We start from the raw sequence: 72,089 nt of genomic DNA, 5'->3' as shown, positions 1-72,089 counted from the left end.
AAGGGTTTATGGGCTTGCAAAGGGGAGTCGCTGCTGGTGTTGGTGAACATTCTGTAGTGTGACGAGTGAGGCACAAGGAAGGAAGAAATGACCTGCAGATGAAGTGGCTTTAACGAGTGCAGACTCTTCTCTCATTTGGGGTCTGATGAGATCTGAGGTCACTATTCACAGATGGCCATAGAGCCCCCTGCACGCCAGAACTGCCTCCCCCGGTGACAAATAACCAGTCATCACTATTGCTTTCAACAGCTCGAGTCTCTTAGGAAATGAAAGTCAGGTTTAAGATGAGAATACTTTGAAGAAAGAGTATGGAAACAGCAGTGAGTGGAGGAGAAAAACAAAAGCTATGGAGAGATGTGAGTTTCGGAGGGAATTATTGACTTGGTCTACGTGCGTGCATGAGCATTTTTCCTTTAAAGACGGAACCCTGAGTTATCTGCTTCCCTACTCTACATGTGAAATCAGAAATTAATAAACATGCTGGGAGTGTCATTGCACTTAAGAGGCAATATACAAAGAAGATATAATTTCCTCTCAGCAAAGGTAGTAGAAATGTATTTGGTTGGGGTGCCTGGGTGGCTCAGTCGGTTAGGCATCTGCCTTCGGCTCGGGTCATGATCCCAGGATCCTGGGATCGAGTCCCACATCGGGATCCCTGCTCAGCGAGGGCCAGCTTCTCCCTCTGCCTCTGTGCTCCCTCTCCCTCTGCTTGTGTGTGCGTGCGTGCTCTCTCTCTGTCAAATAAATAAATAAAATCTTAAAAAAAAAAAAAGAAATGCATTTGGTTTACAAACTAATTGAAGGAGAAAAAAACTTTACTCAGCTTCAAGACAGGCATGCACTTAAATACTCCACATCTGCAGGGAGGCTAACCCACTGCACACGTAGATAGCAAGGGTTATCGTTGAAGATCGATGATAACCAACAAGGAAACAATTTTGAAAGAAAAAAAAAAAAAAAGCCTTGTTGTATAGGAGGGTGTGAAAACAGCCTTGTGTCTTGCTTCTTGGAATTCATGCTTCCCGCTTATACATTACTAATTCTTCCTGGAACCACAAGGAAGGACCTTTTTTTCCTTCAATGTCACTGAGGGAATCAAGTAAATGCTCGAGGCGTCTACACTGCCGGCCTTGCCTGCATGCCTAGCTCATGGTCTCGTGGTTCACTCCACACACAGGCCCACATAGAGGGAGTCTTAGGGCCTCAGCAGAACTTCTTTAATCAAGACTGCAAGATTTCTTTGCAGCTATAAAATCCTAGGAATCTTCTGCTGATTAATTTATAATTACTTCTCATTCGATTCTTAATTTTAGGAAGAGGAACAGGCAACACTCCAATAGCCCTTCGCTATGCGCCGAGCACGAGTCTATGTGCTTTCCATATAAACTCACTCAATCTTTATAACACGAGAAGAGAGACTGGCTGAGTCACTGGCCAAGGTCACACAGCTAATCAGTAACAGAGCTGGAACTGAAGCCAGGTAACCTGTTCTTCACCAGCACCACCACCTCATTCTAATCTATATGCTTACCATACAGAAAATGCAAGAGTAAAATAAGAAACCACCATGCTCCCACCAGTCAGCACTGACTACTAACATTTAATCCAATTTCAGCCAATTCGTGCTATGACATTTCTTCATCGGAGAATCAAAACAGTGCACAGACAACTCTTGTGAAGGACCCCATGGCCACCGGCCCATCCTTCCTCCTCGTGCTCTGCAATTATTGTCACGACAGTAACTCATTCTTCCCATCTGAGTTGTTGGTGCCACGGGCACTTACAGGTAATATGGTCCCCTTTGCTGTCACGTGATTGCTGCCTGTCTCTTGCTTAAGGAACACACCTTTACTGGCACCTGACTGCTTCCTGTCTCCTGTTTAAGGAACTCGACTCTGCCCCCCTCCCACTCCGAAAACCCTGCACTCCTTCACTGCCCTCGAAATGCCATTATCGAACTGAAGACTGAGATAAAACTGAAGTACAGTGTCTAATAGGGCTCCACCTGGAGAACAGGTTTTAAGGCTCAGGCGGATTGTGTGGAAGAATATTCAGGCAGGACAGGGGAGAGGCAAGGAGTACTTCTACAAGATGCTTAAAGAGCTGGGCTTCTGTCTCTGCCCCCGAGGCTGCCGACCACAGCCTCCCCCATCTCGGGCCACAGCGACTCCATTCAGGAGCTCAGGCGAAGTTCTCGCCATGATCTTCAGCTCTTTCTCCCGAATTCCATGTCCCACAGCTCAGGTCAGAGATCTGTGTTTTGTTCACTGATGACTTCCAGGTATCTAGAAGAGTGCCTAGGTCGGGGTAAGCTCTCAGTAAATATTTGTGAGGGAGCTGAAGGGGCTAAAGGCAGACAGGAAACAGCAGGGGAAAGCCCAACTCTTAAAGGCAGAAGGCTGGGTTGGATTGTCTGGGCAAAACTCGACCTGCTGTGTAGTGTGGACACATATTACGCATACTTACATCAGGCCTCGCCCACGCTCTCAAACAGCCCTGGTGTTTCTCTGGCTCAACACAGTCTTGGGCAGAGACAAGTGAATATACCCATTTTACAGGCTGCAGACGTTAAGCCCATACTTCATAAAAGCAACCAATATCCATGCTGATAACCCAGGATTTTCGAACAACGAAGATAATATGTGCCAAATATTAACTGTATGCCAGGTACTGTTGTAAGTGCTGGAGATGCATCAATGAGCAAAACAAAGACCTCTGCCCTCCCGGAGCTTACAGTCTAGCCGGGAAGCAGGCTATCAGCATAGTCAATAAGTACGTTGGACTATTTTATAAGGGGCGAAGTGCAAGGAAGTTTTCTTCTGGAACAAGAATTATGATCATTAAGAAGATTAAAGGATTTAATAAACAGATAACTATTCACTAAATACTGGAAGGAGTAGAATCAGGTCAGCCCTCAGCTTTGTTTTGGAAAACTTAAGAAAATTAGGTCGGTGTGCCATCCCCCTGAGCGGGAGAACCATCACATTTTATCTTACATATATTGTGCCCTTGGTTTCAGAGCATAGTCATGCTGAATAACACCTTCCTACCTGGTCTGTGTCATCTTTCTCCCTCATATGCTGCCAATGTGTTGCACCATCCGCTCTGCCCACCTCTTTTCTAGGCTCATGATCAGGAAACTGAGGATCAGAGCACTTGAGTGACTTGCTCAGGGCCTGCAGGTGGGCTAATGGCAGGAGAATCGGGAGCCCATGTTCCGATACCTCTATACGTTCTCGAATTATCCCCTGTTGGAAGTGTAGAATCCATGGGCCGGACTGGGGTGGGTGAGGGGAGAGAGGAGATCCAGAGAGATAGGTGTAGTTCTTATGGCTATGGTATTCATTTACTAGGAAACAATTATTTGCAATAAAATAAAACTAACTTATTGAGCATTGTATGGTCTAACCCTTGTCCAACATTTCACAAATATTCTTATTAGATCCTCACAAAACCCTAAGAAGTCTAGGAAACCGAGGCTCTGAGATGTTGCATCAAGATCCCAACCTAGAAGTGGGGGAATCGGGAGGAGAACCCGGCTGTCTCATTTCAGAGCTCTTGAGAAAAAAGAAACCCAAACATACATATGCAAAAAGAGAAGTGATAATACATATTTCATATTATCCCACATCAGAGGCTCATAATAGGCTGGTGGACCCACTTTAAAAAATGGTAGAGGGCACCTGGGTGGTTCAGTCGGCTAAGCGTCCGACTCCTGATTTCGGCTCAGGTCATGATCTGGGGCACCTCACCAACTACCCACCAAATAATTTAATGCCAACCAATCATCCTTACTCAAGGGGTCTCCAAATCAGACCTTTTGAATCTTATCACTCCTCTTATATTTGCTGCTGGCATTGTTATATAAAGTATAGCTCCTCGTCACCTGGGCTATTTCATTACCCTGAAATGCAATCTCTACCAGACAATATAAACGTTTACTTTTCCCCTTAACTACTTTCACAGTAAGGAATTAATCCTGCTTAAGAGACCGCAAATATGAGAGGTGTTTTCTAGAGTTTTCTTTTTTAAAAATCATTATGGACTCGTGAATTTTCATGTATTTGATGTCCTTCCACAATAAACATTGTTCTTTTTGATGTTAAAATCACCTTGACTTGGACTCCTTCTGATGCCCTTTTCAGATCACTCCTTCAGATACAAACTCAGTCAGGCTTAAAAGCTTCCTTGTTTCCAGCACAAGTTTCAGGTGTACCTGTCCAGTTCCTTTCAGGGCGATAGCCTTTAGAAGCCAAGATCCAGGCCCTAAGAGCTCCTACATAACTCCTCTCTGCTGCCCCCAGGGAGGGTCCTGTCCTGGAGAGGAGATTCTATGGTGCACAAGACAGTCAGGGTCCTTGACGAGAGTTGGGCTAGCTAGAGGACTCAGACGTTTGAGACAGCTCACTGGGGAGCTGAGGACCGAGCAATGTGAAAGAACCAGTCCAAGTTCAAGTGAAAATTCTCTAAGGCCAGTCTGGGGGGCCAGGAAGATTTGTGAACAAGGATGACAAAGAGAACAAGATGAGTCAAGGCCCAGACGTTTCTGCCCTGTTCCTCCGCCAACAGAGAATAATGGTGAACAATATCTCAGTGCATGCAATCCTCAGAAGAGAAAGCTGGGAATAGGATTTCTTTTTTTTTTTTCTTTTAGTCCTTAAAATTTGCATGGAATCAATGATTAGAAGTTACCTGGAATTTTTTTTATAAGTTTTGACAAGTTTTGAATCCTGCTAATCGATATTAACAAAGCAAATGATAAGTAACAGACTAAAGTTAACAGAAGAACTCAGAAACTGAGGTTTTCTTGCCTGATTTTACCTGGTCTTGACAATTTGTGATTGTGATTGTTACAATGCCTATGTAGAATATAGTCCTTTTCTGCTCATAAATTGTTTTGAGCACGGTAGATCGAATAGAATAAAATACCAATATTTCCCAGTGTTCCCATATAATACTACAACTTCCAGATGTTCTAGCATCCGGTTCAAGAGACCCAACACCATCTCAAGCTTCTGCCAATATGTGAATAATAGGGTAGTGATGGGTAAGGCTGAAAATGTATGTGAGCTCAAGATGTCATTTAAACATTTCCTTTCACACTCAGAGCAAATGTTAGAACAACTTACAGCATTTGGGGGTACATCCTTAAGTTCTTTAAATTCAATGTCACTGATTTGAAATTTCATGTCACTGTTGGCATTTCTGTAATCATGAGCCATACCACTTGACCGAGTCATGACAAATCTTACCATTTTATGGATGTGTTGTATAAGAGGAAACCCCTATACCAAAAATCTTAACCTCCATCAATAACAGAATTTTTTATGTTGTTATTAATAAATTCATCCCAACTCTGAACTCAAATGATAAAATGTGTATGGAATCTGCATTTAACCACATAGGAGGAAATGTGTGGGATAATATATAGATTCAAAGACTTAAAATATATATATGAGGGCTTCTGGGGGTGGTGAGCAGCAGGTCAGTAGCTGAACGTGTCAGCAAGCACTTAGCCCTGTCAGCTAGGTCTACTTCCTCCAAGTGAGACATGAGGCCTTTGACTCAGAATATCCTCAGTGTTACGTGGCTGTTGAACCCATTTCACAAGAGAAGATTGCAACGAGAGAGCCCTCATCAGCCAGGGTGGGAAACCATTGCTCAACATCAGTTGAACTGCAAGCCTTCCATTCCTAGACCTTGAAAGTTCCTACCAGGCATACAAGTACAAGGCGCACACCAACCTGCTTAGCATGCATCCAAGTGCAAGGCCACATCAGCCTGCCTACCCTGCATCCAAGTGCAAGGTCCACACCATCCCATATATCACAATTCCGCTGAATGTCTCACAACAGAGCTCTGAGGCCAGCATGGCCCACCTACACTACAAATGGATCCCTGAGGAAGACAGCCATGTGGCTGACATTAGCTCAGGGAAAGGGGAGGCAAGTGAGGTTCTGGTCCGCTGCAAGGCTAAGATCTCCTGTTCACCCATCATCTGCATGGCTTAGCTTATGAAGACCAAGTAGCTTTCCTGAAAGAGGCCTTATATTATTACATCAAGCAGAGTCTCACCCAACTTTGGCCTCATGGGCCAGGTCCTGCAGGATGAATCTGGGATCCTGCCTTCCACCCCCACCCCCAAGCTCCCTCCAAGCAAGGGGAGGCAGCTGGCTCCTCATTTACAGACCATTTGCAGTCACTGAGCCCTGATGTGCAGAGATGCCAGGGCGCACACCCTACTTCAGTACCCTACCCGCCGATGGGAGTCCATGGGCACGGACACATCCTGCCAAAGCTAGGGTGGGGGAGGGGCACCTGGGTGGCTCTATCCATTAAGCGTATGCTTTTGGCTCAGGTCGTCTCAGGTCATGATCCCAAGGGTCCTGGGATCGAGCCCATCTTCCAACTCCCTGCTCAGCAGGGAATCTGCTTCTCTCTCTCCTCCCCTCTCTTGCTCTCTCTCTCTCTCTCACTACCTTTGTCTCTCTGTCTCTCAAATAAATAAATAAAATCTTTTTTTAAAAACAATAAAGCTGGGATTCAGCCCAGCCCCAAGAGCAACTGTGATTTTCTTTCTAGCTCATGTACATTTCATACCTGTGCCATGCTAAAGACCTCACTCTGTTCCCCTACCCCAGCGGGAGAGCGAGCAGTCACCAGGCTTGCAGATAAACTTCAGACTAACCTCTGGGGAAGGCTCTTGGGGCCGAAGGAAGGCCAGGCCATCATGAGAGCACAGTAAGTACTGACTCCTGCACTTCCAGACCCCCCGCCTTCTCACAGCTGCCCAATCACTGCACCTCAGTGTTCCCCTTTTCACTGGGAGCAGAGATAATAAGTACATGCAGCAACAGGGAAGACAGCAGCTGCTAGACCATGAGAAAAGACAGGCACAAATCCAATTCATTTTGAAGGAAGCAGTATTTCCATCTTAGTTTTTAACACTGGCAGCCTCAGTGTCTTTCTCTGTTGCTTCAGGACATACGTTGATCGCCACCCAAGAAAGTAACCCTACAGGGTTTGTAGGGACACCATATATCTGCTGATTTGATCCCTCAAATTGTTTGAGGCTCCCTCTTGAGTCCAACAGAGGCAGTTGGTTCAAGTAGCAAGACACTGACATCCTGAGTTTCCCTTTCCCTATAGGTTCTTCCCTGACCTTGACCTTCAGCGTGATTCTTACTCCCACTTGAACATTTCTCCTTGCACAACTCCTCAAAGGCATTCTCTGTCATTTGAAAAATGATCTTCAGACCATAGACCAAAAATCACCCCTTTGAGGTGGTGTCAGTGGGCGCCAAGAGAAAAAGGGTAACTTACTGCGTACTGTGGAGTACTGTGTTTTCCAGGTCAGTGGTGCTGAAAACAGCAATGACCGGTTTCCTCAGCTTGTGGTCCTTCTGTGCTTGTCCCATCTCTTGTGACGTGCGTGTTTGCTTCCCTGCCCCTGGGGGATGTCTTCAAGCTATTGACTCCTGGCATTCGCACATTTCACAAGGTGGTACTGCTTTTTTATCTGTAGGTTATTTCTCCGGGAGAAAAGGCAGCGATTTCCTAAAATCCATATGAATGGGAAGAAAAGCACTGTTTTTGATTCTTGGTTACTATAGGGCAAAATAAAAATAGTTCAAGAGGAAATATATATATATATTTATATATAAATTAACCATTTCATTGTCCACATACATAACAGGCGAAATTTATACATTTGCACATGTGAATCATTCAGAAAACACCTCTTTTTATAACCTTTTACTCCGATATCATCTCAAACCTACAGAAAAGTTGCAAGAATAATATAAACTCCCATAACTTAATCAGATTCACCATGACCACCTGGCCTCATTTGCTTTTATTAATTTTCTCTCATACTGATATATGTTTACACATCATTGCTTTTTTCCCTAAGCCTTTCAGGAATAAATTACAGACATCATACCCCTCTATTCCTAAATATCCAATGACTACCTAAAGCCATTCTATTCTGTAACACAGTATAGTTATGAAGATGAAGAAATTTAACACTGATACGTTGCTGTGTCCAAAATTCAAATTTGGTCATCTTGCCCCTATATTGGCCTTTATAACAAACATTGTCTTTGGTCTAGAATCCACCCCAGGATGATGTGTTGCATTTATTCATCGTGTATCTTTGGTATCCTGTAATCTGAAATGGTCTCTCTGCCTTCATTGCCTCCCACGACCTTAACAATTTTAAAGAATACAGGCCAGGTATTTCGTAAAATATCCTTTGATTGGTTCTAACATCTTTATTATTAAATTCAAGTTATGCATTTTGGCAGGAGTACCAGAGAAGCCATATGTCCTCCTCTGTGCATTATATCAGGAGGCACGTGATGTCGCTTTGTCCCCTTCTTGGTGACCATTTGGTTAAGAACGCACCTTTCGGGTTTCACAATTATAAAGTTTCAACATTATAAATGTTCTTCTCATCAAAATTTTCCAGTTAAGTTTAATGCCCATTCATGATTCTTGCCATGATAGTTAAGAAATGATGCAGAAAATATATTTGGGTGTTCCCTTTTCCAGAAACTACAATGTTGTTGTTTTTTCCCCCCAGTAACAGCCTTATTTAACTGACCATCCAAAACCACACACTGTTGCTCCATGAACCGTGTCCTGTTTTCTCATCCATGAAAAGGGACAATGAGTGTTTCCCACAACAGAACGACCAGCATTGTAGTGCTTAGGAAATGATGCCTAAGTGTTCAGACCTTGGGCTGGGTCCATGAAACCTGAAATCACGTAAGATCCCACCTGATCCCATCAGAAGAACACAGCTGCCACTATTGCTAGCCACTCTTGTGGGTAAGAACTGGGGAGAATTTATACCTAGGCCCAGCCCAGTATGAAGCTTTTCTGCAGACCACTCCCACAGCGTCTTCTTCTCTGAGCTGACAAAATAAAGGGGAAGTTTTTATGTCTGGGAATCTCATTTTCTCAGCCTCAAGAATGGGCTTCCTGGAAAACCTTTGTTCCTCCATGAGATTATGTGCCCATTACCATAACCCAGGCCAAAACCCATGCTTTTTCTTCACTCCCTTTGTTAACCTTATTTAACTAAGTGTAACAGTAACTTGCTCAGCCTACGAGACGCTTCCGGAGCCCTAGAAGTCCACTCTGGGTTGCCTTATGCACAGCCGCCGGCAGGTTTCCCTTGGAATCTCGAGTGCGTACACTCTTACTACCCAGTACCCGCCGCTTTCCATGCAATACTTTGTTTAACCCCCACAGCAGGCCTGTTGTAAGTCAGTGCCCCTTGTAAACCTCATTTTGCAGGGAACAACAGATGTGTAGAGCAGTGACTGGTTAAGTAACTTGCCTGAGGTTCCAGCTAGTTAGCGTTCGTCAGAGGCAAAGCCTGGATTGGAAGCCAAACCGAGTCCAGAGCCCGTACTCTTCACGCCTACGTTATACTGGTCCAAAATAAACTCAGAGATTGTTCTTGGCAGGGCCAGGGGTAGGGTGAGCTGAGCAAGGTGCCTGGGGAGCCAAGTTTAAGAAGGCCCTCAACGTCAGGTGCTGATCCTGCATTTGCACGGCACTGAGGTACATGTGGCCCCTTAAAATTTGCACCCAAGACTCTCTGTCTACCTCACCCTCCAACCAGCCCTGGTTCGCAGGGAGGCTGGTCAGTGTGAACTGATCTCCCTCAGAACTCACTGTGCGACTCACACATATCTCTAGGCTCCCTGGAGTGTAGAGAGTTCAGTTTTCTTTCTTTGATCAATGGACAAGCTATTCAGCCTCGAGCCTACTCTGTTCCAGAGCACTGAAGACAGAGCACAGACGAAGATGGGTACAGCCTTTCTAGAGCTTGTAGCCCAAACATCATTTCCCGTGGAATCAACATGACAAGCCAATACTTGGGCCTTCTTACGTACAAATCCCTTCAATTAAGCATTGGCACATTTCTTGAAGATTTCAAAGGACACAGGTGGAGGAAACTCTGCTGTCGTGACAACCCCATCTTTTTTTCCATTTTATTCACCTTTTAGCATTTAGCTTGGTGGTGGATTACTTTCCCCACTGATAGAATGAGCACTTCTGAGCATTAACTCAGTTGTGCTTCCCCTGGCCTGTATTTCTTTACAGAACTCAGAGCTCTTAATAGGACTAGGTTTCAGAGGCGTGGGCTCAAATTAGACCTCACCACTTATTAATCATGTTCGTGGAAAAAGTCAGTTTGTCTCCCTGAGCCTCAGGTGTTTCATCTGTGAAATGAGGATGTTAATACTTCATTTGCAGAGTTGTTGTGAAGATAAAATGGACACAACATTAAGTACTTAAAAGGCACATGGCAGTGCTCCACCAACTAGTTCTCTCCCCTTCTTTCTTGATCCGCCCTTGGGCCAAGATCTCGCTTCCCAGGATTCTAACTAAAGTGGTGCAAACAGGGACGCCTGGCCGGCTCAGTCAGTAGAACGTGGGACTCTTGATCTCCGGGTCATGAATTCAAGCCCCCACGCTGGGTATAGAGATAAAATGGGGCACCTAGGTGACTCCGTCTGTTAAGTGTGTCCAACACTTGGTTTCTGCTCAGGTCATGATCTCAGGGTCCTGGGATCAATCCCACATCGGCTCCACACTCAGCGCAGAGTGTGCTTGTCCCTCTCCTTCTGCGCCTCCCCCTTCTCGCGCGCGCTCTCAAATAAATAAATAAATAAATATTAAAAATAAGTAAATAAAGTGATGCAGACTGCCAACAGTCTTAAGTAACAGTTAGGTATTACTCAGCTGCAGGTCCTCTGACAGATCCTTGCCTACGGGAAGTGCCCTAGTTGGCCTCTCCTAGTACAGTGGGAGTATTGAAAAGCAAAAGGTTTTTTTGTTGGAAAACATCCCAAAGTATTTCTTATTTCAAGTACATGTTATTGTGGTTTAGTTTTTTTTTTTTTTTTCCTCTTGAATGATCTGAATAGAGTTGGTTAATTAGATTAAGCTTTGTAAGCATCCCAGGATTACATTTTTGGTTTATTAAGCTACAAAATATATAAACAAATGTTAATCTGTAATATTTGAACTGTTCCTTGGGAGAAAACAGCAGGGAGCAGATAAAACTCATGCTATAACATATAATACATTGCTCTTAACACAGGACAAGTGTTATACACAATTTTTAAAAATCCATTTTACTCCTTTGGAAACACTGTCACCAAAACAAAGAGTGACCTTCCTATAGAATTACATGCATAAGGCAAGATCTATCATCACATATTTAATTTTTTTTTACTTTCATATTTTTAATAAATTTGGAGGGACTTGGGGTTTTTTCATTTGTTTTTCTTTAATGAGCTTGGACACAGAGTCCACGGGTTTTCAGTCTTACATAAGCCAATTCTCGGGGAATGGAATATAGACGCTATTTGATTAAAAATTCCAGTGATTAGTTGCTAGACAATGGCTTCAAAGTTTAAAATTGAGTTTGAGGAGCACTGCAATGAAAATAGCTCAGACTCAGAAGAGTTAAGGGATGGTTCCTTTGGTCTTGGCACGAGCCACTCCTTACAAATAATGATTCTGCAAGACTAGAGAAGGATTTAACACGTAGCCTTGTAAAGTTGAAAGGGTCTTTCACCTCATTTTCTGATCACAATTTCTATTTCCAAATTGGGCAAAATGGGCCATAGCTTCTACAAAGGTACCCATCATTTTAAGTGATAGTCCCATAAATCAAGTTAATTCTTATGCTGCAAAGAAAGCCTGAATTTTCATTAGTTCTTAAAGCTCTTTTTTTTTTTTAAAGATTTTATTTATTTATGTGACAGAGGGAGACAGCCAGCGAGAGAGGGAACACAAGCAGGGGGAGTGGGAGAGGAAGAAGCAGGCTCCTAGCAGAGGAGCCTGATGTGGGGCTCGATCCCGTAACGCCGGGATCACGCCCTGAGCCGAAGGCAGACGCTTAACCGCTGTGCCACCCAGGTGCCCCATTAAAGCTCTTAACTACAGGTTTCAGATAGATAGCATTTTAAGTTAAAACTTCTCTGTAACTGACCATCACTTTCGCATTTTATCCTCATTGTTGCATGTATAATTTATTGTATTTAGGTCTCCATTTTTCCTTTTCACTGGTGTAGGTGGAGAATGGAAAGGGCAAGTCACTGTGTCTTTAATCAACATGATAGAGTGCTCTTGCTTGCACAGTGCCGTATTCTCAAATATGCTCGCACTCTTCAAACTTCAGTTTGAAAACAGCTTAGGGGCCGAGAAAACACTGGGTTGTACCTTGTAAAAGGTTCATATAAGAGTATTTGCAGGAATGTCAGGTATGCGAGTCAAGCTTCCTGCACTTATAACCACAAATGGCAGAATAAAGGGTTTTTGTTCTTTGGGTTTTTGTTTTTGTTTTTTGTTTTCCCTCCAGAGAGTAAGACTCTTCCATAACCTTTAACTAGATTGAGTCTTGAGTTCATGATGGCTTTGATATCTGGTTGCAGCGACCGGCTTCTTCCAACAATTTTACAAAGAAAGCTCCGCATATTATCTGCTTTCTATTTATCTGCACCTCTCTTGATCACTTCCAATTTTTGTCTTTGGTAACATGGCGGCAACTTATCACGACATATCACAATTACGAGGAAGAACTGAAAAAAAATATTCCCAAGTCTCCCATTTATCAGTGACAATCAATAAAGAGCAAAAGCGTAAAGAAAGCTCTGTTGGTGTTGATAAATGGTGAGGACTTGGAACAGGGGTCCAGGAGCACACAGTGAGAAGTCAGAGATCACCTTTCCCACTACCAGTATTTTGGGGAGAGACCGGCCTGACCGCTAGTCCAGCGAGGGCACTGTGCCTTCCCGTGTAAGTGCAACATATCACCTGCTCAGCCGTAGGTGCACCTGGCCTCAGGGAGAAAGAATGTCCCTAAAGCACATGCGAACTACTGTTTAGAGATCATTGTGCTTTTTTTTTTTTAACGTTTTAAGATAAGTATTATCTTATCACAACAAATTTACTATATGTCCAGGACTATTTCATGTGTTTTTTAAGGGTACTAACACATGTTGTCATCTCAATCATATAGTGTAAAATGGGAACTATTATCCCCATTTTATAGATGAAGTACTGAGGCACAGAGAACACAGTACCTTGCCCAGACTGACATGGCTAGTAAGTCAGGGATCTGCACGCATGTTCTATAAAGAGCCAGGTAGTGAATATTTTTGACTTTCAGCCACCGGTCTCTGTCACGATTACCCAGCCCTGCCCTTGTGCGCCAACAGCAGCCATAAATGATACATAAATGGATGGGCATGTTTGTGTTCCAACAAAATTTTACTCATGGACACTGAAATTTTAACTTCCTATAGTTTGTATGTGTCATGAAATACCTGTTCTTTTGATTTTTTTCCAACCATTTAAAAAATCTAGAAACTGGGGCTCCTGGGTGGCACAGCGGTTAAGCATCTGCCTTCGGCTCAGGGCGTGATCCCGGCGTTATGGGATCGAGCCCCACATCAGGCTCCTCTGCTAGGAGCCTGCCTCTTCCTCTCCCACTCCCCCTGCTTGTGTTCCCTCTCTTGCTGGCTGTCTCTATCTCTGTCGAATAAATAAATAAAATCTTTAAAAAAAAAATCTAAAAACTAGTCTTAACTCTTAAGCTGCATGTATAAAAATAAGCAGTGTGGGGCACCTGGGTGGCACAGCTGGCAAAGCAACTGACTCTTAGTCACTCTTGGTTTCTGCTCAGGTCGTGATCTCAGGGTCATGAGATCGAGCCCCGCATAGGGTACTGTGCTCAGCGGGGAGGCTGTCTGAAATTCTCCCTCTTCCTCTCCCTCTCCCTCTGCCCTTCCCACCTCCTCCCCACCCCCCACTCCCATGTCCATGCTTTCTCTCTCTCTCTCACTCCCTCTTTCAATCTCTCTAAAATAAATAAATAAACCTTCAAAAAAAATAAACAGCGGGCTGGGTTTAGCTCTTGAGCTATAGCTTGCTGCAGTAAGTGGTAGGACCAGAACTTGAACCCAGGCCATGTGTTTCCAGTGAGCTCTGAATCATTCTATAGTCTATATCATGATAATGGTAAATCATGCTCTTTAGAGAAAACTCAGCAAAGTCTGAAAGAGAAAATAAGAACTACCCATAAAACCACAACCCAGAAATAACTATTAGTAATATTTGATATTTTCTCCCATTCTTTTATCTACTATATGATGTAGTATTCCCTTTATTAATGCTAACTTTTCACTTATCATAGCATATTTCACATTTCCACAGAAGCCCACAATTGTAGCTCATTTGAAATGTACTAAGGGAAACTGCTATTTTGAAAGAATCCTGTAGCTAATAATTTCCTAAAGAATCCTTTTATTAAGTGAGCAGTTGGTCACATTCCATTTATCTGCTGCCTATTTGCATTTCTCAGATCGATTTTTAAAAGCAATCCAGTCTGCAGTCAGGGATGTAGTAAAAAGGCTTCCGAATCATCTAGACATGAATTTGACTTCTCACCGTCCCTTTCCTAGCCAAATGACCCTGAGCTAACTATTAACTTGACCACACCTCCGTTTTTGCTTGTACTAAAGATAAACCAAGACCATGATATACAAAGTACTGAGCGCGGACCTAGCACAGAATAGTGGTCAGTTGGTAACAACCAGCCCTTCCATTCCTTGCCCCATCCCCCACGATTCCTAGTCCCCACCACCACCCACAGGAAATAGATTATTTCCGTCATGACCATTGAGAGAGCATCCTTTTCTGTTCTGTGCACTGCAAGAGTTTTCCCGAGTAAAAATGGGCCAGCCATCCTAGGGCTAATCAGGAAGGTTAATGAAGGCGTGGACCCAAAGCCGCCACCCCCATCCACCTATGGCTCCTGCTCCGCCCCAACAGACTCAACGTTTGCAGTCTCCGAGCCCAGGTTCCCACAAACAGCAGGTGGCATTCTGACATCAGCAGAGGCTGCGATTCTCTTCAGAGCTACCGAGGAATCTCTAGAGCCGACGTCTGAAAAGAATTCAGAGCCCAGCCAATTCCATGAGCAGCAACGACGGTGTGGAGCTGAAGAGTATGACAGCCCCCCCAGGTGAGGGCTACAGCAATACCGGCTTCCAGGTGAGTGGACCTTTTATCTTGTGTTTAAGACCGAGTCAATGGAAATAATGGTCTCTCTAACCACCTTGGCAAGTTTCTGAACGAAAGCAGCAGGGGGTATTGAAACGCAATAAGATTTTCTCGGGAAAGTCTTTAAACCTATTGTTTTTCCCTCCTTGGCTTCTTCGTGGGCTGACAAACCTGAAAAGTCTCTTTTAATCGAACTTGTTTTGATCCCTGACTTGCCCTGTCACTTAGAAACAAGACTATCTTCTCCGGCTTTTGTTTTGGGCTCACAGGCCCTGCCAGTATTTTCCAAAGAGCTGGTAAAACAGAGAGAATGGGGAGAATCCAAATCCTGGATGTAGCGAGCACCTGAGGGGTTCTTTCTCTTACACCAGGTCCCAAAGCTCCTGTCCAATGGTGGCCTGGGTGCCCGCCCCAGTGCAGCCAGGTTATGCAAACAAGTCTCATGTCATCAACCAAAACTCACTGAGTGATTAATGCCTCTGACCTCGGGGCTGGGTGCTGCGGAGACCTGGAAGGAGTCCTGTCCCAGGGAAACACTGGGCTGCTCTGACTGGTTCTGGGATAGGGATTTTTCAGGGATGTCCCTAGCTGTGTTTCCTTCCTAAAGCTGACACAGGAGCCCACACAAACAGGTGTCAGAAACCTTTTGGAATTCAGGGTCACCATAAAGGCAAAACAAACTTTTAGACCCTAGCAAAGAAAGGAACAAGGAAGGTAAAAGGGCTTTGGCATAAGTCCTAATTCTTCCACCCACAAATTACTGTAACTTCCTCGAGCTTCAGTTCAGCTGTTACACAGTAGTCGCAGTGATCATCTCATAGGTTACAAGTGTAAGGGAAGAAAAGTCTTACCCTCTCCCCCCTTAGATTCAGCACCTGAGGTCTGTGAATTAAACTGAGAAATGGCAGATTAACCAGAGAAAGCATACAAATTTTACCGACATTTTTTATGTTATGTTCATGCAATTTCACAGAAAAGAAGTGAAAAATTCAAAGAAGCTGTAAGACTCAGGGGCTTATATATCATTTTAACAAAGAACAAAAAATTGAGGAGAAGTGATCAGACAAAAAAACACAGAGAGAGAGCTTAGGCTTTAAGGGCCAATAGGCTGTGGGAAAGTGACTAGGAACTATATGGGGGAAACTAATGGAAGGTTAGGTTTGATATGAGGTTTATGCCATCTTATCCCAGTACCATTGCTGCGTCCAGCAACAAGCGTTGTTGTCCTCTTTCTATGATGGGAGACGGGACACCTGCACAAGGGAAAGTCATGCCCTGCTTCTAGACAGAGAGAGGAAGACCGAAGAGCTCTTTCTGTGTCTGCTTTTTCTCAATTGCTTTCAGCTCAAAATAACTCTCACGCCAAGGTGGTATATTTTGGGGTGACATATCCGGATTCCCTTCATAAGGGTTAAATGAGAAAAAAGCATAAGGCCGAGGGCCTTTTATGGTTCAAGAGAATGGAATGGGATAGAGTCAAAGTGAGTATGACAGCAAGACAAAGGTGACTGCAATGGAGGGAGGTCCATGTCACCAGCAACTGGCAGCCCCGTCAGGGAGAAGGACACACATCCACTAAAGATAGCCTTGTCTTCTATCCCTCCTTCTCTTCTTTCAAAACAAAGCATCTCCAAGGCTTAAACCCAGCAGAATACCACACACCAACACCAATCAGCAGTGACCAGGTTATTTCTTCCAACACTTGCTGTTTGACAAGAATTTCCAGAGACACGTATTTACTCAGCAAAACCATTAACGCCTCCCAGATAAGACCGCTATTGGAAAGGGATACCAATTCAAGAAGGTATAATACACTATTCTTGCCCTCCAGGAGCAAAGCAGGCAGAAATCAATAAGCAATTGTAATATGTTATAAAACAAAAACAAAATACAATGCTAGAAGTTGGCCCCAAGTGCACTGTAAATACATATGCGAGTGGAGTTGGGCTGACCTGGGAGTCTCTCAGTTAGGGCTTAAAGGGTGGGCAGGGATTTCCCAGTTGAACAGGGAGGGGTGTCAGCAGAGCACTGCAAGCAAAACTGTCTGCGCAGGCCCAGGAGCCTGAAGAATATGCGTGCTCAGGAGAGAGAAGATGAGGAGCTGGGGCTGGACAGGGGCAGGCTGGCCCCAGATCACACGGCCTCCCTGTGTGCTAAGCCATTGGGAAAGAATCAACCAGAAGTTACACTATCAAGTTATTAAAGTACTCTGCTAGCCCTGCTGAGGGTGCACAAAATGGAAAGAGATTAGTGTGTGGTTGGGACAGCGTTTAGGAGGTTAGGGAGATAATCACAGAGGAAACCACCCGTGGGCAGAAGTACCCATACTGGTAGGAGGCCCCCTCAGCCACGGAGCTAGCATTGAGTCAGAGTGAGGTAAGAGCGGCTCTGACAACCAATATTTCCATTTTTTCCTCTGTAAGGTAGGATAATAATATCATATCTTGGGGTGGAGAGAATTAAATGAGCTAATATATGTTAGGGGGAAAAAGTATGTAATATTTGTTTTTAAAAACTGTGCAGTCTTAGTTCGTTCAGGCTGTGATAACAAAATACCACAGACTGGGTGGCATACACACAGAAATCTATTTCTCATAGTTCTGGAGCCTGGAAGTCCAAGATGGTGGCCCCAGCAGATTCGGTGTCTGGTGAAGGCCCACTTCCTCATGGACAGTAATCTTCTTGCTATGTCCTCACACGGCAGAAGGTGCCAGGGAGCTCTCTGGAGTCTCTTTTATAAGGACACTGGTCACCTCAAAGGCTCCACCAATACTGGCAGATTGGGCATTAGATTTTCCACCAGGACTTTTTTGGGGGGTGGCGGGGAAACATTCAGACCATAACAAGTGCCTAGCACACAGTGTGAATGTAATCACAGTAGCTCTTGGTGCTCAGCAGGTTAATGACTGACAAGTCAACATTTCTAGCTTGAGAGCTCAACTTAGAAGTGATTCCCTTTATGGAGCTGGGAAATCCGGAAGTAGGGTTGGAGCAAGGAAGACCATGAGTTCATTTTAAGGCCTGTTGGATGAAATTAGGGTGATTCCCTACCCCTTAGACGAAGATGGAGAGGAGGCAGGAAGCTCTAGGCATGGGCACGCACCTGGAGTCTGGAAGGGGACATCATGCTTTTGGGGGGCGTTAGCACAGTGACGAGCCAGTGGCATGAATGAGACCAGCAGGAGGGAAACCTAGGAAGCCCCAGTGTTTATGGAGCTGGGAAGTTGGAGCAATCAGAGAATGAAGCAGAGAGACCATGGGGAGAAAAAGAGGGGAGCACCACCAGGAGAGAGAAGCGTCTGGGGGAGCCAAGGAAAAAGAGAACCACAACGTTGGCAGCAAAGACAAATTCATTTTGATTTGCCAACCAAAACGTCACTAACGACTGGGGTGGGGATGGGGGGCAGTTTGTGTGATGAGTGGGAGCTGAGAAAAGGGGAAAATAAGGTGGAGAGCAGAGCCGCGAAGAGAGAACCAGGCTCCAGAGAGGCAAGATTGGGGCTGTAGACAGGGGGCTTTTTTATTTAAAAAAAAAAAAAAAAAAGGAAAATTTTCACTGTGAAATATAACATGCAGAAAAACACACAAAATCAAATAGACAACTTATTATAAGGTGCCATCCACATCAAGAAACAAGACATCACCATCCCTCAGCTCAGATGGCCCAATCCCGCACATCTGCAACAACTGCCCCTCGCCCCTAGGGGTGACAATGATCCCAACCTTATAGTAATTACTTCCCTGCTTTGTTTAATATCTAACTTATAATTATGAATCCCCAAGCACTGCTTTTGCCTGTTTTTAAACTTAATGTAAATAGAATATTACAAGAAAATTATTTGCTTATTTTAAAACATTTATATGGAAATTGGGCGAGAGGAATCATTTTGTATCTGACTTCTTTTGCTCAGTTTTGTATTTCTGAGACGCAGCCATGCTGTTGCATGTAACTGGAGTTCATCCAATTTCATTGATATACAGTATTCTCCATAAACATTGCACAACTTCTCTATTCTACTGTTGGTGGACATTTATGTCTTTAAGATTGGAGCTTTTAGAAGCTTCTACAAACAAACTCAGCTATAAATACTCTCAGACGTGTCTCCTGATGCATATGTAACAATTTTATTTGGCACTGTATTTAGGAGTGGAATTGCTAGGTCACTGGGAATGCATATATATTTTCAACACTAGTGATATTGCCAAACTGGTTTCCCAAGTGGTTTTACCACTTTACACTTCCATCCACAGAGTGTGAGTTCCTTTTACTCCAGAGCCTCACCAATGTTTATCCGGCTTTTTAATTTCAGTGATTCTGGTAGATGTATAGTAAGTAGTGTGACATTGAGGTTTCATTTTCATTTTCCTTTCTTATTGGCCACTAGATGCCAACTTTATGAAATAACTTGTCAAGTCTCTCGCCCGTTTTCTCTACTGGATTTTGTCTTTTTCCTACTGATTTGGAAAGAGTCCTTTAAATGTTCTGAATACAAGCCCTCTTTCATTTATACGCTTTCCAAATGCCTTCTACCACTTTTAAGCTGTCTTTCACTCTTTAGTAGTTATGCACAAAAGGTAATTATATTGTGGTTCCATTTTTCAAGTGTTTCTGTTGTATATATTCTGTTTATATAGTCATCTTTTTCTGTCCTGCAAGATCATAAAGATACCCTCCCATATTTTCCAAAAGCTCATTTCTGCCTTCTACATTGAGGATTCTAGTCCCCCTGAAATGAGATCTTATGTATAGTGTAAGGTGGGCATCGAGTTCTTGTTTTTCTACATGAGTATCCAATTATTTCAGCATCACTTTAAAAAAATATATTTTCCCCACTTGACAAATACCACGTTTATCAAGTGTCCATATTTAGGGTAAGTCTTCTTAGAATAGGGCAACTGAAAGCTTTTTCCAAACTCCAAGTTGGCGGAAGGACCCAGAGAAGAGGGAGTGGAAAGTTGACAGCAAGAGAGGTCAGATAAAGCTCAGGAGTTCTAAGTGTGAAAATTCAGGCAATTTTTGAAGGAATACTTTTATTAAAGGCTATTCCTTAGAAACCCAGCTGAAGTTGCCTCCTGCGTATGAGTCAGCATCGATTTTTCCACTGGTAGCCCTCAGAACCACAGAGCCCATGCTCGCTCTGAAGTCAGCTGGGTGGGACCCACTTATGCGAGACCCTAGACAGGACTAGATGGGAGATGTGCCTCCACTCTGCACACAGAGAAAAGCTGACCTACTCCTTGAATTGCCTGGTGAGCCAGTCCAGTTTGAAGAGTTTGTTCAGTGGAGGTCAAAATTTGGGAGGTCATCTAAGTGCAAGAATATTCGGCACAGGCCATTTGAATCGAGAAGTTCTGAGGTTGGAAGTAATTACGCAAAGCAAAGAGGAAGAGCATTGTTTCTCTCTAACCCCCTGAGGGACAGCCACATGAATCACACCAGGTGGTTGAGTAGGTTTCCACTAACTCAACTTGGGGACAAGCTTGGCCAGAACTATGGAGATGCTTTTCTTCCCCACAAGTGAATTAAAACACAGAAAACACATGACAATAATTGCCTTTGTGAAGGAAGTTAAAAAAAAAATCCTCTCTCTTCTTCAAATCAGATCATACCTAGACTTATTTCTAACAATCTAGATGGCTAGAACCCAAGGCACTTCCATGACACCTCAGAGGGGAAGGATATAGGGATTTAGTTTTTTACTTTACTCCACAGTCCCTTTATTTACATATTTTTTTCACAGTTTCTTAGTTTAAAATGGAGATGGTAGCACCTACTGACCCATTTCATCCAGACATTGTTGATGTTGATGCGAAGCCAGCCCTGGATGACCAACTGTCAATGGTCAAAACGAAAAAAATCAAAAGTGGGAATATTTAGAATTTTACATAGAACAGATTATTGTGAGCAGGAGACCCAAGTCTCCACCATGCTGCAGAAGTTTGGGATTCTGTCTTCAGATTGCAGATTAAGGCAGACATAGTACTGTACGATTTTCACTCAAAGCTGGGATCTGGATTTGGAGGCATCTAATTCTACTCCACACGTGGGCTAAGGTGTTTGACCCAGAAGCCGCTTATAGCCTTAGCATGCCTAATTGTTCTTCCTTTTTCCTGGAAGGGAAATTTTAAAAAAGAGGGAGAGAAAAAAAAGAAAAGAAAGGGGGAAAAAAAGAAAAAGATGGTATGTATGTCTTATGTCTTCTGGAAGTAAATAAAGACAGAGGTTTCTTAGAAAAATGCTATGAGTCACATGGTTAGAGAGCCTCCTGTGGGTGTTCAGAACAAAGTAGATGATGACCAAGAATGGTTCCACTGGGAAGCAGGGAAATGTATCTGAAGACTTCTCAATGTTCCTTTCAGTCTCCTGGTTCTGTAAATTCAAAGCTTTGTTTGCTTTCCCTCCAAGAGTCAAAACTCTTTGATATAAAGCATGACACTTGTTGATTCAACAAAAATTTATTGACACTGCCAGGCATCATGCAAAAAGCTGGAAACAGCTACCATTTGGTTAAAATTAGTTAGCAGTGGCAAACCAGCACAACGGTAGTTTGTAAAAAGCGCTATTCGTAACACGAGAAGGTGGTCTCACCTAGATTGGGAGGTGGGGAATATTTCCCAAATGTTCCCAATGAATACTTACAGGCTTGCTTGTTTTCATTCATTCATTCAACTGTGTGTGTGTGTGTGTGTGTGTGTGTGTGTGTGTGTGTGTGTGTATTATATATAATTTTTTAAAGTGTATTTATTTATTTGAGAGAGAGAGTGCTGGGGGCAGGGAGGGGCAGAGGGAGAGACGGAGAGACAGAGAGAATCTCAAACAGACCCCCCCTGAGTGTGGAGCCCTCCACAGGGCTCAATCTCACAGCCCTGAGACCATTACCTGAACCGAAATCAAGAGTCAGGGCCAACAGGTACCACTCAACAAATACATATATGGGCACCTACTCAACGGGTACTAGGCAGAAGGAACTACCGAGTAAGGCACAAATAATTCCCTAAGCTACCATGTCAAAAACTATTTTTTCCCATATCACACTATGTGGAGAAGCCGAGACCCTGAACGGGAAGGTATGAGATGCATGCGCAGAGAGACAGAAAAAGGTAAAGAGAGAGCCAGACAGGACGAGAGGCCAGTTCTGATTCACCTCAAGGCTCTTCACTGATTTCAAAACCTTGGTCCCCAAAATCTAAGACCAATGATAAGTTTAGGTTTAAAATTGAGTTTCTATACTCTGTAGACTCAGGAACATTCTAGAATAAACTATCCAGCCATTATAAGGAGTGGTAATCAAAGTAATGGTATCAACTCCTCCATGAAACATGGTCAGAAAATAGCCCATGAATGTGAGGCAAGGCTTTTTGCGCCATGAGAAAGGGTCAGCCACAGTTTAAAAGGGCCAAAACAGGCATATCTGCTCCCCTCTGGACTACCTAGTTGCCTTACTCCCTCCACCTGCTCAACTTTGGGAGCATAGCATAGTTCCAGACAGCACAATCTACAAAGTTGTGCTTTATACCACCCCCTCCCCCCACCATGGGTCCTACTTCCCTCCCTTTGAATTATATTACTTTTTACAACTTTTCTAGCTTTTAAAGAAGTTTTATTTTTCTAACTCAAATTATTGCATCCTAGTTTCTCCTCCACTTGAGTCCATTGGTTTAGAAACATTTGCAAGCAGGAAGTTGGTTAGAGGGCACTGGTCTAACTTGCACCATCAGGAAGGTCTGAAATAGAAATTACTTAATTGAGGGCCAAACCCATGCAGATAGAGTAGGTGGGAGCAAAGGTCTTGGTCCATGGTATGTTGGATCCAGCAAGGAAGGGAGAGAGAGACGAAGACGCACACAAGAACAAGAGACATTTCCAGGAGCCAGCAAAAGTAGGCTTCCTGTTGACCCACATGGCTACTTCCTCATTCCTCCTCAGAGCATGAGGCCTTGAAGTCAGAGAAGAGGGAAGAAAGAAGTAGGAAGGAAAGAATTTAAAAGGCACAGGTGGAATAAGAGGCTGTCTGTAATGGTCCAAGAACTGACTGTACTGCATGTGACTTTGACCTTGGCTGGAGATAGTAAGCGGCCCCTTCTTAAGGAGGAAGTAGAAAGTGAAGAAAGGGGTGAGCTTTTGGGAAAACCCACACTGGGGTGGGGTGGGGTGGGGGGTTTGACACAGATCCTAAGGTTAAAAGTCACATACTGAATCATTACGAGGAGAGCAAAACATAGGTTCTTTGGGTGAAGAGTTGAGGCTTCAGAGCCAGACTGCTAGGCCTACCGTTTAGGCAAGTTACCTAACTTTCACTTCTATTTCCCCATCCAAAAATAGGTTCTAATACCCTACATCACTGGACTAGCACCTAGCAAATGCTCAATTATCAGCAACCATTAACCAAGCATTCAGCTGGGGATGCTATTTTGTTGCAGGGGCCAAATGAAACTTTGAAATCCAGGTGTGAAGTCTGCCTCTTCGTATAGCAAACACTGGAGTCTACTGATGGGAAACTATGGAAGATGTCAACAGGCAACTTTCAATCATTTTAATGTCAACCAAATGTGAACCTCAAGCCCCTTGTGTCCCTGCACTGAGAGATCTTGGCTCCCAGTACCTCTGTCTCTTCAAAAGGACTTTATAAATTTATTTTTCAAATATTTGGTTCATTACGATCCATTTCTCATTTAGTCAAATGCATCTCTAAAAAAAAATTTATAGGCTCCAAATTTATTCCATGTGTTTCTAATTAATTTATATTCATTCAGTCAGTGCTCTTTGGAAAGATGTGCTCGATAACCAAAGTGATTTTAGGAATCATCAAAAAGCAACATTTTTTCAAATGTAAGAACATTCAAATGTGTATGGCACACTGATGTATTCTCTTTAATGCCTCACTATCAACTGTCTGGCATGAAATAGTCTGGTTCAAGGTAAAACTAATACTTAGAAAGTGACCATGATTTCCCAAAATAGCACAAGAGTAAGGCAGGCCCAAGAAACCAAGGCTTCATCCTGGAGGTGATTCAGGCTTTGGCACCAAATGCATTTTCATGAAAAAAGAGATCTATTGTCACCCTTGATTCCTTTAGACAGACTGGAGATTTACCTACTAAAAACAAATCAGAGAAGGAAATGAGAATAAGAAGAATTTTAGTTTCAACTGACAGAGTCAAAAGGATTATATCCTTGTTTCTTTCTTTTTTCTCAACTGTAAGAAGACATTTAGCTGTTAAGAACATTTCTGTTCCCCCATGACTAAAGGGGTTGCATCTTTGGAATTTCAGACACAGCTAAGTTCATTCTAATTAATCTATAAAAGCATTACAATGTGTAGGAGTTGAACTTTTTAAGTCTTTATCATGACTATAGTAAAATAATTAACTGTGTGACTTATGGTTGACAGCTTCTCTTCTAAATTCCCTGAGAACAGGGACCATATATGCAGTGCTCAGCAATAGCATTCTCTAGCCCATAGTAGATGCACAAAAAAGTTATTTGTTAGAGGACTGAATGAGAATGTCTAAGACAGAACCCCGAGGAACTGTATGTAACATTAAGGATTGAGTAGCAAGGCTGATAAAGGTAGAGGAAAGGCAGAAATTTGGGTGGGAGGAGGAAACTAGCAATATGTGATATCACAGAAGCCAGGGACAAGAGTATTTTAAGGAGGAAGTGGCCCATTATGTATGATGAAAACTGGATTTAAGGATATGAAAACCATCCATGACTTTGGCAAGGGTGATTTCCATGGAGCAGTAGGAGTGGAAACCATATTGGAATGGGTCAAATGCCAAATGAGGCAAGAAAATGGAACCTTAGTCCATTTGGGCTACTACAACAAAACACTACATGCTGGGCAGCTTATAAACACAGACATTTATTTCTCACAGTTTTGAAGGCTAGAAGTCCAAGATCAAGACACTGGCATGGCTGCGTTCTAGTGAGGGCCTGCTTTCTTGTTCACAGCGAATGCCTACTCCCTACGGTCCTCATGTGGTGGAAGGGGCTACGATCTCTGTGGGCCTCTCTTGTAAGGGCACTACTCCCATTGCTGAGGGTTCCACCCTCATGACTTAAGCACCTCCCAAAGGACCCACCCCCTAATACCCTCATCTTTGGGGGTTAGAATTTCAACATGATGAATTACAGGGACACACAAACATTGACCATAGCAACCCGTAAGTTCAAACAGAAGACTGATTTTTAACAGGAGCAGAAAGGATATTTATCTATGAATTCTCGGTTTCACAGCAATAAAAAATTGATAAAGATGCAAATATCAGAGAAGCGAGGGAAGGAAGTGTTAAGTATAGTACTGTTGGGGGGAGTGCAGAGCATTGTGTCTGGCCCAGTAAGTAAGCAGTCCAGGCATTGTCATGTTATTGTTCTAAGGATAGCTTGTCCACGCTGAAATCACACATTATCAAACACAAACTAAGAGATGCACTAGGTGGAAGACAGACGGGGAAACCTTCTACCCAGACCTGAGAGGGAGAGAGCACGTTCCATTCCACAGACCAAGAGGAGGCAGACCTGCTTGTTTGAAATGGATGTGAAAGATGCAAAAGAACATTCACTTCATTGAGTTAATACATACAAGTAGAGAAAAAACTTGATATCTGTTGCAAATACCTCCAAATATAATTTACTTCCATGGCACTGAAATTAAGGTAGTTGCAAGAACTTGCTCCTGGACCTTGTTGGGGGTTTTTTCTTGTTCTTTAAGGTGTTCATAAAGATGCACATACACTATCACAAATTAATTTTAATATGTTAATTAACTAGATTTCAATACGACTGGCTCCCTTTCGGTATTATATATTTAATTTTATGTATCTTAAAACATTCTGAAAGGAGTCCATAGGGTGCACTTACTGTCCTGATTTGGGACACTTTCCCAAAGTCACACATAACTTCAATCACTGTAGCAGAATTTAATCATAGCCCCAGGGAGGTTAGAAATGTACCTTTAGGGGCGCCTGGGTGGCACAGCGGTTAAGCGTCTGTCTTCAGCTCAGGGCGTGATCCTGGCGTTGTGGGATCGAGCCCCACATCAGGCTCCTCCGCTGTGAGCCTGCTTCTTCCTCTCCCACTCCCCCTGCTTGTGTTCCCTCTCTCACTGGCTGTCTCTATCTCTGTCAAATAAATAAATAAAATCTTTAAAAAAAAATTAAAAAAAAAAAAAAGAAATGTACCTTTATTCTGGGAAATCTTGGGCCCTGCTAAAATTCAGAGCCCTATATTTAAAGGAAATAGAGAAGGGGCACCTGGGTGTCTCAGTCGGCTGGGCACCCTATTCTTGATTTCTGTTCAGGTCATGATCTCAGGGTCATGGTATGGAGCCCTGTGTCAGGCTTCCTGCTGGGCACGGGGTCTGCTTGGGATTCTCTCTCTCCCTCTCCTTCTGCGCCTCCCCACTGCTCTCTCTCTCTTTTTAAAAAGAAGGGGGGAAAAAGGCAATACAGAAGAATAGATATTAGGAACAACTTGCAGCCTTGGCCACAAATATTTCCTATTGAGGTTATAGAATTCAATAGATGTTAATCATATCATATTACTTATTGTTATTTTGGTCTTCATTATCCTTACTTTTGCCCATTTGATCTGTCATAGACTGAAAGAGTTCTATCAACCTCTTTCTAGATGTGTTTCTAGGTATTTCTCCCTCAGTTTCCTCTACGTTAATATATGCCATTTGTACACAGAAAGTCATGCTTCTCAGAGTGTGAGATTGTACCCTGACCATTGTTTCTTGGGAACACACTAATTGTTTTTTTTTTTTTGATCCAGTATTCAAACTTGGTCAGTTAAGATCATGACTACTGCATGTTTTATCTTTCTGAGTCACTGGGTCATTTCCAGTACAGATTCTCCTCAATTTACAATGGGGGTATGCCCCCAACAAACCAATCGTGAGTTGAAAGTATTGTATCTCAAGAATGCCTTTCATCCATCTCATCTACCAAACATCATAGCTTAGCCTAGCCTACCTTAAATGTGCTCAGAACACTTACACTAGCCCACAGTTGGGCAAAATCCTCTAACACAAAGCCTATTGTATAACAAAGTTTCGAATATCTCATATAAGGTGCTGAATACTGTGAAGTGAAAAACAGTGGTTGAATGGGTACAGAACAGGTTGTAAGCATATCAGTTGTTGACCCTAGCGATGTCATGGCCAACTGGGCAAGTCCCAGCATCACATGCAAGGGTCATACTTCATATCGCCAGCCCAAGAAGAGGCCAAAATTCAAAATCCAAAGTACAGCTCATACTAAATGCACAATACTTTCACAACATCATAAAATTGAAAGACATCAGGGGATGTGAGTGTATGGTTGTGTTTGTTTAATATTCCCTCTAATTCAATCAAACCCATTGATCTGCCAGATGGGTTTATTTGTTCTTAGCTCCTCTCAGCGTATTTTATGTTGTTCTTTGTAAAAAATCTTGTCACTGTATGTTTGTGTATTTTTTTTATTTTTGCTTGGTTTCTTCTGAAGACATATTTTTTGTTTTAATGGTTCCTTTTATAATGAGCTTAAGATTATAAGTAATCACAAAATTAATATATTTTCTAACTTCTATTATTTTCTTTCCTTCTCTTTCACCACTTGATTTTAGCTGAATATATATTTTAGCATTTACCTTTCTCTCTTAAACACTGTTGCTTATAATCTCTTTCAGCTTCCAGAAATTAAAAGATAAACAAATTGGCATAATCACCTACCTTCTACCTTTTCTTTCCCTTCTCCTTCAAGTAAGTTTTCTGAGTTTCTAAGTTTCCTACATTGGCAGGAGTTAAAATATTTATAATTTGTTCTGGAATCTTAATCCCTGGATTAAGGTTTTAATTTATTAAATAGATTCAAAACATACTATCATTCCTTTTGCCATAATTTCTCATTAATTTTTTTTGTTTGGCTGAAGTTCTTCTTCCAGTCGTTTCTCCAAGAAAATCGTGGAAACCGTAACCTATGAGTGCTTGCACGCTTCAATTTATTTTTTATAAATCTGATCATTATAAACCTTCCTCTGATTTTTCTCACTGGATATAGAACTGTGCCTTTCCTCACATTCCTATACTTAGGGATTCCATTTGCCCCTGGCTCACAAAGATCACAAGAGGAGAATGTTATCAGTGCTCTGTAGTCCTGCCTCCTCACACCCAATTCAAAGCTCCCTTCAGAGCATTCAGAGGTGACAGAGAATTGTGCCAGGCTGACCAGGTGGTTCCCCCTCACTGTACTGCTGCTCCTTAAGCCAGTCCATAATCCCACACAGGCCCACAAGAAAAACGGGACCATCTCAGGGAGGAACTATCTAACTAGAGCCCATGAACTACATTAAGGATTCTGTAAACCTGAGACTTGAGGCAGAAGGCCACCTAAGCCAAGAGGGTCACATGCATAGGCAAAGAGCAAAGGCTTCTGGGATACCACCTTGAAAAACGCAATCCTTCCAAAGCAAAGCCCATGCAATTTAGAGGAAACATTATAGACAGAATGGCCTTAAAAGAGTTGACATCTATAGATTTTTAAACGTACTAAATAAATAAATAAATAAATAAATAAATAAATAAATAAAGGGGGAGCTATGTTCCCCAAAAATGCAAAGAGATCAGATTCACCAAACAGATGTTGACTCTTCCATGCCAAATTTCAACCATAGAGAACAAAGTGACTATAAATGCCTGAAAGCCAGCAAGTTAGTAGCAAACTCAACCATAAAATTAATATAAAAGTCAACTGACAAAAGTCAATTACTATACGTGGCACTAGGTAGGTAATGAACGTTACACTCCGATACAGTGGTGAATACACCCTCAAGAAGCTAAGCTTGGGTGTGAACCCAGAAATGACGATGGGACCCAGCCTTTTATCACAATGTAGCACCAATTAACATAGACAATTTGTCAATATTCCTGAAAGCAGTCATCCTAAGATTTATGGTGAGCCACTTCCCTTGATTTATTTATGTTGCTTTTTGGAATTTTAAGTCACTCTTTGAAATAGCTGCTCCAATCTTGTTCCATGCCATGTCCATAGAAATGGACACAGAAAGCTTAAATCAATCACTTGAAGCTTAAAAAAAAAAAATGGAGGTGTATTTCTGACACCTTCATTTAGTATTAGAACATATAGTAACCTTCTTGCAGAGGTAGAGAAAGCAGTCCTGTACCATTTTGTCTCTCCTCGGTTGTAGAGTCACTATTTTAGCTGCACTAGAATAAGCCCAAGCCCCCAGGAATATATTTCCTTTGCAAAACAGTTTCCAAGCACTTCCGTGCCCGCCATTGTGTTATGCACATGGCATTCAGCAAAGAACAGGGGACAGAGAATCTGGCTTCTCAGCTTAGAGTCGAGGGGTAGAATATAGACTTATACAGATTTACACAGTTCCAAGTTTCCCAAAAGACATCATATCCCCATTTTTGCCACAGGCCTTAGGACTTGGACATCCATAGCAATTTTCCAGGCATCACTCCCCAGAATTTATCCCACTGACTGCTTCTAGGAAGATTGCTTTAAAGATGTACAGAAATGTGGAGATACATACATACATACATACTACATAGACAGACAGATAAAACATAATAAAACAAGCAACTCTGATCACCAATCTAAATCTGTTTTGGTGATATAAAGCCTTCCAGCCAATGTAGATTAGCAAACACTTCACAAAACTTGCTGTGAAGTGTCAAGCTCTAGAACCGGGTAAAGATCTCCACAGCAACTCCTCAGAGTCCTTATTGACATCGTATTTGCCTGATGGGCCGTTCCCATCTGTCATAAAGCAACATCACCTATCAGGATGAAAGTCTCTCCAGGGCTGAAGGTGTCTGTTCTCGCCCCTGGCTCAAGCCCGTCAATGTCCCCTTGGCAAGGCCAGTCATACAGTCAGAACACACCAGGCCAGAGCAGTTTCTGTAAAGAAGAATGGCTCCCCGGTACAGTGAAACAGTCTGCAGCATAGACACCCCAATCACAAAAACTGAGAAATAGAAGCCACATGATGCAATCAGGGCCACCGTGGGAGGGGAGGGAGACCAAGTAAGCAGAGCAGACACGCTTGCAAGAGAAAGCACCAGACTAATCATGGAGACAAGACTTGTCCACAAATGCAAGTGCCCACTCCTGCTATTAAAGGAGAGTATCTACTTAAAACCAGTCTGTAGGGTGGGAGTTCCACTATCCTGTTTGAGAAATGACCACCAAAGTCTAAAGTTGAAAAGTGGCCACAAGCATTTCAGGAATCTTCCAGCACCTCTGTCATTTCTATCTGGTGTTGTGTTGTTGTTGTCGTTGTTTTTTTGAGTGTACACAATGTAACACAATGATACACAATGTCACACTAGTTCCAGGCGTACAACATAGGGATTCTGCATGTTTCTATATCATGCTGTGCTCACAAGTGTAGCTACCATCTGTTGCCGTACAACCCTATTGCAGTACCATTGACCCTATGCTGTACCTCTTATGCCTGTGACTTACTCATTCCATAACTAGAAGCCTGTGTCTCCCTGTCCCCTTCACCCATTTCATCCATCCCCCACCCTCTCCCCTCTGGCAACCAGCAGTTTGTTCTCTGTATTTATGGGTCTGAGGCTGCTTTTTGTTAATTTATTTATTTGGGGGTTTTTTGATTCCATGTATAAATGAAATCATACAGTATTTGTCTGTCTTTGCCTGACTTACTTCACTAGCATAATACCCTCTGGGTCCATCCATGTTGTCCCAAGTGGCACGAACTCATCTTTTTTTATGGCTGTGTGATATTCCATTCGCTATAGATATAGACCCCATCTTCTTTATCTATTCAACTACCAATGGACGTTTGGACGGCTCCCATGTCTTGGCTATTGTAAATAATGCTGCAATAAACATAGGGCTGCATATATCTTTTTGAGTTTTTGTTTTTTTCAGATAAATATCCAGAAGTGGAATTGATGGATCTTATGATAGTTGTTTTTAATTTTTTAAGGAACTTCTATACTGTCTTCCAGAGTGGTTGTACCAATTTGCATTCCCACCAACAGTGCACAAGGGTCCCTTTTTCTCCACATCCTTGCAAACACTTGTTATGTCTTGTCTTTTTGATTCCAGCCATTCTGACTGGTCTTTTCATATCTGGAGTTCAAATCAGGTCTTCCTGATGGAAGGGGAATTTAATCTGTAGGTGTACCACTATCTTTTTAGATATTCCTGAGGCCAAAGGGTCCTGGCCCAAGGTCCAAACTCTAAGGCGTGATACAGTTTGGGTTGGACAGTGAGTTCAGATCCTATCTCGACTCTTCTGGTTGTATAACCTGAGTCATACAATCTGCTCATCTTTACCTTAGTTTCTTCACCTGTCAAAATGGAGATCACAGGACTTTAAGGAGTTTATGTGTCTTGTACCTACTTCGTATTATATCAACACAGGTGCAAAGAAAAGCAAAAACCAAAAGTAACAAGGAAGAAGCTTATTTCCTGCAGACCAAAGGTAGGATGTGAGTAGCATAGAACAGGAGTGGAAGCACTGCTCGAGGTTTGCAGAGACCCAAGTGCCCTGCAACTCACCAGGATGGGGCCCTCGCATTCATGGCCTGGCTGGAACCATCCACACACAAGGCAGCAGGACACAGGGAAAAATGAAAGGGACAAGGTGCACCTGCCAGCCATCCCTTAAAGAACATTCCCGAGCTGCCCCATTCAAGGCACCACATCTATGTATATTCGATTGGCCAGAATCTAGGTATAGATGGAAATGCAGCCTCTTTTCAGGGTGGCTATATGTTCAGCTGTAATTCTATAGAAGGGAAATACCGCAAATAGATGGGGGGAATGGTCTCAGTAATTTCTTATGTTTTAGAAGTCATATGGCTTAGAAACTGACTAAAAGGAATAAATTAATAATTTTTTTAAAAAAGAAAACCTCTAGGGGCGTCTGGGTGGCACAGCGGTTAAGCGTCTGCCTTCGGCTCAGGGCGTGATCCCGGTGTTCTGGGATCAAGCCCCACATCAGTCTCCTCTGCTAGGAGCTGCTTCTTCCTCTCCCACTCCCCCTGCTTGTGTTCCCTCTCTCGCTGGCTGTCTCTCTCTGTCAAATAAAAAAAGAAAGAAAGAAAGAAAGAAAGAAGACCTCTGTCCACCTGTACTCCCTGCAACACCCATTGGGGATCTGTAGCTTTTCGAGCAGCATGGAAAGTGCAGGATCGAAGCCCAGACACAAGGGACTCCAGGCTCAAGGATCTGCCCTTTGGAGGATCTCAAGCCAGAATTGAGTACACCCAGCAAGTAACACTAACTAGAGAAATTAAGTGGCTACTTAGAAATACTCATGCACAACACCGCAATGTTGTCACCCACTCAGTGGAGTGACAAGCTTGCATATAGAACACAATATGGTTGTAGTTCATTGTCCTAAGGTATGTAGTCATCTGTACTAATGTATCTACTTAATCTGAATTGTTAAGTAGATGTAAAGAAACAGCGAGCTAAGAAGTAATTATGGACCACCCATTTAGGCCCTAGGACTCCGATTTGAAAAGAAGCGATAAAACAAAGCCAAGAAATGTCTCAAGGGTTATTTTTCCAGCACCAACCAACACCCACAACACCCCCATTATTCCTGTTGGAAATCCTCCAATGGGAGACATTGTTCCTCCTGAAAATGTTAAAAAGCCAAAGCGTACACTCTACTAGGGGTAAAACAATCCCACTACGTGTTACAAAATACGTCCAGAGGTGCCCTTGTCACCACTTATGCCTACTCTACCCCACGCCAAACACACACACACACACACACACACACACATCCCTTCCTCTTGCATGAACTTGAAAAAGGCAGGCCCCATCCTTGCGCTCCACAAGTTTCAGATTCTGCCACCAGGTGGCAGGAATAATCAAGAATTAGCAGGAATTACCAAGAAGCTAGGGCTGCTCCTCCTGGAACCAGAAAATGTCAGGATTCTGGAAAAGATCACAAGAACACTCAATCAAAACGTAGGTAGACTGAGGCTGAGAAGGTGTGACCTACCCAGCATCACACATGTAATTAGGGACCCTGAAGACCGGCACCCTCATGTACCTGTGTCTTGTATTTCCACTAATTCATGCTGAGTTTTATTTTCAACTTTTCATTAAGGAAATTTCCAGCATCCATGAAAGTGACAATCATAAAATGAGTCCCTAAACGCCTACCAACCAACTTCTGTAATTAGCAACACTTTGTCGTCTTTCCCTACTGTATACAGCGCCCCCTACTGTATTTGTTACCAAATGCTCAGATGTGCCACGTGGCCACACCAGTTAATGCAATATTAAAATCACTGTGGTTCATTCATCCAACAAAGAAGTGCTAGTGTCTCTTATGTGCGGGGACTGTTCTAAAGTAAGATATACAGCCGTAACCAAAAGGGCAGGTATGGCAACAAGGCTTTCATGCCTAAATCACGCATGTGCCACAAGTTAGATTTTATTCATGCTCTACAAACTCTTGTGTTTCGATAGATGCAAAATCAACCCAAGTTAGAACTGTCATTCTTTTGTAGCTCCTTGGGGCCAGCCAGAGATCTAAAGTTAAAATCAAAGTCATACACTTGTTCTTCTTTCAAAGACAAGGCCGACAAGGCCTAGCAGAGGCGTTTCCTGAAAAGCTATAGGGACCTACCTGGCACAGTTCATCTATCTTGTTGCCTTACTTGGAATGAAGTGCCCGGGGAAGGCAAGTTGGGATGAGATGGGAGAAAGATTGGACCCCCCTCAAAAAAAGTGAAAGAGAAATGAACCAGGTGTCTGTCACATCTGGAAACAGCAGCTCAGGGGTGAGGACAATTCCTCCAAGAACACAGCTTACTCCCTTCCTTAAAGTAAAATCACAACAGCCTGACAAAAGAAGGCATTTTTCTTACTCTCATTACTACCAGAGATTGCTTTAAACTAAACAAAACTCATTTTAGCATCTCAAATGTCCAACATCTAAGAAGAAAACTATCTGGTCTACGTTTTGCTTTATTTTATACGTTGGAAGCCTGTGTTACGTGACACACCCGAGCCTCAGCTCTGCTTATTATAAAGTCACATGCCTTAGATGGGGGCACCCGGTCCACCCCTGTCTTTTTCTCAAGTTGGACCACACCACTCCTTCTCTCAGAGCAGAGCAAAACAGAAATCACCTGCTTCTTTACGAGCCCAAGATTCACTAGTTCCTTCTTGATTCAGCTGATGCGTCTGAACACCTCATCTTTGCCGCCCCCTCCCTCAAAAGTCTTCTAGGTCCCGTTTCTTGAAAGAATGTTTGGGTTTTTGGTTCTGAAATTGTATTTTTGCAATCTGTGCTTTTTTCTTAGAATGAAGACGACTTTGATGAAAGCCAGAACACATCAGGAAATAACTCGCTAAGGTGTAGAGTTGAGCAAAGCAGAGAACACAAAACGGCCAAGCAGGTACTCCGGTGATGGTTGAGTGAATCTATTACCATGGTAACCGCTGTGCAACAGGGACTGAAAGCTGTGGGGACAGAAAGTGGGCTCTCAGCTGGCACTCAGAGGAATGAATTAAATGGTAATTAGAATGTGTAAGGCAGCGTCATGAAGAAAACACACATGCTCAAACAAAGAGATTTTGTGTCGCTACACCTGTCCCCAGAGTTTCCTGCTGGGGAGAGTACATAGGCTTTCTCGGACACTTCACTAGTACAGACTCCAAGCTCCATCCCAAAGCAAAAAGCACTGGCGTAATACAAAGCATCTCAATTTTAAAGCAAGTGAGGCAGATGAGGAAGGTTCTAAGATACGGTCTAAAACTGTCCATCATGCCCTAGGGTTCCCTCAGGGACACCTAAGTTTACAGCAGACTGAGGCCCTCCGTCAAACGGCCACTTTTCTTTTTTATATATTGAATTCTGGGAAGGAGCTCATTTGAAGAAAGCCTTCTGCTACTAAAAATCCAGCAGATTATCCATGTAGATCATCCTTTTTTTTTCTCTTTTTTTTGGTAATTCTGGGTGCCGACTATCAAGCCATTTATTGGTGGGAGTTATTCTCATGATAAAAAGACTAACTTGTTTGACGTAGAAAATGTGGAAGATTATTGTAGCAAAATTTGGAAGATAAAAAAAAATTACCTGTATAATTCCAGAAAAAAATCAGTGCCTAACATCTTAAAATATGGCCTTTTAAGGCAAACATACACCCACATGCCATGTCACCTATATTGGGATCATGCTATCTATATTACTACTGTGTATTTTACTTAATATATTGTAAAAAAAAAAAAAGTGTCCGTTTCACTCATTATTCAACAAAAGAAAACAATACTTCTGTCCATACAAAACCCGCACATAGAAGTTTATAGTACCTTTATTCATAACTGCCAAAGATATCCTTCAGCAGGTGAATAGATAAATGAACTGTGGCCCATGCAGACAATGGAATATTCTTCAGTCCCAAAAAGACATGAACCTTTGAGCCATGAAAAGACATGGGGGAACATTAAATGAGTATTGCTAATTAAAAAAAGCAGTCTGAAATGATTACATACTGTATGATTCCAAGTATATGACAAAGGAAAATGCAAAATGGTGGAGACGGTAAAAAGACCAGTGGTTACCAAGAGAAGGGGGAGGGACACGTGGGCAGAGCACGGAGGATTTGGGGGCAGTGAAACTACTCTGTGTGATGCTCTTATGCTGGATACATGTCATTATGCATTTGTCCAGACCCATAAAATATACAACACCAAAAGTGAACCCTAATGTAAACTACAGACTTTGGACGCTAATGTGTCCATGTAGGTTCATCAACTGCAACAAATGTACCACTCTGGTAGGAGACAGTGCTGATGGGAGAAGCTATGCGTGAGTGGGGCAGCAGGGACACGGGAAATTTCTACTTTCCCTCAGTTTTGCTGGGAACCTGAAATGGCTCTTTAAAAAATGAAGTCTTTTTTAAATTGTTTCACAAAACAATCAAAAAAAATAGATACTTTACTATTATAAACAAGAATATAAAGAGCAAGGAGGAGCCACTGGATTTGGCCACAATGGTCCTTGGGTGACGTTGACAACAGCCATCTCAGTAAAAGTCTGAGTGAGTAGGATGCAAGGGTCACTAAAAGTAAAGGCAATTCTTTCAAGTGGCTTGGCTGTGAAGGGAAGGTGGGAGGATAGATGTCCCATGACTATGGGGTCAAGGAGATTTTGTTGTTGTTATTGTCGTTTTTGGTTTGTTGTAAGACGGAGAGAGGTGCTCACTTCAGCAGCACGTATACTAAAATTGGAACGATAGAAAGAAGATTAGCATGGCCCCAGCACAAGGATGACATGCTAATTTGTGAAGCATTCCATATTTTAACACCAAAAAAGCATAAACCAATTAAAAAATGGGCAGAAGACATGAATAGACATTTCTTCAAAGAAGACATCCAGATGGCCAACAGACCCATGAAAAGATGCTCAACATCACTCATCATCAGGGAAATGCGAATCAAAACCACAATGAAACATTACTGCACACCTGTCAGAATGGCTAAATTCAAAAACACAAAAAAACAACAAGTGTTGGCAAGGATGGGGAGAAATAATGAATCGTTGAACACTGCATCAAAAACTAATGATGTACTGTATGCTGGCTAACTGAACGTAGTAAAAATAAATAAATAAATAAATAAATAAATAAATAAATAAATAAATAAATAAATAAAATTAAAGAAAAAAAAAGTGGGGAGAAAAAGGAACCCTTGTGTACTGTTGGTGGGAATGCAAACTGGTGCAGCCACTGCAGAAAAGAGTATGGAGGTTCCTCAAAACTTTAAAAATAGAACTACCCTGTGATTCAGTAATTGCATTACTGGGTAATTTACCCAACGAATACAAAGAGATACATGCACCCTTCTGTTTATTGCAGCATTATCTACAATAGCTGAACTACGGAAGCATCCCAAGTGTCCATCGATAGATGAATGGATAGAGAAGAGGTGATATATATATACATATAGGAATATTACTGGGCTATGAAAGAGAATGAAATCTTGCCATTTGCAACAACATGGATGGATCCAGAGAGTATAATGCCAACTAAAATAAGTCAGTTGGAAAAAGACAAATACTGTATGATCTCACTCATATGTGGAATTTAAGAAACAAACAAATAAAAAAACAAACAAGAAGAAAAGAGATAAACTGAAAAACAGACTTAACTATAGAGAGATGGTTACCAGAGGGAAGGTGGGTGGGGGATAGGTGAGCTAGGGGAAGGGGATTAAGAATACACTCATCATGAGGAACACTGAGTAATGTCGAGAGCTGTTGAAGACTATATTGTATAGATGAAATTAATATAAAACTGTATGTTAATTATATTGAAATTAAAATTTTTAAAAAAGAAAAACGTCTGTACCAATCTGATAGGTAAAAACAAACAGATAAATAAAGATGGGAATGGGTGGGGGAAAAAAGAACAGTTAATGTCAGACATTCCATAGACAGTAGGTAACTTGAAATTTCACTGTAAGAAAATAATAATCATGATTATTTAAATCAAATATTTGTCACCACTCTAACTACTGGCTAAGGTAGGTGTTAGATGGGAACGAAATGAATAAGGCTCCTGTCGACCCCTGTCCTCAGCAGCAGCAGCTTGGACTCCACCGGTCTCTATTATCCTTCACCTTCCTAATTCCTGGGGTCCAGCCCAGAAAATGAAGGTAGTCTACATGAAACGTATAATGGAGTTTCACATCAAAGGACTATATGACCTTTGAAAATCCTCTCGGCCCGGAGACATGCTTACGACTTTTTTTTTTTTCCCCTAGAGAGGGGGGTTGGCTAGAGGGAGAGAGAGAATCTTAAGCAGGCTCCACACCCAGCACGAAGCCCAACACAGGGCTCAGTCTCACAACCCTGACATCACGACCTGGGCCAAAATCACAAGTCGGATGCTTAACCAACTGAGGCACCCAGGCGCCCCACTTATGACTCATTTCTGAATTCTCTCACAGTATAGAGAATCAATGGCTGCCTGGGATATGACAGAAAACGAAAGCTGAGATTTGGCGTTATTGCTCTTAGAGCATGTTCAAAACTGTTCCACATCTGCATACTTTCTTGTCACCTTCCCTTGCCACGCTTACTATAGCTGGACCTATTTGAGCCATTATTGCAAAACGGAGGGAGGCAGGAAATCCTCTATGCTATCCTGAGATCAGAATGGGTCATGGATATTTAAAAGTTAGAATGGTACCTAGAAAGATAGCCCAGATATATACTTCACTCCATTAATTAGAGCAAGGGTTTGCTGAGAAAGGGAAATACTTCCAAATTTAGGCCACTGATAGAAGGACCCTAGTTTCCAAGGGAAGGTTTATCAGCTCTTGAAGATACGGGGCTCACGCTCACATCTGCAGATCAAGCCTGGGGCTGCCAGGAAAATAAACCAGCTTGGTCACAGTCCTTTGAAAACCAGGGCTGGCAGAGTATAAAAGGAGATTTATGCAGCTTCTGATATTAAGTGCATTTAGCCCGTGCCTGAAAACAGAGCAGGGGTTGAATGAATGATTGCAGTAGAGACAGGAGCAAAAAGTGGAGATATGAGCCTATTCCCTAAAGAAAAGGAGGAAATACCAACAGCTCCTTTGGGAGAAAAAGGAGAGAGAAGTGTCATCCTGGATTTCTTGTGATTAAAGGGGAAAATGTGTGCACAAGTAGATAATAGGAGCTATCTTCTTGCATAATAATTTTAAAAGGGGGGGTGCCTGGGTGGCACAGCGGTTAAGCGTCTGCCTTTGGCTCAGGGCGTGATCCCGGCGTTATGGGATCGAGCCCCACATCAGGCTCCTCCGCTAGGAGCCTGCTTCTTCCTCTCCCACTCCCCTTGCTTGTGTTACCTCTCTCGCTGGCTGTCTCTCTCTCTGTCGAATAAATAAACAAAAATCTTTAAAAAAATAATAATAATTTTAAAAGGGCTTTTGTCAGTCCTTTGCCAAAATTCTGAGCAAAAGAGATGAGGGTCCACCACGCCCAGGATTCTCATTATTCCATCTGCTGCAATGTTTGATTTCCAGGACGAAGAGCAGATCACCATTGAGCAGGATTCTTTAAGAAACAAAGAAGATGAGGAGGAGGATGCAGAGACACATCAAAAAGGGTACAGGTTTAACCAGAGAACTAACCATACTGACTCCTATTGGTTTTGCCACTTTGTTTTATCCTCATCTAATTTCACACACTTATTATTATGTATTACCTATTCCCACCACTACCCAACCCCCTTCCCTACCACCCAGCCAACACCATTTTCAGAAAAATTAACGGGTCTCTATGATAATCACCGTGGTAAATTCAAACTGCTGATGTCCTGGGAACCCAATATCCAGGACAGTCTTCTAATTAAAGGCATAAGTTACCAACTAATTGCTCCAGGCCACGCAAAAGTAGTTAATTCATCTTCTCAATGTCAATCAATAAGCAATTGATTTCTCAAAACCCAATCCGCATCAAGTCCCAACAAACTTGCTCTTACGTTGTAGTACCCTGAAGGTATTCCAAGTCCTTATTGCCCCATGAGGTGAGAGAGGCAAATCATTTTCTTTCTTTTTTGGACCAGGAAAATGAAGCTCAGAGAGGTGACTTACTCAAGATTAATCAGCTAGAGAGGAACAAAGCTAACTTAACAATTTCAGCTTCTGATTCTTAGTCCAAGATTGTCTGGTCTGTCATAACACTCAAGTATTTGTCAAGTTTCTGAATGCCCATTTAAATTTTATTTAAATTTCTATGTCTCTCAGGAACTTTGTTTTTGGTTTTTGTTTTTTGTTTGCTTGGTTGGTTTTTTTTTGTTTGTTTTTTGGGGTTTTTTTATTTTTGTTTTTGTTTTGGGTTTTTTTGTTTTTTGTTTTGCATCATAAGGTTATCTCTGCAGTTGGTGAGAATGAGGATTAAAAGCTCTTGTCACATATACAGTACCCAAAATATTTACTACCTCAGAAACCTGCGCTTAGTTCTGTCTTTCATTTTACTTTATGGATCTCTGACCCCAGGAGCTGAGAAATTCTCTTGGTTTCTTAACCAAGGTTTCTTAATGTTGAGGTACTGAGGTTTCTTAATGTTAATGGGATAGAAGCAATCACCAGGAGGATAGGAGTGGTCTAGTCAAGATAACCAAATGGCTGAGGGGAGCCTGGGTGGCACAGCGGTTTAGCGTCTGCCTTCGGCTCAGGGCGTGATCCCGGTGTTGTGGGATCGAGCCCCACATCAGGCTCCTCCGCTATGAGCCTGCTTCTTCCTCTCCCGCTCCCCCTGCTTGTGTTCCCTCTCTCGCTGGCTGTCTCTCTCTGTCAAATAAATAAATAAAATCTTTAAAAAAAAAAAAAAAGATTTTAAGATAACCAAATGGCTGAAGCCTCTATTTCGAGCTACTTTACTTTATGCAGGGTGAGATTGCTGTCTTGGACCACACACATTCCGTGCAATTAAAGAATCTGATGAATCCAGCCTAAAGTACGTGAATGTGACCGATTCGATGGTGCCCTCCACCCCTGCCACTTTGAAACACGATCAGAAACTGAGGTTGATGGATCATCAGCCTTTCCTAAGTTCAACCACGAAAACTTAGTCTTTACCGAACTTTTATTTCCTTCGTATCTTCTGGATCAGTGTTTCTAATTCACTCACATGCATAACACCAAAGTTTTCATGAAATAAGACTCACCATTACTATGTGTGATATGCTCTCATACACCTTATTCTTTCTTATTAAAGATGGGTGTCCCGCACCGTGCCCTTCATGATCCACTGATGGGACCCAACCCACAGTGGTAGAATACTGTTCAGATAAGCAACACACACTACCGCTTCATTTATCTGGAAATTTAACATATGCCTGTCAAGCAGCATGTCATGTCCAAGGTCCTAGTGCTATCAGGCTCACATCTGTTCTCCAGGAAGTTAGCCAGTCAAGGCTTCATCACAAAATATGATCAAAGAAGACAGCAGGATTAAAGCACAGAGGAATGCCTCTGTCCAAGGAGATGCAAGAAGGTGTGAAAGGAGTGAGGGGCTTCGGCTGTGCCCTGAAACGTGCAGGGGGTGTAGGGGTTGGACACGCAGGCATAGCTGCTGCAAGGTGGAGAATGGAGGAGAGGTCCTAGCTCAGGGCTGAGTCCTTTGAGACCCTGGAGACGAGGAATCTCCTCTAGGGACTAGAAGTGGCCTAGAAGTGGCAATGATTAAATGTGTGAATAAATTCCTTCCTCCAGTGGGAGAAGAAGAGGTCTCCATTAGAAGGGGCACTGAGGAAAGAGGCGAGTGCAGGGAAGCCAGATTTCAGGGCAGGAGTGGAGGGAACCAGGAGCACCCCAGGAGAAGTAGAGGACAGTCTCTGTGTGTATGGCCCTGGGACCCTTCCAAACTCACTCGCTGATGGACACTGTCCTCCCCAGCAGAAGTGATCAGATGCACACATTGCTCACTCACGACCCACCACCCCCTAACAAAGCTCTGGACAGAAACAAAGGCACGCCAACAATGCCAGAACTTTCTAGAAAGCTATATTACAACCTGGCAGTTAGTAGCTCTGAAAACCACAAAATCCTTCTTTACATTTCAAGCACCCAGTGAAGCCTGTCGGTCTCCCACTAAAAAATACGGTAAGCCGGGACAGGGAACAACCAACTTACTTAAACCTTGTGAGACCAGAAGGGAGGAGAGTTTCTAAAATCGACATTTCATAACCTTGGCCTAAAAGCTCTTAGAGGCCCTCATAGTCCAGTGAGAAACACTCCCGTCTTGTGATTTTTTTTTTTTTTTTTTTTTTTTTTGCTTTTGGTTAGTTACCATCTCCCCTGCTCTGTTTCCAGAAGCACATTTTCTGCATATCTGTGAGCCCTCAGGGCTTGGCACATCCACGCGGCAAAGGCTGATGCAAGCCACGGCTGACTGTAGTCTTAAATGAGATGAGTATCCCATTTCTGTTTCGTAGGACATACACTTCACTAATTCGTTCGTTTGCTTGCTTGCTTAACGAAGCTTCATCTAGCTCAGTATGTCCGTTTATTTCATGTTTTTGATGTTTACCTCTGCCTGCCTTTTTGTTTTTGTGTTGTTACAGGTATCTGGAAAGGAAGTATGATACGGTTTGTGATTTTTATAAGAAACACAAAACCACCGTTTGGTACATCATCTGGGGCATCTTAATACTAGGTAAATAAAGAAAGGAGGATGGATGCCAGTGTCTTTTTTCGAGAATCCCCCAAATATTAGTTTTCTGTAGAAAGAAAAGAAATCTTTCTAATCTTCTTGTTCCCCTGGACTTCAGTGAATCCCAAGAAGCAGAGAGGTTAATCGAGAAGCCCCAACTGGAGGGTCTCGCCTGGAGTTGCCTATGCAGATTGTTTCCCTGTTCGGTCTACGCAGCTAGCAGCTAATTATTTAGGTCCCCTACTCTTACGGCCTTTGTTGTTGTGATGTATTTAAGGGTCGGTTAGTGCAAACCCAGGTACCTAGAAAACATGGTGATACAAGGTGGGAACCTACTTGCAGGGGGCAATCTAAGCAATTCATACTTCGTGCAAATACAATGTGAGCAGGAGTTTAGGGTCATGTAGGCTATTCCTCTTGCCTATCTTTGCACATGAGCAGGACTTCTATTTTGCCTCCTCCAGAGCAAAGTGTTCCACAGCCCATTTTGAAGAACCCTCCTATCTATAAAATGTGAACTCTCGCACCCAAGTCCACTGACATGAATTCAAGATCACTGCACCTCCAAGGTCAGTGGCTTGGTTGGTGCTCAGATAGCTGAAACAGGGAACAGCAGGGTTGAAAGCTTCCTCTGTACTGGGCCAGCTAGTATTCTAGGCTTTTCCAGCCATGCAGCAAACACCGCACAACTCTGCATTCAGTGGCTTCTTGATTGAACCTTCCCTTGGCTGAGCCGTGTCAGTGCTGGAGGCTGGTCGGCAGCTGGTGCCAGTGATGGTCCCCATCTGTGCTCCCTTTCACAACAGGTTACCTGGCGATGGTGATTGCAGCTTGTGTGCTGAACTTTCAGAGAGCCCTTCCCCTTTTCGTGATCACCGTGGCCGCCATCTTCTTTATAGTCTGGGATTACTTTATGGCCAAATATGAGCATCGAATCGATGAGTGCCTGTCTCCTGGCAAAAGGGTCCTAAACAGACACTGGTCCTGGATGAAGTGGTAAATGCACCCATTCCTCTTGTTGCCTTTGAGGGGGATGTCAGTCTTTTCCAATACTGTTCCAAAAACATGTTCTGAAATTGCTCCCTTATTTATGGGCTATTGAAACTAGAAATAACTGAGTTATAATGCCTTCATTTTACAAACAGGAAATCAAGGCCTAGATAGGGCAAAAACTCATAAGATACGTTCAAACGTCCCTACAAACTGCTTTCATTTCAAGTGCCACTAAATGCTGTCCAAACGATGGTACAGTTCTGACTTGGGGAGGCAGCTTTCTGCTCTGGACCTGAAGCTGGCCTCTTTGAGAGGAAGACGCTGTGAAATATTAAAGTTGACTCTTTCCTATAGGACCCCATATCCTATGAGTGACCACTCAGGGCTTTTCCCTCAACTTCTTTCTGTGGGGCCTCCCCTAACTCCAGGCAGCCTCAGTGGATTGGACACAAGACAGGTTCTCCCCAGAATGGCTCACAAGGGATATACCAGGAAAGGTCACAAACCCTTGGCCTAATAACACAGGATTGTGCAATCCCAACACAGCACGCTTTCTGGCTCTGCCCTCCAAGCTATGAGTCAAACTTGTCATGCCCCCTGGATCCGCCAAGGAGTCAGAACACATCCTGAAGTCCAACTTAGCTCTCTGACGCTCCGCTAAAGTCCCCCATCTTCAGAGAACACATTTCAAATTCTCCCCTAAAAGGAAGAAAGGTAAAATCTCTCCCATCTCCCAAAACGGAAGTGAGGACTCACCCCAGAGCTCTCAAAGAAATCACCAGACTTCCCTCTCTAAAGATCCCTTCTCACCTCTGACCCCTTTGTGTGTCCTTGAACCAGCGAAGAGTCCAAGAGCTGTGGAATGTGCTTAAGGCAGTGCTTAATTTTATTTATTATTTATTTATTCATTTATCTATTTATTTATTTATTTACTAGCTATTTGCCTTCACGGCCACAGTGAAAGAGGGTCTGTGCAATCTCTAGAAGCCTAACTTCCTGGTGCCAGGGTGTGCTACCCTTAATAAATTCTGTGTTTGTTAGTTTAAGCCTGCTCCAAATTTTCAGGTTAGCACAACACATGATGCTAATGCCTCCTTTCTGATTCCTTTAGGGTGATTTGGACCATACTGATCCTGGCAGTTATTCTCTGGCTGATCTTTGACACCGCCAAATTGGGCCAACAGCAGCTGGTGTCCTTCGGTGGCCTCATAATGTACATTATCCTGATATTTCTATTTTCCAAGTACCCAACCAAAGTAAGTATGAAATCGATCTTTTTCAGCTTTTTCCCTCTTTTTTCCCCCTCATGTTTAAATTGCTCAAAATAATGAGTGTGAGAGAATTTCACTGCTATTCAGTATTTGTCTTACCTTGCTATGCTATTTTAAGTGGCTAGGGTGCCTTTCTTCCCAAGCTTTCTTAGTACCAGTTCTCTCTCATTTTTCATTCTCAGTAATTTTCCAGTTACACCACCAGGGAGGTGTTCTCTCCTGCCCAGTCCAATTTCTACTCACGTACCCCACCTCCCTCCATCAAACACACAAAGAAAATTTATCTATTTTTGATGCCAGTTTCCCCAGGCCAGTAAATAATTTAATATTCTGCCACTGGATTCTGCAGTTTATCAAATTTCTATTTGCAAGTTCGGTTATTTTACTGCAAAAATCTGTCCTTAAACAGTTTTGTTCCCACTGAATTCAATTCTCATTCTCATCCTGTCGGCCTGTAACCCATTAAATGGGCAAGAATTTGGAGACATCGAAGCCTTCACACACGACTCAGAATGGCAAACTCCAGAAGATTTTACTGGTTTTCTGAAAGGTTGACCCAAGAAAAACAAGTCACCTAATAGGATCCAAAGTGCTTGCCCGCCTCGGGTCAGCATCGCTGCTGGCTTCCATGCCTCCGATCCCACAGTTCTTTGCAGCCCACTCATCTCCGCACCAAAAATGAAAGCAGTTGGTTGTCCATTCCTGCTGCACTCCCTGGCTCTGCATTAGAGTTAATTGGTTCCTTTTACAGTGAAATGAGAGCCCCTCAACAGGGTGGAATTTCACTTAATTCACTTACAAATTGTCAGATTAACAAACCTTGGGCACACAGAGAGAAGCCATGTTCTGCCTTTCCATTTTCCAGACGGGAAATAATTATATGTCTCTAACATTTACAGCACGACGAAGAGGACCAGATCCTTCTTCCTTTAATGGCCCCTCTAAGACTATTCTTTGTGTTTAAGTTATTTTATCATGATATAATGATTACATACTCTCCAGGGACAGAAGCCTGCAAACTCAGGATTTGAAAGGGAGAATGCAGCCCTGAGATCTGGGGGCATGATTCTATCGAGGGATTCTCTGCTCACAACTGCTTTGGCCTCCAAAAGAAGGTGGATCATAGGCCATGCGTGAGAAGCTTCCAAGGAAATAGTGACCCTCTGGGTGTCTATGCTGAGCTTAGCATTCCTTTTCTAGTAAGCTCTATGTCTTCATCTTTCTGCATAGGTTTACTGGAGGCCTGTCTTTTGGGGAATTGGGTTACAGTTTCTTCTTGGGCTCTTAATCCTGAGGACTGAACCTGGATTTATGGCTTTCGATTGGTTGGGCCAACAAGTTCAGGTAAGTTGGGTTCAAACGAATATCTTGCTTCTAAGTGTTTTTGACATTTGGATATAATCCTCAAGACACGTCAGAAGTAAGTTCCTTCATCTGCACGAGCTGAGCCACATTTTTGTTTGTGTAGAATACATTAATCTGTCTAGTTTATAAATATTACAGTTGTCCCTCCCCATATCATCCACTGCCTCACTCCCTTATCCAGACTGTCCCTTTCATCCTGCCCCAGAAGTGTCACACTTCTAAGATGGTTCCACAAACAGAGAAACAGAATTCTTTGCATCGAGTGCTAACTAGTGCCCCCTGTGTGCCATCTATGGCTCGCTGGAACAAATTGACACACCTGGCTCCTTCTTGAGCGTCCTGGAGTCAGACTGAATGTCGCAAATGACGAGAAATCTGTATGCAGGTATAGTTCAAAAATCTACTTCCATGCCATCCACTGGAGCAGGGAAAGCTATGAAAATTTACCTTCCACGTCTAACCAGCAAGTTTGCTGGGCTCTCCCTCTGCAGAGCCGGGGAGGTCCTGCGGACTCTAACCACCAATTCTGTGGTTGTAATGATCGTCTGTTTTCCTTACTTTAACGCAGACCTTCTTGGAATATACTAACGCTGGTGCTGAGTTTGTCTTCGGTGAGACATACGCAGAACACTTATTTGCATTTAAGGTAAAGCCAAATCCCATTTCGAAGTAGTTACTTCCTTTTCAGTACCTCCTGGGTCTTTGCTGATGTTCTGATAGAAACTGACCAGAAACCAGATATACACCTGCCGGGCATGTCATAGGTGGATAGCACTTCACTGCCTTTTTCCATTTATCAGATTTTATCTGAAGTCAGTAGATTGCAAACATTTTACTTTGTTACCATAGCATGGAGGGAAACATCTAGAGGAAGTCAGAAATATACAAATACTTTTGAGGGGGCTCCTAGCATTGCCTGAGATACTTCTGAAAACTCATATGGGATAATAGTATCTGAGGCATCAGGGAAAGGAACATTTGATCGCTGGCAACGATGAGGCATATGGCCACCGATGGCTTCCAGGGCCGGGATCAGTGACAGCTCTGTGCTCAGGAACCCCCTCCGTCTCCCAAAAGGAGACAGCTGCTCACCCACACCAAACTGTTCTTCCAGAGCCATCTCCATGCTAAACCTTTCCTGTCTTCCCTTCAGTGCAGTGGGCAGGAGTCTGGGCCTTCTCCCAACCGAAGGAGGGACATTATGCTTCAGGGGAAAGGTCAGGCTGGCCTCCCTGCACTCCCACAAGCCCCAGGAAGCTCACATTCCCCTGTGAAGACCCTACAAATACTTGTTGATGAGGCAGAAAGATGAATTCGGCTTTTCCTTCAGCATTCTTTTTTTGTGGTGTTATTGTTCCCACACTTCTAACTTGTTCTCTCACGTAGGGACTCTGAGTTTACCTCCAAACTACCCCGGCTTCAGTTAGGTCAACATTTATGATGAATCTGTTATTTAATTGCTCTTTTTTTTTTAAACTGTCAATTTGATGCTTTGGTGCCGAGTTACAAACTGAGATAGAAATATGCTCATATCACGAATTGAACCCAGAATTGGGAAAAGTCACCAGGAAGGCATAACTTGCTGCCCAAACTGCACCAGAGTCTTTAGACATTTCCTACCCACCCAGCCACCCACCCACCACCTCCCTCTTCCCCAGAGCAGTGGCCTCCATCCTTTCTGACAAAGCAGAATCCCTGTGGGAACATTCAAGAGATAAGCTCCTTTAATTCCCCGAAGCTTTCAGGAAGGCTCTGCTTGCCCATTAAAGCCAATAAAAGCACATAAGTGGCTGAGCTCTGAATAATGGCACAAAATGTCTTTTAATATATATTATTAATAGATTTTTCTAAATCAGATCCTGTACAAATTGTCCCCAGTCATTCTCTGCCTCTGGTGGCAGCCTGTCCCTGGTCATTTAGCTGGGAGAACAGAGGGGAAGGGGTACAGATCGGTAGGGGTGTGGAGGGACCCAGCCCCCAGCTCTGTGTGTTCTCTGCAGGGTAGAAACTGTTCACTGTGGAAACACAGGCTGCATTGAAGACACCCAAATAGCACCAGGGAAACAGGATGCAGAAAAAGACCATGGTGGTATCACAGAAGCAAACTAGTTTCCCAAGTTTTTTTTTTTTTTTTTCGTGATTAAAAAAAAAACTCTATCAGTAAAATAATTATTACTTTAAGAGTTAAAGGATGCGTGCTTGCTCTGTGGGAGGCAGTGTGTGTAAGCATCTACCGTGCTGTATCGAATCTGTGAAGCCTCTATCAGTAAGGACCTGAGAGGCTACTCACACTCCATTTTGAAAGGATCCTCTGCTAATGAGGCTGTTTAATATCAGAACTTCAAGAATATCTGCCAGTGGCCTTCAGTTTGTTGATCTAGTGCTTACAAATTCCCCTGAAACTGCACTCCTTCTCTGAGAAACCACAGTAAGACAAGATCATCAAAGAGAAACGAACATGTCCGGTTTCCTATGAAATATACTCAAGCTTATCCAGAGCAAATTCAAAGAAGAGACAGCAGACGGGGGCGCTGCCTGACTAAAGTGTCATTTAGTTCAAAATGACATTGATGATGATGATTTTGATGATGTGTCGGCGGGAATAAGGAGGCAGAAAAGAGACCTGATCTGAATTCTACTAATCCTACTGAGGCCAACATCAACCTGTGATTGCTTTCATGCCCCTACCTCGCCCCCAGGTCCTGCCCATCGTGGTTTTCTTCAGCACCGTAATGTCCATGCTCTATTACCTTGGACTGATGCAGTGGATCATTAGAAAGGTACTGGGACTTGAAGGGATTGGGCGACAGGTGTACAGCCATTATTTCAGGGAGAAAGTCTTAAATGCCTTTTCCAGGTTTTCCCGAAGTGCCTTTCTGTTTGCACCAAGATTCACCACCACCTCCTCTTCCAGCCCGTTATTAGACCCCAACCAAAAAATCCTACATGCAGCCCTGGAGGCAATTTTACCTAAGGGACTTCTAATGGGGCTTTTTTTTTTTAATAATAATTTTTTTATTATGTTATGTGAGTCACCATACAGTACATCCCAAGTTTTTGATGTAAAGTTCCATGATTCATTACTTGCGTCTAATGGGGCTTTGACTCGCAGTCAGTGGTTACTGGCTATCTTCATAAAACCTTAGTAATTACTTCTTTAACCAAAGAATTGACTCCAGCAGAGCAGATACCTTTGGGGAGAACAGCATCCTTCCTTCATCCTGGCTGTCTTCCCTGTGCCGTACACAGAGTCCCTGCTTCTCCTCGGGACATTGCAAAAGTGGATGTTCTAGGAGTTGTTAGAGGATTCAAGCAAGAAGCAGAAGCTGTTTTGCATTTCTGGGGGAGTTTGATAAGCATACACAAATTAAAAAAAAAAAAAAGGTCCCAAAAGTTCATCTCATTCCTGCCACCCCAGCACTGCCAGTTGTATGACACTTGTGTTAAATGGGAACATGAGGAAATGTGTAAGCTAGTTTGAATGCACACACAAGCCGGGCAGTGCATACAGGGTTTGGGCACAGCCGTAGCCCTCCTTTGACCCTTGTAAATACATAAAAGAGAGGGAAGGAGGGAGGGAGAGAGAGAGAGAGAGAAACCAGAACAGCAGCAGAATTCAGAATTTCAGCAAGAGTGTGCCAGGGCCCATAATTTTCTGATTGTGGACTTAAACGTTCAGAATTGCTGTGCTCGTGTCTAAGCAGAAAGGAAGGAGAGAACGCAACAGGAGGTCTCCATCCTGAAGTGGGCACCACAGTCTCTAGCTGGAAGGGCCAGTGCAGAAGTGGGACCACAAACCATGTTCCTTTGAGAGTTTAGTAGAAAAGGCTAACCCTCCACGACATCCCACTGCTTATTAGCTGGGTGATCTTAGACAAAATAACTAAACTGTTCCGTGCCTTGGATTCCTTTTCTATAAAATGGCTGTGATCACAGGACCTTCCTCAAAGGGTTATTATGATAATTAAATGCATTACCTGGATCAAGAGCATAAAACAGTGCTTGGAATGCAGTGAAGCTTGTCATGACTGCTAGCAATTATTATAATTTCATACACTTATACCATGTTTCAATAGACAATCGTTTGTGTAATGAATGTATGAATTCCAAGTATATACAATGACTCAGCCCTACCATTCACATAGGAGAATTGGCTGGGTCTGCTCTGTAGACTAGATAGCGTACACTCACGTTTAGCTCCATCACTGGCCTGCCAACAATGGTGGAAGGCATTTTCCTCCAAAGAGTTTCATCCCTACTTTGAAGTTGCATATACAAACAGCTCTTCACTGACGTTGTCCCTTGTCCCCTTTTAGGTTGGATGGGTAATGCTAGTTACTATGGGATCATCTCCTATTGAATCCGTAGTTGCTGCTGGCAATATATTCGTTGGACAGGTAAGTTGTAATCTCAAAAAAAACCAAAACAAAACATCTGTTGAAATGGATACTCTTCCTAGAAAGTAGAATAAGAAATATAACGGTATTATTGTTTTGTAGTGTCGGGGAAAGGGTGTCAAAAGAAGGAACCCCCAGCATTGACAATGTCCAGATTCCAGAGAGAGAGAAAGAGTGTACGAGAGAGATCCCTTCCGAGTGTCCCAGTGCCCTAGTGTCCAGTTTGGGTTCTTGAAAGTTTATGGAGAGGAGGAAAGATGGAATCATTTTATCAAAGCACTGGGCTTCTCCTAGGGGTGCCTGGGTGGCACAGCGGTTAAGCGTCTGCCTTCGGCTCAGGGCGTGATCCCAGCATTCTGGGATCGAGCCCCACATCAGGCTCTTCCACTATGAGCCTGCTTCTTTCTCTCCCACTCCCCCTGCTTGTGTTCCCTCTCTCGCTGGCTGTCTCTATCTCTGTCGAATAAATAAAATCTTTAAAAAAATTAAAAAAAAAAAAAAAAAGCACTGGGCTTCTCCTGTATAGATTCTCAACCAATCTTTCCTGAGTTGATTGAATCGTTGAGGTCTCTGACCCACCCTCCAGAGGCTACCAGGTCACCCACTCAAATGGAGTTCACCACTTATCTTAAAGCTGCGAAGATGTAACAGGCAGCCTCCCTTTCTGTGGTGTAACGCTTGTGGTAATGAAAGAGACCAAGAAAGACTTTCCAACCAATGACCCAGCAGCTGTATAAATACTTGAGCTTATTCTCAACTTGTCTGAACTGGCCAACAGTCTGTCTCAGCTGGGCCTGAAGAAAAATGCTGATGAGCAAAAGCATTTTCATCTTTCTGATCCATCACACGGATAAGTGCTTTGCCTGAAGCCTATTTAAGCAAGGAAATATGATGCCAAGGGGTGTCCTTCAAAACAGCAGCATTCCTAAGGGGTGGATAAGGAAGAAATGGTAATCGTCCTCATCACTCAGAATAGGTAGCTTCAGGCAAAATGGAATCACACACCCAGGAAACTACGTGTGAATGCTTGCCAGCACCACTACTCAAGGAAATTGGATTTGAAGCAAAATTCAAGTCACCCAGAGAAACGCACGGCTCCAAATCCGAGGCTTACAACTGCTCCGGGCAGGCTGAGCCTTAATGGTAAGCCCAGCTTGCTAGCCTTTAGGGCGGGGCCCAAATCCGAGGCTTACAACTGCTCCGGGCAGGCTGAGCCTTAATGGTAAGCCCACCTTGCTAGTCTTTAGGGCGGGGCCCATACTTCCTTCCCTAGGAGTTGAAATTGTTATAATTATAGTCATAAAATCTCTCGGGACTAATTAGAACACCATCTTGACTTGATTACTCCTACCTGCAGGGTAAGAGGGCTTATGTACTGAGTTTCTATTTAGTCCATGAAGTGAAGCTCAACACATTCAATCTTATAGAACAATTACAAATAATGAGGGGAAAATTGTAAAATTGCATACGTGCTTCTGTGGTGCTCAATTTGATACTTAATATGCTAAAAGTACAGCTATTATTTATGGAGAGCCCCACGTCGCAGGCCGCCTGTCCTCCTTAATGGGATTCAAGCCCTTACAACTACACTGTCTCTAATTCCTTTCCACCCAAGGGGAAGAGTGGGGTGTCTGATTCCCAATTAGGAAAGTGCCTGTGGGCAGCTGTCCCTGTTATTGTCGGTATTTTTTTATACTTGAGTCTCTATTTCCCTGCGGTGTAAGCAAAGAGGTATATGGTCTGTCGAGATGAAGCTGGAAGATCACCAGTTCACATGGCCAGGGCACAGTTACTTGGGCAACAGTATTCCAACCTTAGAAAAGTATACCTGGCCATCAGACTCCAATCCTAGGCTGGTGGGGATCTTGTATGAATGGCCTTGCAAACTCTGCAAACTTTACGCATGACTCTGTAATGCACACTGACGTAGAGTTCAATGACCCAGACATCAGTGGTGTGGGTTCTCAAATGAATATGCATCAGAACCATCTGGAAGGCTTGTTCAAACACGATTGCTGGTCCCATTTCCAGAGTTTCTGAATCAGTAAGTCTGAGAATTTGCACATCTACCAAGTTCCCAGGTGATGCTGATGGAGCTGTCTGTGGTTCACACTTAGAAATACTGCTTTAAGACCAACTCTTGGTTTCGGCTCAGGTCGTGATCTCGGGGTGGTGGGATTGAACCCTGCAACAGGCTCTGTGCTTGTTGTGGAGTCTGCTTGAGATTCTCTCTCCCTCTGCCCCTCCTGCTTGTGTGCACATGCTCTCTCTCTCTCTCTCTCTGGAATAAACAAATCTTTAAAAAGAAAGAAAGAGATACTGCTTTAGAAAATGGAATCTTGGGGCACCTGGGTGGCTCAGTCAGTTGGGCATCTAACTCTTGGTCTCAGCCCAGATTTTGATCTCAGGGTTGTGAGTTCAAGCCCTGCATTGGGTTCCACTTGGGGGGAAAAAAAGGAATCTTGAGTAGATTGGCACACCTTCCTAAGATCTAAAAGGGAACATTTAATCTGATCTTGCTTTGTTTCCAGACAGAGTCTCCGCTGCTAGTCCGACCATACTTACCACACATCACCAAGTCTGAACTCCATGCAATCATGACTGCTGGGTTCTCTACCATAGCTGGAAGTGTGTTAGGTGCATATATTTCTTTTGGGGTAAGAATGTTTAAAGATAAATTTATGGAAAATTTAACCTCTTCTTTCTTTGCTGCTGTTATCCATTCTTTCTTACCACTGCTGCCAGATAAGGAGGCCAAAAGAGTGTCCTTCGCACTTCCTTTGGCATTTGAGTAGAGTGACCCTGCGGGGCTTTGTGGCTTTGCTTTCAAATCCCTGCCACCTAAATGTGAATTATATCCAACTGTGGCAGAATGGAATCATATTATGAGGTTACTTTGGCCAAACATTTAAATATGTCAAACAACAACAACAACAAACCCACTGTTACTGTCACTAGTAAAGGCAGTCTAGACCAGGGGTCAGCAAGTATGGTTCATGGGTCAAACTAAATTGCTCCGCCTTTTTGGTAACTGAAGTTTTACTGGAAACCAGCTACTTCTATTCATTTCTCTACAGCAGCTTTCATGCTACAGAGTTGGGTAGTTGTGGCCTGAAAAAGCCAAAAATGTTTACTCTCTGGCCCTTCACAGACAAAGTTTTCTGACCTGTGGCTTAGAGCAGTGGTTCCCAAACCTTAATGCCCACTAGAACCATCCAGGAACTTTTTAAAAACCCTAATGCCCAGGCCCATGCCACAGAGTAATTAAACCAGAATCTCTTGGGGGTAAGACTCAGGCATCACTATTTTTTAAAAAACTCCTCCTGTACATTCTAACGTACAACCCAGTTGGAGAGCTGGTGATCTGTGGCCCAGGGCTGCAGAACATTATAAGTGATGCTCGTGCCCCAGGCCCAGAGCTTATAAGCCACACACAGACGCAACCCCCAGTGGAGAAATGGAAGAACGCACAGCTGTGGACCCAGGTGGCTAGCGGTTCTTACAAGATAGGTGAGTTTCATCCCTCCACACCATCTGGGCCTCAGAGAGCCAACCAAGAGGAAGAGGGTAGAGTAAAAGGGTGACAGAGATCTCAGGAATAGCAGCTTGACTGGACCTGCAGGTGGTCCACTCTGCCCTCACTGTAGGAATTCTGCCTGCAGAAATGTGCTGGCCGGAATGGGGGTTGGGAGGGAGATACAGACACTGGCATTCTGAAAATACAGGGAAGAGAATCCTGAAACAAAATAAGGATGTGGGGAGGAAAGGGGAAAGAGTTTAATCAGGCCCACAGTGAGGGAAACAGAAATCGCTTACAGATTAAAGGGACTCTGGATAAATGAATATTATACAAGGCACCACGGATTTCAAGAGAGCGGAAGGAAGACAGAGGGGGGTGTATCCATGCCTGCACCCCCTGTCTAAACTGATGGTATAATGAAATATGGGCTTTAGGGACTATTTAAACACTCAAAATGTCCACAGAGAGGTAGAGGAATCTGGAAGCTCTTACATAGGATTAATCCTCTTCTGAAATGATTGGGTTTTGGTGTTGGGCTTCTCCCCAAAGGATGTGGCCAATTAACACCAATTCCTCCTTCTCCCTGTGACTCTCAAGGTGATGCCGGCTTGGCTGACTCAGTGCTTCCAAACCTCCAAAGAAACACTTTTTTGGCATAGGGCTCAATTCTGCCCTTGTCTTCCCTTGTAAGGCTTTTGGGCTGTTCATCCTGAACACAACAGAAAAGCTAAACCTCAGCTGACCTTCTTTCTCCTGAAATCACAGGTTTCGGCCTCCCACCTGTTAACTGCCTCAGTCATGTCTGCACCTGCATCGTTGGCCGTGGCAAAACTCTTTTGGCCTGAGACAGAAAAACCTAAAATAACCCTCAAGAACGCCATGAAAATGGAAAGTGGGTAAGTGGGACATCTAATTCATACAAGCTGGGGAGTTGGAGGGGGTCCAAATTTAAAGTACAGCAAAAAGTTGATCATCGGAGAGCACGGTGAATCATGGTATTGAGGTGAATTTAATTTCCCAGTGACTTTTAGACTTCACTAGACTTCAAAAAAAAAAAAAAATCTCTTTTCAATACTTGAAAAGCTTCCTAAATACTTGAATATCAATACACTTCCTTAACGGTTCAAAGTAGATATTTCATTTAAAATATGGTATAGTGTTTATTGAGCCCTGAGTTATGACCATTGGAAAGCCATGGGACAACCATTTCTGGAAGTTTCCTATATAATAGGGAGAATGAAGGTGTGATATAGGTATCTTTAACCCCTCATCAATTCATTTTCTTTTGTCCTGTGCAAAAGAAAGAAAAAAGGGTGAAAAAGATGAAGGGGTTTAGGATAGAATCTAATTCAATAAAAGAATCCATCAATGAGCCTGTTGACGAGATTCATCTCTTGTTTGTATTAGGCATAGTCAGTGAAAGGCAAGTTGTCAAAGTGCGATTCCACTTACAAAGTTAAGCAAATATATAAACCTACACAACATATAATTTAGGCACACACATGGGAAAATGAAAAGAAAGGGAATGATAAGCAACTTCTAGGGAGCCAGGTACCTCTGAAATTGAAGAGAAGAGGATGAGATTAAGGAAGGGGGAGTACACAGAGGTGACGGTGACATTCCATTTCTTAAATGAGGTGATAGATATTCAGGCCTTCTTTGAATTATTAGTTCTTATATCATGAATATTTTATAAATATCTTCTGGTAGCTACCTTAATATAATTTTTAAAACCTATAGTGTTTTTACCACTTCCCAAATTTTTAATTAACCCCCCCCCAACTAACAGAGTAGTATAATGGTTAGAAACCCATATGTCCAGGGGCACCTGGGTGGCACAGCGGTTAAGCATCTGCCTTTGGCTCAGGGCGTGATCCCGGCAATCTGGGATCAAGCCCCACATCAGGCTCTTCTGCTGTGAGCCTGCTTCTTCCTCTCCCACTCCCCCTGCTTGTGTTCCCTCTCTCGCTGGCTGTCTCTATCTCTGTCGAATAAATAAATAAAAAATCTTAAAAAAAAAAAAAAGAAACCCATATGTCCATCACCTACACTCAGCAATTATCAATGCCATCATGATTTCATGGAATTTGGGTATTTTGACGAAGGCATGAGCCTGAGAGTTTTGTGTCTCTAACCAAATGAGCTCTGATTATGCCATTTCTATACCTGTGATGTCCATCCACTGACAACACCTTGATAATTCTGGAATTGCTATTTTTTGATAAAGTGATTCAAGGAACCTCCTAGAAGCCGCAACACAGGGAGCATCCTCATCCATCCCCCTGGTGGCAAACATAGCTGTGAATCTGATTGCCTTCCTGGCCCTGTTGTCTTTTGTGAATGCAGCCCTGTCCTGGCTTGGAAACATGTTTGACTACCCACAACTGAGTTTTGAGGTAAAATTCTATCATCTCTCTCCATTGTTTCTGCCTATCTTTGTTTAAAAATAAAATAGGTTTGTGAATTGCCTTCCCTGACAACCTGTAGTATACTCTTACACAATGCACACACTTACCATGTATCTCCCATCTTCCCACCACTGCTCCCCCCCCGCCATCTCTTATCACCCTCCAGGAGAGAATGACGACCTCATGCCAGGAATGACTTCAAATGACCCAATGCCAACCTTGACTCCTCATGGATAGAGATGGGCGAGGCAATGTGAAGGGATTTCTATGCTTAAAGGAGACACAGAGGGATTGGGAAAAATCTCGTCGCAAGGGTGAGGCAGAAGAACTGGAAGCAAATCACCGCTCTAATAAAGTATCTGTTTTTGGGTTTTGTAGATAATATGCTCCTACATCTTCATGCCCTTTTCCTTCATGATGGGAGTAGACTGGCAAGACAGCTTTATGGTTGCTAAACTCATAGGCTATAAGACATTTTTCAATGAATTTGTGGCTTATGAACACCTCTCAAAATTGATCAGTTTAAGAAAGGAGGCTGGACCCAAATTTGTGGATGGTGTGCAGCAATATATGTCGGTGAGTAAATACGTTGATTTCAGAATACACTTCTTTATGACATATATACATTCGTCAGATAGTCACTAGTGCTTCTGTGTAGGAGGCTACGTACTTGGGGATAATTCCAAGAACAAAACAGAATAAAAACCCCTGATCTCATGGAACCGTAGTGAACATAGCACCTCATGATATTCCATTATGTTGAATTAATCTCTGTGTGTGTGTGTGTGTGTGTGTGTCAACACAGCTAATCCTTACTACTGTGATCACTTACTTTCGAGAGCTGTGGATCTAAACCTAGAGTCATATGAGCTGGGAGTGGAATCAATCAATCACCAAATATTTCCTACACGCCTTCTATGTGCAATGCATCTATGCACTGAGGCTACAGCATTGAACAAGTGATGAGGTCTCTGCCCTCATGGGCTCATTGTCTAATAATCTTGAAGATCTCTTCCTTCCAGCTTTAGAAATTCTATGAACTCTGAGAAACTGCCCAAATGCAAGATGTCCTAGGACGTCCTAAAGAGATAGTGAGACACAGTTGCTACTCTCCAAGTGGGTGAGGGAAGAGAAGAGCTTGGGTTGTGGTCTAAACTTTTGAGACAAGCATCCTATAACTATGTCGGCACTTCGGGGCAAATGGGCTCCAGGGAGATGCTCATGTCTGCTTGGCCTTGGATGGGATCAGGCGAAGCCATGACTTAGGTCCTATTTTATAGCCAAGTCTCCAGCTTTTCCTTTTCTGAAAAACCGAATCGTCACACACATGGAAACTCTTAGGGAAATGGCAAACATTTCAGACCACCACCATTGCTCATGGAAACAAGCCATTTGTAATGAATGTTCTAGGCATGTATTTGGCTTTAAAAGGAAAGGGGAGGAAAAGCATGCTGCCCAAGGTTCTAATTGAGATTGCCTACCACTGAACACCACCGCCATCTCTTCCGGTCTCCTAAAGACCAAACATGTAAACTTACTCCCACATATTCTACAAATACAACAGCATGCTCCAGGAGAGTACTGATTCATATTTTATGGTCAGAGGCATTTGACCCACACATCTGATAACAGTGGCTCTGTAGGTCGCCTGTTTCTCAAATGTTTATTCTCCAACTGGCCATGCGGTGGAGCTTGGCCAAATGTCTTCAGTGTTTGGATGCCGCCACAAACCAGCCTGCTTCCTTACCAAAAGGAAACAATGGGCTAAATTAAGTGAATTGCTTTCCATCCCCAACACCAGTTGCCAGGAGAAAGTTGTTTTGTTAATGAGCAAAGCAAGCTCGTGGTCCTGGCGGTGCCAAGCAGGTTTGTGAACAGTTACGATGAGAATAGAGACAGAACAGAAGGGCTGATTTGGGTGGGGGGGTGAGCCCAACCAGAGGCAGACCCACAGAGGCTATAGGGAGACAAGAGCCCAAGAGCTTCTGCTACTGTTGAGTCATAATGGCAAAAGCATTTTGTTTTTCCCAGTTTCTTATTTCCAGTCGACAAAATGGGGATGAGTCCCTGCCATTTTTGTTTACCAACCAACAAGTGGTGGGGGTGTTGCCACCTGTCCCGGAAAAGGCACCACATGACCGAAGCGTAAGCTCTGGGTCTATGAGGCAAACCCGGTGCCATCCAGATCAGAATATGTGTGTAGCACATTGTCCGCAGAATGAGCTCTTCTCTGCTCCGTCATCTTTTCTTTCTTAGCATAAAAGTAATACGTTGCCTGTTCGTTTGTTTACACTTAATTTATACAAACCATGGTACAGAATCCAAAAGGTATAAAAAGGCAAGAGGGAAAGTAAGTCATCCTCCTTATTTCTCTGCCACTCAGCTCTTCTCCCTGTACCACACTACGCCCTTCACCTTGCTCTTCGCATGTAATAACACATCTCGGGTGCCTTTCCCCATCGGTGTCTGTGAAACAGTATTCTCTAGTATGAACACACCGTTATTTATTTTAACCAGTCTCTTGTCGATGGGCACTGTTACCGATTTTCTGCCATTGGAAGCAGTGCTACGATGACTGTCCTTGTACGTACAGCACCTTTGCTCAGGCGCTAGGAGAGCTATATGATGTATTGTTCATTTCCCAGTGCAGTGGAGCTCTTTCCATCATGTATTCCTGCACATGTATGGGAAAAGGAAGAGCAGTATCATTTCAGCCTCCTTTCCCTCTTATTATAAAACCCTGCATGGCCACATCTGTGTATCCCCTTCCCACAGATCCCCAGAAACAGCAAAGAGGAATCTAAAGTGCTTTGTGCCATCTCCCTCCCCACGGTCTCTTAATAAGCCTGCCTGGCTTTGAAGCCAATCGAACTAAATGAAAAGCACTAGAGAGAGCAGGGAATGAGGATGAGCTTTTCCAGAAACAGCGGACTGCTCAAATACATGATTTTTTCCCCTGCCTGCTATATGCACGCTGATTGAAAATATCAACAAAGGCATTCTGAGAAAACCATGAAAGAGAAGAGGGGCCTTATAATCAACAAAAAATTTAACATGGCCACTTGAGTCTTGAAGGTGAGCTTTTAAAAAAATCCAGTTAGTTGGGGGATAAAAAGGCACTACTACTTTTGAATGTAGTATTTTCCTGGTTTGTTCTTTAAACCAAATTATAGATTTTTTCAGGGTTTTGGAAAAGAAAATTATTGCCTCAATTGTATGGGTGCCTTTGCCAGATGGGTGAGCTTTTGGTGAACAACAAAGTCCACTGAATCTTCTGAGTGTCCTGCGGTCGGTCCCTCAACCTGAGAAAGAATGATCTGGTCTGAGCATACCTCTTGGCTGTCAGAGTAGAGCCAGAGGGCTATCCTCGTACTTCTACAAATTCACCTCCCATCTTCCGACTGCCCGTGAAAAGACTATTATTCCTTCTCCCACTGCTAAGTGGGCACCTAATACTCCTATGAGATGGTTAGAGCTGAGGACCAAAGAAAGACAAGCACACACCACAGCCAGAATGAAAGGAACTCCTATGATATCTCTGAATTTCCTTTTTACTAATATAATTCCTTTTCACTGAAGTATAATTTACGTACAACAAAAGGTCCTTTTTTGGGTGTATATACAAGTTTTGTTACATCACATGTGTAACCTCATCTATAGTGAATATGCAGAACATTTCTATCACACCTAGAAAATTTCTCTCATGGCCAGTTGCAGACAACAATACCCCTCCCCCATCACCTCATTCCCAGACAGCCTCATCTTTCATTCACTATACTTTACTTTTGCTAGCAAAATTTCATACAAATGGACTCACTTAGCATTCATGTTGTTACATCCATTATTTTCCTTCTTACCACAGAGTAGTATTTTATTTTGTGGATATCCATAATTTGTTTATCCATTTGTCTGTTGAAGGACGTTTGGGTCGTTTCCAGCTTGAAGCTATTTTGAGCATAGCTGCCATAAATACTCACATACAGTCTTCTTGTGGACATATGTTTTGATTTCTCCTGGGAAAATTCCAAAGAGTGTTATTGCTGGGTGATCCAGGCTGTGTCTGTTAACTTGATCAGAAACTGCCAAGTTTGTTCGTACTTTATAAACAGGCTGGGTCACTTTACATTCCCACCAACAACGTACAAGAATTTCAATTGTTCCACATCCTTGCCAACACCTGCTACTGTCCATTTTTTTAGCCATTTTCGTGGATCTGTAGTGGTAACTTATTGTTCTGATTTGCATTTCCCTGGTGATGAATGATGTCTAACATCTTCTCATGTGCTTTTTGGCCCTTTACATGTCTTTTCTGAAATCTCTTTAGCTATTTTTATTGGGTGCTTGTCTTCTTAATATGAAATTATAACAGCTCTTTATACATTCGAAATAAGTCCATTGTCAAACGTAATGTATTTTCTGGGATCAATTTTATACCGTCAGTATCTGGCACTGTGCCTGGCACATTAGCACAGGTGGCCAGGTCATATTGAATATGAGAAGTTATCATTGGGCAAAAAGTAGCATTTGTAGAGGTTAAGACTACCAATTCCAACTCTTCTGTAGAGAGTCTCCAAATCCACACAGCCCCTTTCCCTCTCTCAAAATTCAAGGGGAGATGGGGGAAAAAAGATTCTAGGAAGCAACAGGTGTTTGACACCATGCGCTGCACAATCACTTGTCAATACTGATTCCATAGTCAGAAAAGGAGGCCTGGTTAGTATGTCAGATTTACTAAGCTGAGTCACACCATGTATACTTCTGCGTGTTTATGTTTATTTACAGATTCGTTCTGAGACGATTGCCACCTATGCTCTCTGTGGCTTTGCTAATTTTGGTTCCCTAGGAATAGTGATCGGCGGACTCAGTAAGTGAAAAGAATATTCTGTAACAACATATATGACATAAACATACTTTCGATCTCCATCTGGCTCTGTAACATTATTTGCTTCGGGGGTGGGGGGAAGCCCTGTGACAGTAGTAAATCCTTTAGGGTCTATTTTTTATCCCTGCTCTGCAATATAGTTTTCCTAGGTATAACCCAAGCTAACCTCAGGAAGAATTTGCTCAAATGTACTGGTGCTTCCCTACCCAGGGATGACACATAGGTTTCATTTTGCATGCCAGTTCCAGTGGATTTGTAATGGCCACCTGAAGAAGGATTCTGAGGCCCAGGGCAAGTGGGAAAATACTGTGATTAAATTAGCGATGTCTGCCATAGGCATGGAAGTGATGATGAGTTGCAGATGCTTGGATCTCTCCTTGAAATCCATTTGCCTTGCCATGCCCTCCAGACACTCTGTGAAACTTAGAATAAAACATGGGATTTGTTTCTTCTGTAGAATGGAAGCTTCTGGACCTTCTGATGTGGACAAATTTCTTCCCTTCCTCCCCCGCCAGAGACCTTCTCTGGATGTGGAGCTCATCCTGAAGCTCTTGAATCTTGACTTTCCCAGTTAATTTGGAAAAAAAAGACAAGTTGCTCACCTGAGATGCCCAGCCCCAGAACAATTCTCAGAGGTGGGGAATTTGGAGTTTCCAATCAATGACCTCAACATTAATCTCCTACTTCCATGTGTCCCAGCATCCATGGCTCCTTCCAGAAAACGTGATATCGCCTCAGGGGCAATGAGAGCGCTGATCGCGGGGACCGTCGCCTGCTTCATGACAGCCTGCATTGCAGGTACTGCACGCCGTCTTTTGTGTCCTATGTCCCCGAGCCCACAAAATGGCAGCTTTCAGGGGGGCCATGCCGCCACCCTGCAGATGCAGCATCTGCTGTTGCCGAAGCCGAGAGGCAGAGCTGCGGCTTATACTGTAAAGTGAAATGTGCAGAGCACAGTGGAGAAGCTAAGAACAGAAAGAGGGCTGGGTAACGTTGTTAATTAATAAAATGGATGGCACTCTATTTCACTTCCAGGAGTACTCTCCAGCACCCCCGTAGACATCGACTGCCATCGCATTTTAGAGAATGCCTTCAACTCCAGTCTACCTGCAAACACAACCGATGTGATATCTTGTTGTCAAACTCTATTGGACAGGTATTGTAGCCTTGAGTCTGGCTTCTTCATATCCATTCTTAATAAACAAATTAGGCCTAAAGGCCCCATCCACTTATTTTTTATAACTTTATAACTCTGTGTTTAAAAATAAAACTTTGTAGGGCTCCTGGGTAACTCAGTCGGTTGAGCCTCTGACTCTTGATTTTGCCTCAGGTCATGATCCAGGGGCCTGAGATTGAGCCCCCACATCAGGTTCCCTGCTCAGCAGGGAGTCTGCTTGGCCCTTTCTCCCATTGCCCCCCAACTCACACTCACACACTCTCTCTCTCAAATAAATAAATAAATAAATCTTTTAAAAAGATAAAAATAAGAACTTGTGCAACAATTCTAATCCACCCTTCATTTTGACTTTTCTCAGCTGAGACTAGACACTACAGTACTAGTGAGTGTTGTGCAAGCATTTCTTAAGCCCCCAGCTTTGTGATAGACACTTTGTATGAATTAGCTCATTTAAACCTTGAAACCATGTAAGTTAAGAACTATTGCTCTTTTTAGCGTTCGATAAAAATCGGGCCTTGAGAAGCTTATACCACTTTCCCAAGCAGAATGAATGCAAGCACAATCAAGATACAAAATTTAGGTCTTTCTGGCCACAGAGTCCATGCCCTTAACTAGTAGCCAAGCACTAGTCAGTTGGTACTGCCTGTCTTTCAAGGGCATCAGGCAGTGCAGACTGTCCTGACGACATGGCAATGGTGATGTTGGGCGACAGTGCATGAGGGGCCACCAGGGACCCATACTGGCCACTCCCACCCTGTGCCCTTACCCCATTTGCCCTTCTTAATGTACAAGTGTTTTATGAGGATTGATTCTTGGTTCATTCTGGAATAAATAGGGGGAGGCCTTGAGGCCAGACAGGATTTGAGAGTCAACACTAATTCTCTGGGACCTCTGTCCTTAACCACCCTAACCTGAAAGTGAGGGAGGCAATCAGCTACCTGCCCTATGCTATTTTTAATGTGTCTTCTCCTGCTCATCTACTGTTTCTGTCTTCTAAGGCTCAACTAACTGTTTTATTCCGCTTTCCACCAGCACTATTGTCAACGGTCCTGGTGAGGTCATCCCAGGAGGAAACCACAGCTTGTCTTCTTTAAGGGGCTGCTGCACAATGTTGACACCACCAACACTGAACTGCAGTTGGATCTCTAGTGCATTTTGAGTTCAGCTACTTCTCCAATGGAACTCTAGGTACAGATGCTGAATTTTCTGCTTTGGGGAGGAAAAAAAACACTATTCTTCACAGATGGATATTTCCATCATGGAGTCAGCGAGGAAAAACAGGAGTGAACCCTTCAGATCTCCAACACCATCATCCTCTTCTTCCCTCCCTTCCGCAAACCCTTCCCCACTGAGAACTACTATGATATCTCAAGATGACCTGTTGTCTCCAGTCCCAAAGATGTTTCCTGACCCTAGAATTTTATGCCATTTTACCAGAATACAGGTCTAAATGATGGCTCACAACAACGGGGCCACACCCAGAGTGGCTCACTTCTAACACATCTCAGGGGAGGTCACTGCATTCACCCTGGCTCACAGAAAACAGCTGGAACTTGAATCTCACACGGAGTAGGATCAGTCATTCATCACCCACTCATTGCCTGCCCTGAGGAAGTCCTACAGAAATCAAGAGTCCTTTAGGAGAGCATTTAGACCATTCCAAAACCAGGTTTTAAATCCTGTATGCTTAGAAAGTTATACCAGTCAGCTTACTCTAAATTTTGCTGCAATAAGAAATAAGCCAAAAACCTTGGCGACTTACAAGTTTATTTTTCCCTTGCACCTTATGCTTAGTGAGGGTCAGTTTTAGCTGTGTTTCATGTTGTCTTCACTTCCAGGACCCAGGCTAAAGAAGCAGCCACTATGTGAGGTATGTCGGGGGGGGGGAGGGGGAAAAAGGTAGCTCTTAAAACTTCTGCTAGGAAGGACCCTTCACTTCTACTACATTCCATTACCCAAAGCTAATCATACGACAAGCTGGATGTCACGGCTATGGATGAATTATCCTGTCTAAGGGAAGGATAGTGAGTATTTTGAAGAAACAACATGGTATACTACAAGGATGCATGATATCCATGTCTCCCTACTCATGTAGGCTTTGGCTATGTTTCTGGTGACGAGACTGGAAAATGGCACTACTTTTTGGTCAAAAAGTCACTTAAGGACCATCTGAGGGAGAAAAATAAGTCCTGGTTGAGATCTGAAACCTTCCACCAATACTTCCATTGACCAGGAAAGCATCAGCATCAAAACTGCTTACTGGGTATCAAAGAAGAACCTTCCTTAATCGGTTATAAGATTTCATGTGTGTCAAAAGAAAATTCCAGAGACAATGGCAAGGTGCTCTTTAATGAAATGCTCATCACCAATTCTCTTAATAGACCAAAGACCACATTGTATGAGAAAATACAAACACCAATGACTGAGTCAAAAGGTGATTCACAAGAAAGAAAAAATGTGAAAAGGATTTTGCAAAGTAATTTATTTTAGTTATGCTTTCTTTCTTGTTCATGCACAATTTGTTAAAATGTACATGTAAATAACTGGTCTCTGTGTGTGCGCATGCATGTGCGTGCATTGTGTGTGTGTGTGTGTGTGTGTGTGTGTGTGTGTGTGTGTGTGTGTGGCAGCAGAGGTGAAGGATGAAATTAAATGCCCAAAGGACCCTTTATCTCTAAAGTACAAGGTACTAGGATATTTCTAACTATTGGTCATTTGTATCAAATTCTTCTTGGAATTCATGTGCCCTTTCAGTATTTAGACTTTATTTTAGGAAAGTATATTTACATGTCTTTTCCCTCTGTTCTCTATGTTCTTTGTCATAAAAGCGTGTGACAATAGTATGTCAGGGGTGCCAGTTATTCATATGTTGATTCTCTTTGGTCTGCTGTGGCTATTATCTTTCTGTTTTTTCTCTTTTTAATTCTTTGCATCTTTCTATTTAGTTTTATTCCTGAGACTCTCTAAGAGAATTTCTGTGTTATTTCCAGTGTGCTTCTCTGGCCAACTGATTTTCAAATTCTGTCTGTTGTGATTACTGTTCTTTGGATGTTTGTAGCTCTTCTCTGAGCTCTTTTATTTCAAGGAAAACAATAATTACTGTCCTGTTTTTTAAGTTGTCTTCTTTTTTCAATTGCAGAAAGTAATAACCATTTGTAATGAAAAGTGACACACACACACACACACACCTTTTTCCAAACATATAGAGGAGTGTGGAGGATTTCTTGCATCTACAGAACTAGAATGAGTCTACTTAAATATCACATACAACTTATTTTCACTTGGCAACATAGCTTGGACATTTCTACCAAGTCATTATATACAGTTCTCACTCTGTCCTTCCCTTCTCACTAGTCTGTGTGCGTGTGGGTACAATTCCACACAAATGAGATAATATATATGCTGGGAGAGGGAGGGAGTTACACATCATGTATTCTTTCTATTTGCTTCCCTCCTCTTCCCTGTGTCTGGCCCACCACATACAGGGGACCCAGGTTAAAAGACCTGACATACAGCTCTCTGTACTTTCCTTGCATGTGCAGGTCATGTTTTACAAACATATCCTATTGAGGACTGTATGGTTATTTTACCATACTGGGATATTCTGGGATGACTCACATTTCTTTACAGTTCTTCTTCTTCTCTAACAATACTTGGCGGATATTCAAGTCCACTGGCAAAACTTTATTTTTTTCAAAGGCTTCATAATAGTCCATGACGTATTACATATGTGTATTAACCATTCCTCTAAGGACAAGCATCCACTTTTTGGGGTTTTGTTTTGGTTTTGGCTACTTGGAACAATACCTGCCCACTTATTTCACACACTAGTGGCTTTATTTCATTAGCAGAGCTATCTGATAGAAATATAACACAAGTCACACGTGATTTAAAATTTTCTAGTCGCCACTTTAAAAACATAAAAAGAAACTGGTAAAATTAATTTTAATAATATATTTGACCCAACATATCCATGATATTATCATTTCAATGAATTATTTTATATTATTTTTAATTGAACTAAGCCTTTAAAATCTAGTATATATCTTACACTTAGAACATATCTTAAGACACTATATTTTCATTGGCAATAATTGATCTGTATTTAGATTTCATAAAATGTATAGTTGCAAAGTAAATTCATGTGCCTACATTGTTCCGAACACACTGAAAACTTTCCAATAACTGAAATGAGTATCAGTTTTTAAATTAAAATTTTAGTCCTCATTTGCACATATGAAATAGTTCCATAATTCAATTATTAGTAGCTACCATATCAGACAGTACAATTCTATAAGGTGGCTTCCTAGGTGAACTGAAGTGAGTGTATATATTTGGTATTAATATATGTTGCCAGAGTGCATCCTGGAGAAATATGGTGTCCTAATTTTTACCTGCTTTGTGATATGTTCTTTCCAATGTGTTTTTATTCATCTACCTCTGTGTATATATGTGGTATTTCTTTTCAAATGCAACACGTTCACATAAATCCCATGCTGATTTCTTTTTAAATGTTTCCATCCTTGAACGAAGGAGGGCACATTATTCTTGAGCCATAGGAGAAAGAATAATAAGGGTGCAGACCGGATGAATGAGCTGGTGATGACTTGGGCTTCTTGTGTCCAGAAACCTTACCAATCCCTGTGAATGTTGAATGGCTCTGGACTGGCTGAAAGTTTCCCTCTTCCCAGTGAAACCACTTAATGGAGTTTTGGGTACATGGTGATGTCTCCACTCTTCCTTAGCAAACATAAAAGCTGGAGGGCTGTTTGTTCCCCTCAGTTTATCCTACACCCACCTACCCATAGTTTTCTGAGGTGGCAAAGATGGGGTGCCTGGGTGCTTCCTATATGTCTGTTTAATCGCTGTCTGAGGTCACTCGGTGCTGACAGCATGTTGCTGTGAATCCACGCACGCTGAGCTGCTTTCAAGACAAGGCTGGGACATCTCTTTCGAAGAATTCTGCACTCTGTCTAGCCTGCCCAGGAAATCTGAAGCCCCCATACTTCTCTCTGAGTCTATCTTCATACCAGTACAGTTTCCACTAGTCTAAAAGACCTTTCTTAAACACAGTATTATGGGTCCAGATAACGAAGATCTCCTAATTTTAATGAAGATGGATGTGCCTTACTGCTTCTTATTCTCTTTATTGTTTTCCACTGGCTTGCAAACGGAGAGGGGGCAGAAATGGCATTTCTGTCATCAATCCAGAAGTTATGCTTAGAAACAAATTCACTGACCCTGCAGAGGCCTTCCAGTCTCAGTGAAGAATAGACTGTAGTCCTGGGGTATGAAGAATTTACTTTGATTTTTTTTTTATTTCATTGGTAAAATTGGCACACCCAAGCAGTTAGATCTGAGTGAGAAGGTCTCTGTAACTATACAGATTACCAACATGCATTCATTCTGCAAGTGCTCCCAAATAATTGCTTTAATATTTCTGCAGTTTAATTAGGCCGGGAGGCCACTGTGAAGAGCTTAAGGTGTGCACTTGCCCAGTGACGCTGACTTCCAATTACAGAACAATTTCCAAACCAGGCACGCTTGTAAAGAAGGTATTGAAGGACACAGTGTGCCAGGAAGGATTAAACTACCCTCGATGTACTGGAGGCAGGGACGGGGGAGGCAATCATTCACATGTTAAACAGGCAGGAGCACGGGACTTAAGAAAGAAATATCTGGTCCAGGTGCACCATACGGCGCTAATGAACCATATGGTCCTGAGAAAAGCTACTTTTTACCACCTGTTACTTAATTTTAAAAATTGCTTTAAGCTCAAGCAGGAAGGAAAGTATGCAGGCACCCATTCTTTTTCTGGATCTAATGACAGCATAAGCTTAGGGTAATTATGTTTTCTTTTCTATTACAAAGGCCATATGATTGACCTCTGGATGTAGAGTGAATCATTTCAACCTGGGTCCTTAGTGGACTACTTGGCGTTTTCATTTCAGGGGACTCTAGAAAGTAAACAATGAATCTGCATCAAGCTAGGCCCTCTTACCCATCATGCCTTTTGTAAAATGGGAGGCCAAGTTTCAGCTAGGAGGGATACAGCCTGTAATCATGCAACAGAGAAAAGCATTTAAATGACAACCTTGAAATGTAGTCCTCTGGCAACTGACAACCAACCATGTTGCCATGAGACACTGGGATTAGGGAAAAACTGATGTCTTGCAAGCTATGTTAACATATGCAGAATCAGCTCTCCATCTTCCATGTGCTGGGCACGCTTCCAGTCATTTCCATAAAACAAGAGAATTGTAGACTCCTAGGTCATTCAAAAATGCTTCCATCTCCTCTAGCCATCCCCCACCCCAGTCACATAGAGCCACCAAACCCATAGATTACAGAGTATCTACCTCATTCCATAATTGTTTGCCCATATGTCTGTCCGACCACTAGGCTACTAATTTCTATGTATCTCTAGTACTTAGCACCTGGCATCTAGTACACATTCAGGAAATATTTGTTCATTCCATGAATACATGAATATTGCAAAAGGGCTCACCTTCACATAAGCAGGAACAGTTAATCGGATCACTGTTAAAAACTTTTTAAAATCTCATCAAAAATTCATACTCCTGGTAAAAATTGCAAGTGATACACAGTGTATCACTGAGAAATTGGAAATCTTCCTCCCACCTCTCTCTGTGCTCCATAGTCAGCCACAGTTAACACTTTGGTGTTGCTGCTAAGTTTTTTCTTTATATAATAAACTATGGTGAGTTATAAGAGACTGAAATGGATGAGTCTTCTTTCAAGCCCAATGCCTGAATCACTTTCGTGTTCCACTTCTCGGCAACATGTGGCACGTGGTTTTCCTGCCCTGTACCACTGTGTTGTACAATGATTAGGAAACCGAGTTCAGGAGACTGGCCTTCCTGATACTCTGCAAGGCTAGTCTGTAATTTAGTAGTGTGTTCTATGTTAAAGCTAAATGGAATCATTAAAAGCATCCTAATGCACAACATAAATAGGTGTATTTTAAGTAACCGGATTCCTTCTGCTTAAAAGAGCAACTGTTCTGCTGTTGGATCTGGAAAAGCTCTTAGAGAAAATGGAAACAACAAGCCAGTTGCTACCTCTGACTGGGGTGGAAGTATGTTTCAGCAGCTAGGAGTCCAGCTCTGGAACTGAGCTGCCAGGGTTCAAACCCTGGCCCCAGACACTAGTTCCATTACCTTAGAAATGTATATAACCACTCTATGCCTCATTCTCCCCCTCTGTAAAATGCAAATAAACCTATCTCCTCCCCCATATTTTTGTGAGAATTAAATGAGTTAAATCACATAAAGCACTTAAAAGAACACATCCCTTGGGGCGCCTGGGTGGCTCAGTCGGTTAAGCGACTGACTCTTGATTTCAGCGCAGGTCATGATCTCAGAGTCATGAGATCGAACCAGGCATCAGGCTCTGTGATCAGCGGAGAGTCTGCTTGAGATTCTCTCTCTCCCTTCTCTCCCTCTCCCTCTGCCCCTCCCCCCACTCATGCACGCACCCACTCTCTCTCTCTAAAATAAATAAATCTTTAAAAAATAAAAAATATGTATAAGAAATGTACAGAACACAGTTTGAAAGTATTGTAGGAAAGCCCGATGAGCATGCAAGGTGAACTCTGATCATACCATAACAGCTTTTGGCTCCTGCAGCTTGCAAGGTACAGAAGCATCCATTAGCTGAGATTTTTGTTACTTGGGAGCTATAATAAATTTAATCCCATTGATGGTAAAGGTCGGCCAGTTCTTAAAAGCACTTGTGCAAAACAAAGACTCTAATTCTTATTAGAATTCACCCATCAAAATCCAACCGGACCTTTCTGAGAAGGACATCACAAACAGTTAAGAATTATTTGCTGCCTTAGACCATCCATTCATCAAGGTCTGGCCATGGAAACAGGTTACTCAGAAAGTGAGCATTTCTGTGTCTACTTAAACAAAACAGAAGGAAACAATATGTTCTTGGGGACTCAGGAGAGGTCCTCCTGTGGCAATCTGACTTGACTGCTGTTTCCATAGCAACAGACTCCCGTGTTCTCAAACAAGCACCACGTGCTCCCCGGAAGCTGCAGCAGGACACTCAAGAAAGTTCTTTCTCAAAAGCTACTGAAGTATTCAGAAAGAATGCAATCAAATTCCACCTGAAATTGGCAGGGGGCTGGTCTTCTAGATGACCTGAAAATAAAATTAATTTCTGAAACGTTTTCTCCTCATTCTGACTAGGAATACAAGGAATATGCTTGGGGGGGGATTTTATTCGGGTTAGAAGTTTTTATAAGTGTCTCTGCTCAGGTGCATAGCCCAGACACTATCCAGACAGCAATAGCGAGGAATAGGGCAGAGATCCAGATAGCTTACACGGCAACTGGTCAGAGCCCACATAGGCCAGTTCTGGGGGTGGGTTCCTATATCAGCCCCTGCAGCTAATTGGAAAAGGCACTCACAGGCATTTTTGCCTCTATCCCTTCTCATAACAGCTTTCATCAGATGCTTTATTGTAAAACTAATCAATCATACCTGTTTTAGAAAAAATATTCATAAACTTAAGAAAAAATAGAAACTTTAGCCATATCACAAAAATACAAGGGCTAATAATCTTTGGTTATAGCCATTCAGTGTGTGTGTGTATAATACTTTTAAAATGAGATCACTGTTGTGATTTATCTTGGGGCCAGCTTTTCCCCACTTAATATATGGTGAACACTTTTGCATGCTGTTAAATATTCTTCTATCTCATCATTTTTAAATAGCTGCAGAGCATTCCATTGTATGACTGTACCATACTTTAATCCATTTCCTATGGTTGGCCATAGTGGATGTTCCCCATTTTTCATCATTAGTAACACATTTGCAATAAACATTCTTGTAGTCATATCTTGGCACAAATTCACAATGACTGCCTTGCAAGACATTCGAAAACGCTACAGACACATAGAGATTTATGTCCCGACACAACGCTTTCCGTCTTATTTTAAGCCTCCAGGCAAAGCCAAATGATCAACCTCTAAATGGATTATATATTTCCAGTACAAAGGTAGACTACCTGCAATCAAAATCCCAGATTCTGCTAGCAATCGAGAAGGTAGTTGAAACATGAAAGCAAGCCTGGGTTTTCAGGATTTCATCCACTAGTCACTGGTACCCACTTTGTAAAAGCCATTGGTAAGTCACATAGCAGGTTATCTTTATCTGATTAAAGATTAATTTTCTAGTCCCAAAGTTGGAACTGGAAGTCATTTCTCTATTTCTTCAGTGGGCTTTTATAATGCCAACACTGACTAATCGGGTAGGAATAAACCAAAAGTAAGTACAAACCCTAACTCCCAACAATCCTTAGACCCCCACCCAGGAGGAAAGAAGTCCGAGTCTACAAAGAATCGAAAAGTATGGTTCCCACCAGTACAGTTGGATACAGGGCATGCTGATGGTGAGGAGGAAGGGTGAGCACTGCATAGGTCCCTGAGGATCTGGATTTGGTCACCCACTTAGGGGAGGACCAACAATTTCACCAGCAAAAGCAGGATCCGCAATTGTGTGTTCTATCTCCTCCAGCTGCCCAGGAGAGCAGCCATGCAGCCTCGTTTGCTGGGAGAGGGGGTCAGCTCCCTGTCCTCATGATTCACAAACAGCAGCATACTAGGCATACTGTTCTGTACCTGGCTCTTTTTCACTGAATAATGTATCCTAGGACTCTTTATAAATCACTACCTACAGATTTTATTCTTCTGTACGTATCATATGAATTTACTACTATTTATTTAGTAGTCTTCCATTTATGTTGTATCCAATATTTTGCCAGGAAAAAAAAGCTGCAGTAAATA

The 72,089-nt window shown here is 42.8% G+C and overlaps 1 protein-coding gene, 1 non-coding gene and 1 pseudogene across 2 annotated transcripts; all 3 read left to right on the top strand.

Moving 5' to 3' along the window:
• The window catches only part of LOC123781450 (dual specificity protein phosphatase 5-like), a 12,084-nt pseudogene extending 4,471 nt beyond the window's left edge, over window positions 1–7,613 (top strand).
• A 7,363-nt stretch (window positions 7,614–14,976) lies between these two features.
• Window positions 14,977–64,772, top strand: SLC28A3 (solute carrier family 28 member 3). Its single transcript, XM_045780923.2, has 18 exons — window positions 14,977–15,084; window positions 34,416–34,511; window positions 39,127–39,209; window positions 42,171–42,262; window positions 43,066–43,255; window positions 44,364–44,508; window positions 45,754–45,867; window positions 46,457–46,534; window positions 48,588–48,668; window positions 50,205–50,285; window positions 52,817–52,942; window positions 54,571–54,701; window positions 56,033–56,201; window positions 56,592–56,789; window positions 60,996–61,077; window positions 61,795–61,893; window positions 62,131–62,251; window positions 63,305–64,772. The coding sequence occupies exons 1-18, from the start codon at window positions 15,007–15,009 to the stop codon at window positions 63,429–63,431; spliced, it is 2,091 nt and encodes a 696-aa protein (XP_045636879.2). The 5' UTR covers window positions 14,977–15,006; the 3' UTR covers window positions 63,432–64,772.
• On the top strand, window positions 36,312–36,418 carry LOC123781481 (U6 spliceosomal RNA). The gene has a single exon (XR_006776740.2). It is a non-coding gene; the product is annotated as a U6 spliceosomal RNA (small nuclear RNA).
• Window positions 64,773–72,089: the final 7,317 nt, after the last annotated feature.

Source organism: Ursus americanus, chromosome 34 (assembly GCF_024610735.1).
Source record: "Ursus americanus isolate L20-20 chromosome 34, mUrsAme1.1.p, whole genome shotgun sequence".
In the NCBI taxonomy this organism is placed as follows: domain Eukaryota; kingdom Metazoa; phylum Chordata; class Mammalia; order Carnivora; family Ursidae; genus Ursus; species Ursus americanus.
This window is presented reverse-complemented; position numbering and strand designations above follow the sequence as displayed.

Excerpts from the sequence above, each read along its gene's own strand:
- SLC28A3 (XM_045780923.2), top strand. The coding sequence starts at position 15,007 with ATGAGCAGCAACGACGGTGTGGAGCTGAAGAGTATGACAGCCCCCCCA. Across the intron at positions 39,210-42,170 it reads GCAGAGACACATCAAAAAGG|GTATCTGGAAAGGAAGTATG; the intron begins GTACAGGTTTAA and ends GTGTTGTTACAG. Across the intron at positions 62,252-63,304 it reads TGTCAAACTCTATTGGACAG|CACTATTGTCAACGGTCCTG; the intron begins GTATTGTAGCCT and ends GCTTTCCACCAG.